Raw genomic sequence first — 72,089 nt, forward strand, 5'->3', positions numbered from 1 at the left:
AGGAATCTGGAAAAGCAGTGACAAATAAGGTATCATGTAGAACCTAAATGGTCAGAATGATCAAATGGTATAATTTTCTGTGTTCCAAAGTAGAACGGTAGGAAATTAGGTTAGAAATCAGTTAAAACACTTTATGAATAACTAATGCAAAAAGCTTGTTCCTCTGTCCACCCATTAACCCTTTTTGAGGTCGATCCTTCAGTGTTTCCTAATGTTACCTCCTAGGTTATTTCTGAACTACTTTCTTTCTCCTGGATTCTCACCACTGGATCCCTGAGATTTTTCCATGTCTCTAGTGTTCTGGTCAGTCATGTTCTGTCCAGCAGTGAGTGATGTGTTTGCCTGAGCTGAGAGCATGTTTGGGGTTAGTGGGAGCAAGAGAGGGAACGATTTGAAATGGAAAATGGTTCAGAGTATTGAAAGTGAAAGAAGAAGAAGGGACTGTATGGTACTGAACTGATAACGGCTTCCTACCACTGCGGATGCTAGATTAGATTTATGACTGACATGAGCACATCCTGGAATATTTAACCTACACCATCACTGGAGTTCTGAGAATTCCAGGAACTTATCAAAAAACAAAACAAAGAAAAAGATTCTATTCTTGGGCAGCATCGTGGACCTGTAATGAGGTGATAAGAAACAGTGGGGAGGAAGAGGAATTTCCGGTCCTCCTAGAGCAATGATTGAGAAGCTAGATAATGTTACATGTGTGACTTTGACCTTTTCCTCTCTGTGTATTAGGATATTTATGAATGGATATTAATTCCTGCCATTTCAGGACAAAACCTACACTACCTCCAGGGCCATCTCCAGTTGTCCTGATCCATATCTAGCCACTGGACCCAGATGGTTCCAGAAGAAAAAGTGAGGCTGGTGACTTTGGCATTATTCTGAGTCCTCACTTAAATTCCCCTTACTTAATTCCAATTCACTTGCATGTCATACCCTCACCTCCCTGATGTCACCGTTCTCTTCAAGAATAAAGGACAAACAATAACAACACTGAGGTAGAGACAGATAAAGGTAGGAACAGACTTCAGCTTAGAAAGCATTTTTACTTTTGGGAATAAACTCCCCTAGCTCCCTGTTGCCTCTGGAACCAGGTATACATCTTTTTGACATTTATAGCTTTTCACAGCCTGGCCCAGTCCTATCTTTCCAACCTCCTTATGTTGTTTCTTTTTATGCACCATGTGGTCCTGCTTTTCACATTGTCCTACATTCCATTCCTCTCACATTATGCTTCATGTTCTATTCCCTTGCCTTTGTTCCCCCATCCCCCTGGCATGATTGGCCTCCTCACCTTCCTTCCCAGCCATGCCTCTGACTTTCTGTATTTCAACAACTAGCCTCAGCTACAGTTTTACCCTAGAACTTCCCTCAGCTCTTAGAATGTCCTCATCTTAGAATAATCCTCTGCCAAGGCAGTCTCCTTTTGCTATTGGTGAGCTCCTCCCAGGACCTCCATTTGGAGAAGGTCTCAAGCCGAGGCACCTTCATTGTCCTCCTAGCTCTGCTCTGATTTTCTTCACTTCAATACTCTGCTAACCAGGTACTTCCTCTACCCTCCCCACAGCTTCTCAGCTCCCTTTTTGTGTGGTCTTCTCACATTAGAATGTAAGCTCCTTGAGGGCTGGGACTGTCTTTTTGCTTTATTTATACCCTCTGGACTTAGAATAATGCCAAGTACATAGCAAGCATTTAATAAATGCTTGTTGCCAAGTCTTGCTTTGTTGTCTTAGAATCTCTAGCTTCTTCCAAGAATTAAACACTACCTTCTGTGGGAGATGTTGTCCCATCATCCCAGGTGCTATAATCTTCCTCTCTAAGTTACTGTACTTTCCATCCACTTTGTATGTCTCATAAGTTGTCTCCCCATTAGTCTGTCAGTTTCTTGGGGACAGGAATTGTGAGTTGGGTTTTATTTTGGGTTTTTGTTGCTGTTGTTGTTTTGTATCCTAGCACTTAGCACAGAGTTCAGCACATAGTAATCATTTACTAAATACTTTTTTCCTCATCGCACACCCACAAGACCATTGGACTCTGCCCCTTGAACTCCCTGGGACCTGATAGGTGGCCTTTTTTCACCTTATCTTACCTGTAACCAGGCTTCTATATCACTTCCAAACCACTATGTCCAAACCATGTTGCTTGGTGCATATTATCTTCCCTTTATTTGTGGATTTTCCGCTTTAGAATGTGAGCTCCGTGAGGGCAGAAAGTGTCTCTCCTTATTCTATTAGTAGCCCCAGTGCATACTTAGCACAGTAAATGCTAAATAAATGTTTTATCATTGATCATTCATTCTGTATTAATTGATTGATTGATTGGGAGCACCTGGATCTAGGGACAGATTCAATTGTATACTAATGCTTCTGCTTCTGTTACTGTTGTATAATGTCTTTGTATAATGTGTTCTTGAATTAGAGATAAATTGATAAGGCACACACAATCAATGAAGTAAAAAGTGAGAGGAGCCAGGAGGAGAGGGAATATGAACTATTGATCTGAATGGATTAACTATACCAAACCCTGGACTATTGAAAGAAAAGTAGCACTGATGGGGGTACAGCTTCTGGGAACCCTCTTGAATTTCTCCTTGAATGTTCCCACTTGATCTGACCTGAGACCATAAGTCTTCCCTTATCACTAGGCTCAAATCTCTGTTACCTTTAAACTAGCCTAGCCCTGTATTGTCTGTTATCTCCAGGTGGCCTTCAACTATTTCCCACCCTAAATCTCACTACTGGAGTCTTGACCTCTAGACACCCCAGTCCCATTAAGATCCTCCTCAGACTCCTCCTCAAGACCCTCCTTAAACCCCTACTCTAGTCACCCCAGACTACTTGACCACCCCTCAATCCCTCCCACAATCTTTCTGTATATAAGCTCCATTTTGGCTCCAAGAAGGCTCTCAGATTCAATCTAGCTCAGCTCAGATTCAATCTAGCTCAGCTCAGACTAAGAGTCTGGCCTGCTGGCATTAGCATCACAAATGCTCAGGCTCCCTAAGAGTATACTCAATATAGCAAATCTTTAATAAACTGTTTTTCTTTGACTGAGAAGGCTTGAAAAGAATTCATTCGGCAGAACCCATCATGTCAATATTTTGGGGTCTCGAGCACCACTAAAAACCTATGGTTTCCTAGCATCATCATTTTCTTTAACCTAGTCACCACCACCAAGAAAAGGGCAGAGTCAAGATTACGCATGATTTCTTATAATCAGAGCAAAGCACAGGGACCTGGGGGCTATGTCAAAGTGGCCTCAGGAGCTGGGTGGTGCACATAACTGAGGAAGCTGAGCTCTTGATCAAAATTACATGCTCTGGTACTGAACAACAACAACGAAAAAATCAGGCATTTGTCATAGTGACCCACAGTGTCATACTCATTCAAAGAAGAACTTCAATCAAAGCCTGCTTTGTATGTGCCATTACACAATTTTGTAGACCTTTCCATGCATCCTACTCTGCCTTTCCATCTTCCTACAAGGCAATATTCAAATGACTTGTAGATGTCATTCCTGGGCGCACCTGTTTCATCACTGGAATAATGATCTGGTTAAATATCTGTTGTTTTACTGGGGGGAGAGAAGGAAGGAATGCTTTACATTTAGAGTCCTTTACATTCATTAAATAGGTATATTATATTTTCATATAATATATTAAAATGTTACAATTTTCATATATATTAAAATGTATTGGAAAATATATATTTCCATTTTAAAATATTTTAAAATATGTTCTATATTTTCATATATTTGAAAATATATATTTATATTAAACATATTTTATATATTCAAATATATAATATATTAACATATTTGATCCTGACAGACACATTGTGAGATAAGAATTTCTATCTTTTTTTTCACAAGTGAGGAAACCAAGTCCCAGAGTCACAAAATAATTGGGATGAGTCCAAGTCCATCATTATTTCTAATAAATACATTATGGGCCTCTCAGAAGCCAGCTTGCCTCTCAGTACACTAGGCAATAGCAACTTCAGGGAATCAGAGAACCTAAGAGAGTTGAGCCTTCTCCCAGTTGCATAATTAACCAACAGCACAAAACGTTACACAAAAGTTTGGCAGAGAAGCAAAGGCAGCTAATTAGTTGCGCTAGAGGACAGTGACCAAGTGACCCTGCAATAACCTAGGGGGTTACCTGCCAGTGGAAAAGCCATTTGTGGTGGGAATTGTCTCACAAAGTCTTGTTGGTTTTCCCTGGGTAACCAAGGGGAGACAAAGTTAATAGGTCACCAGGGAGGAAGGGTGGCATCTTCTCACGTAAAATACTCTTTTGCCATTTTCTTAGCTTGCTTAGAAAGCTTTACTTGATCTTTGAGGCTGAAAAGAAGGCCTGAATATTAAAGGGGGGAGGAGGGGAGCAAAAACTTATTTTAAAGGCTTTAATAAAAAGTCATCTTGCTACTGTCTAAAAATGTCATTCCAAATCTAAGTAAGTAAAGGTCAGTAGATAAAGAAATAGCACAGAAATTTCAGATCCAAATATTGTACATTGTTGAACCTACAACATGTCTCTAAAGGCCTCCACAAATATCTTAATAAGTGGAATTCACCACAACAATTAATTGCTTTGTCCGACATTAGTCTCATTGATGTAGCTTTGGTAGATAGAAAAAAAAGATGAGGGAGATGGCACCTAAATTCTCACGGGAAAGCCAAAGAGAAATCTTTTTTTGGCATATTTACCCATGAAAAAAATAATGTTAGAGAGGAAAAGCGATTTTTAAGATTAATACTAGGCTTATATTCCTGGCAATGTGAGCTTGAGTCAGAACAGCATCATTCAAAGGAAAATGTTCTGAAGGTATAATGTTATCAATGAAGGTTCTGATTCTAGAGACCCCAAATGGTCTACTATATCAGGCAGAATGACACAATAGAAACATCACTGGCTCTGAAATCAGTGAAAACTGAGTTCAAATCCTGCCTCTGATGACTACCTATGAGACCTTGGGAAAGTCACTTAAAATCACTGGGCCATAATTTCCATATCCATAGAATTCAGACCAGCTGATATCCAAGGTCCCTACTATCTTGAGCTCCGTGAACCCATGATTGTAAATGACTTATCCTCTTTGAGCCTGTTTCCTTCTCTATAAAATAAGAAAGTTGAACAAGATGATCTCAGAGGTCCTTCCTTTAAAATCCTACAATCATAAGAAGAAGAAAAAAAATTAAAAATAAGAATTAAGCAAATCATACTTAAAGCAAGCAACTAATAATCAAATATATTTTAGGCCTAAGTTTACAGGTTTGCGTTATAGTTATAAGGTTATAGTTTTTGTAACTTCTATATTAGCTCTTCTGTGAACCATTACTAAACACCTTAAATCAAGTTCTAGAAACACTGATAGAGAAATAATGCACAAGCATTTACCTTCAAGGCATTGACACTGACAGTCTGTAACATTTGTGTTTTTAAATTATTGCTTTCCAGGACTTAAAGACTGTTTTTATGAACCCTGTCGAGACTTCTTTAGATCAGGGAATCTTAACCTACAATCCATGGATTCCCAGTGGGTCTGTGAATAGATTTCAGGAGGTCTGTGAACTTAGTACTTTTGATAGTTTAGTAACTGTATTTCAATATAATAAATTTCCTGAATAATCCTATTTTGTTTTATGCATTGAAAATCATTATTCTGAGAAAGAGTTCTCAAGTTTCCCCAGACTGCATTGGGATCCATGATGCAGAAAAGTTTAAGAATCCCTGCTTCATATCAATAAAAAAAGATTGCAATTGTCCAGCCCCACATGAAACTTAGCATTTCCATATTTCAGTATTACATTACACTAAGTTCTAAAGGTCAATAGAAGTCACATGGTTCTTTCAGTTCATACTGATTACAAATCTGGCTCCAGTTAGGTAACAGTGAACTTGATACTTCAATAATCAATGGACCTGTGGTCTCTTTGGCTTATATTTTGCCTTCAGTAGGACAGATCACATACCCTCCATACCATCTTAGTCTGTGAAATTTTTGTCCTTATTTTCCCATAAACCCCCTATAAAGAATCTACTCAACAAGCTAGAGGCCTTTTTTCTAAGCTAAGTTTTGTTTTCACGTGTCAGGGCTCTAGCTTCTCACTTAGATGGCCTCTGAGATCCCGTACTTCTCTAGATTATGATCTTACCATCTTATGAATTCAAATTCTTGCCACATGACTTGGCCATACATTTCATGCTTGGTATCCTTTATGTCAGTGTTCTTTCTTGACATCATACATCTACTAATACTAGAATGCTGCATTCTCCTTTCTCTCAAAATTGAAGAAATTTTGATAAAAGTATGCTGCAGTATAGTTTCATAGATTACTTGCCTACAAGAAAAAGAGAATATCACCCAAAATGCTTCAGATTAAAGAAATTATGAATCATATAGTCCAACACTTCTACTTCACAAATGAGACAATAGAAGCCAAGAGGTCACACAGGGAATAAAGGATTCAAACTGGGGACATCCACTGCCAGATATATAGCTATGTATTTTCACTGTGGCATGATGCCTGTCTGAGCACTCTGCTGATGATTTGATGTACTAATCTCACACCAATTCCAGTATTAAACTGAAGCCAAAGGAAACTCTCTTCTCCAACCTCATTGCACATACCCACCCAACAAAAAGGAATCATTTCCTGTTCCCTCATCATCATCCCAACAATTTAGTCACACACACACACACACACACACACACACACACACTCACACACTTTTATAAAATGTGATTTAATTCAGCAGAAGACACACCTCTCCTTTTTATGATTTCATAAGTTCATAAGTCCAAACCCACTCCTGGCCATAGCCACAGAAGCAAAGCTATGATTTTTTTTTTAAGGCTAAGGACAACCTATAGCCTTTTTTTTTTCCATAAAAAAAAATCCTGGAAAATAAGGTATTGTCTCACTTTGTACTCTTATATGTATTTCCTTTCATAAGGAAATATCACCATCTGGTGGGCACTATAAATATTGCCACAAATGATTTTCATTAATGTTTTCACAGTTGAAGGCCAGGGTTATTGAATGGAATTTGTGAAAAATGATTACTAATAACCAATATCTTAGAGACTCAGAACTTCTCCCCACCTCCACCCCACTTTCTTCCAATGTCCTGAGGATAAATTCAGTTTTTCTTTGGAAGGACATCACTGATAATAAGATTGCATTGACTCTCCTTATCCTGGTCAGCCCCCACTCAAGCTTAAGCAGAGAAGCCCATTGTGTTCTATTCAAGCTTGGATGAAGGCAGATTCCTTTGTCTAGATAGCCCATAGCTGGGAGTGGTCTGGTATGGCTGAGAGTGGTCTGGCAGTGAAAGTCCAGGGGTAAAAGATGATGGAGTGCCACCAGCCCCTGTTGAAAGGGCATATAAACTGTGTACCCTAACCCCAAAATGAGCTCAGTTCCAAACTGGCTCCCATGCAAAGATGCAGTCATGACACTTGCTTTGAGAGAAATAACACAGATACAATCTAACATTGGATGTTTGTCTTTCTTAGACTGAACTCTGAAGGTTGACAAATTGAATTGAAATATGGTTCTAGATGCTCTGATTGTCAGGTACATGGCACGTAACTATCAGCTAAAGCAGTAATAAAATGGTTATGCTGTTTCTGAATCAGATTCAAAAGGAACTCCAAGCATTTGCTAAACTGATTCAAAAATATGTAGCATAAAAACTGCCATATTATACTAGAATTACTAGAGATACCACACAGTACTGTTTTAATGAATGAGAAACAATTTCATCCAAAAAGAACAATGACCTCACTCTGATCCTCTCAGATATTTTCACATATTCTCACCTTTGCCTATTCCTGATCCTCCCTTCCCCCTTTCTTCCAAAGGTCAGAACTCTTATAAGAAAACTAATCATAATGGCCAAGGAAGTTCAAGAAATGCCTCAGCCTTCTCTACATAATCAGAGAGAATGAAAGGTACTTAAAAAATGGAAAAACATCTTCAATGAGAAAAGAAAGAAGAAAATAGATCCAAAAAGGCATATAATGGGCTGGAGGGCCAAAGAATGTGACAACGAGGATGATGGGAAGAGGGGTGCCCAACACTGAAAGCTAAGGAAGGATTTGGAATGAAGATTGGAATTTCTAGAGAGGAGGGAGGTGGAATCTCAGAGGAGGAAAGAACTGTTTCCTTCATAGGAATGACTATGATTCCAATTGGTTTATCAGTTTAAAGATGATGTGAATGTAGAGCTTAGTAGAAAGACTGGAGAAAGTTTACTATCAGCGCCACCCTGAGGTAGAGGACGATGCTTCAAATTGCTCTACCTAGGGATGTTTGTTTCTATGCCTTTCTGCTCTCCTTCATTTGAATGGAGGACCAAAGTTAATCTTAGAGTTTAGGAAACTAGAAGAAATGGGGTTAGAGCTTCTGGCCTCCCTTAGCAGTTGGTTGAAAGGGAAGATCCTAAAATAAATCTGGAGGTGTAAAATTTTCTAAGAAGGCATTAAATGGGAGATAAAAAGAGCTTCCTACCTCTCAGTTAGAACAAATTGTTGGCCCACCTCTCTTTCATTGACATGATTCTTTCCTGCATTGTGAACCCCAAGATGATTAGTGACATGTTCAGTAAGCATAAATTCATTTCATTTGGAGACTGTGTTTCTCAGATCTTCTTTATTCATGCTGTTGGAGCTACTGAAATGGTGCCTCTCATAGCCATGGCCTTTGACCACTATATTGCAATACATAAGGCTCTCAACTACCTGACTATTATGAACCTTAGAGTCTGCATATCTATTGTGATAATTTTCTGGACAATTGAAATCTCTCACTCCTTCTTCCAATTGGCCTTTGTGATTCAGTTGCCTTTCTGTGGTCCTAACAAATTGGACAGCTTTTACTGTGACCTTCCTCGGTTCATTAGACTTGCCTGCACAGACACTTACAGACTGCAGTTCCTGATTATTGCCGATAGTGGATTCATCTCTCTGGGAGCCTTCTTCATTTTGATCATTTCCTACATTGTCATCCTGATTGCTTTCTGGCAGCACTCTTCTGAGGGTTCACCAAAGGCACTCTCTACACTGTCAGCTCACATCTCTATGGTGATCTTATTCTTTGGTCCATGCATCTTTGTCTATATGTGGCCGTTTCCCACATTTCCGGTGGACAAATATCTTGCCCTGTTTGACTCAAACGTCACTCCTTTTCTGAGCCCCACCATCTACACATTAAGAAACAAAGAAATGAAAGTGTCAATGAAGAGACTGTGGAGTCAGCTCATAAGATCCCCAAGTATGTCTTAAATTCCTTGGATGAAAAGAACGAAGATTTCAGTCTTGGACTGGCAATAATTAAAGCATGAGATCATTCATTACAGTGTAAGAATCTAAATGTATAGAACACATCACGCTTTTTGAGGGTATGAAAACCATGTACCAAAACAGCATTAGAGAGTCTTTAATCTCTCTCTGATGTGTTTTTTTTTGACACACCACTCTTTTGAGAAGCAGATAGAATGTTGGTTTTTTTCTGTAATGCCAATATGCAAGGGGCTTACAAGATGATACCCCATCTATCCCTCTCCCTCTTTTTTGCCAAATAGAGGCTTCTGATTGACCCTGGATATGGTCATGTTGCTTATACTTCACTATACATGATAAACCCTAATGTAAAAGCCATACGTTAGACATGAAGATGATACTTCTGACTTGAGATATTAGACAATATATTGCATTCAAGTTTGTTTCCATCATATCACTTAGCCTACTTAATTAGAAAGGTTGTTATTTTTCCCAACTAGCCAAAACTTTCAATCTCCTGACTTACTTCTCTCCCTGTACCTTATCACTAGGATGACTCCTTTTTATTTAAACCAAATAATCATTCTTTTATGAAATCATTTTTGGAAAGAAAAAGATAGTTTAAATTATTTTCTTCTTGAGTAGATACAGAGTAAAGAAGTTGACCCTAGTTTTGAGAAATGTGGTTGGAAATAAAATAAAATAAAATAATATTTTATGTGTCATATTATATGTCATGCTATATATAGGTCATATTAATATATCATATTATACTGTCATAAGGGCTAAAACACTAAGTAAAGACTAAATTAGGGCAGTACAAGTGAACTAACATGGGATTTGGTAGTTTCTTATATAAAGAAGATCCCAGTCATACTTGACTCCCCAGCCATCATCTTGTCAATCTTGCTGGATAAGCACATTTCTCATTATACCAGAGACCATTTCCTGAAGGATATAATCCTTTGAGCTCCAGAACTCCATCTCTGGGTTCTCTTTTATCCCGGCATGGTTTGCCAAATCTAGGAGACCCCAGCCATGCTTCCATGCTCCTTAGCCAACTTCTCACTGGCTGCCTTGCTACCCAGACCAAAAATAATTTCCTGGAAGATTTAACCCTTTTGGTTCCAGAATTCCTGTACCAGGTCCCCCACCATCCTGATTGCCCCAGGTGGTTCACTATGTCTAAGAGACTCCAACTATGCTTCACGTTATGCTCCACCCACCTTTTTATCATATCACTCTGCACATGGATTCTTCACATTCTCCCTGTCCCTACGTACAGTGCTGGAACCATGATCAAAGCAATACTGCCATTGCTACAGGAAAGATAAAGTCATTACACTTTTCTATGGATCTATTCATCATCTTTTTAATTTTCTAAACCAAAATACCCTTCCCTGTCCATCACCTCATATATGTATTGCCTCAGTTTATTAGAATGTCAACTCTTTGAGGTCAGGGACTGGCTTTGCTTTTGTGTTTATATTCCTAGTGCTTGGCATGTAGTAGGCATTCAATAATTTTTTTTCATCTTTCATTCATTTATATGAGAACACATCAACTAAGAAAGCCTCAGTGTTGAGACATTTAGAAAGCAAGGGTAGAGAATAGTGAAACAAGGAGAAAAGAAGGGAGCACCAGTTTTGTGGTTTAACACAGGCCATGTTTGTTTATTCAGGTGATGCTGAAGTAGAGAGTGGGGCGAAGTCATTTTTTAAAGGAATACTAGTCAAAAATTGTTGAGTGAAGATGGAGAACTTGTTGTTGTTTAGTCATTTAAATCATGTCCGACTCTTCATGACCCCATCTGGGGTTTTCTTGACAAAGAGATTGGAGTGGTTTGCTGTTTCCTTGTCCAGTTCATTTTACAAATGAAGAAACAGAGGCAGTGGGGTTAAGTGATTTGCCCAGGGTCACACAGATAGTAAGTGTCTGAGGCCGGGTTTGAACTCATGAAGGTGAGTCTAAGCTCAATGCTCTATCCACTGTGCCACCTAGCTACCCGAAGTACAAAATAACAATTTCACAATTTAGGTACTGTATAGCAATTGAGTTAAAAATAGGCAGTAGGAAAACAACCAGCTCTTGGGATTCCTTGGGTAGTTCAATTCCAAGGGATTCTCTAAAACAGAATAAAAAAAGACAAGGTCATTTCTCAAGTCAATATGTAGTAGTTTTGTGGTGGAGGCCAAGGAAAGGATGGAATTTGATACCTGGAGAAAAAGGCTAAAGAAATTAATTATAAGTTGAGTCTTTAATATCAATGAAAGTAGATAATGTCCTTCACTTTGGGCAGTTTAAAGCAACCCTGCAGAACAGATATGGAGAAAGTCAACACAGTATGAAGACTAACTCAGGTTCAAAAGATGATTAAAAAAATTAATTTCAAAAAATCCCAATGGCCCATAAAATGGTTCTATATTTTTTTACCTCTTTACTTTTCCTTATATATTTTCCTTATTTGGACTCCTTCTCCTTCAACTCTACCATAATCCTACTCATCTTCTAGCACTAAACTCAAGACCTATCTACTTTGTAAAATCCCTCCTCAACAGAACAGACTTATTCATGTCTCAAACCATCTGAGTTGAGATTTGAACAAAAGACTCCAAGTTCAGAACTCTGTCCACTAATCCACACTGTCTCTGGTTTTTAACTTCATGATCTCTAAGGTCCTTTATATTTCTAATTGTTAGCATAGCTTGGAAGAGGGTACAGCTAAATTACTGAGACAAGAAGATAGGTATTCCAATAAATACTGCTGTGGAACACACCAACCTATCTACCATATATACAGCCTATTAAGTATAACGGAATGCTTCTGGAAAGTCATAATCTGAAATAATTTCATCCATGGTTAAAACAGTTTTTTTTGTGGGAAGAGGCTGTTGACACTAACATCTCTGAGAGAAAAATATGATGGCTTGGCAAAAGGGAGTAGCAAGGGCATGATCACAGTGGCCATAGTCATGCCATATGACTGCACGAACAATTACACCAGTAGAAGAGGCAGTTCTCCTAAGACCTATGGACCTGCTTCACTACAAAGGTTGAAGGGTTGAAGGAATGAAGAGAAGGTGGGGAGTGGTATACCAAAATGAAGGAACTCTTCAGCAATGGTGCATAAACCTGCAGAGCACCTTAAAGCATGAGGCACCACAGTCTGGAAACTGACACAGAGAGAAAGTATGCCCTCCACATTATAGTCATGATTCTCTTTTTAATCTACCCCCAGCACAAATGTCATGAAGAGATTATTAAGCTGGAGGCATTGTGAGGCAATTGGTTGTTGGTTACATGGCAATGACTTCTGATAAATAAGAACTATTCAGAGTTAGGAAGAAGTTAGTGGAAATTTGAAAGAGTGATTTGAATGGGGAATCCATTGATGAGACACTCTATTCTAGGTAATTATTGAGCCTAATAGAGATAATAACATAATAATATACTACTAATAATATTAATATATAATAATATACTAATATACTATAATAATAATATAATAATATACTACTACTAATAATATAATAAACCAAAAGTTCTTTCATGTGGCCCTTAATAATTTTTAAGAACATAAAGGGATCTAGAGACCAAAAAGCATTAGAACCACTGGCCTACACCACACATATACATGAGGTGGGCTATATGGGACCCCAACCTTTATCAGTTCTAGGACTTTGGGCAATTATTTTGCCCATAGCTTATCGATGAAGTGAGGTGTAACACACTCTGACCACCATCACAGAATGATTTGGTATTGAGAATGTTAGAATTGATGGAAACAATTCCACCAACCCATTAGCTAGGGCAAGGATGGTACTTAGGATATGGTAGCTCAAGTGATACAAGCCCTGTCTCATTTAGAGATCGAGTCAAGTATCTTCCCTAAACCAGGGTTATGGTGATGAGTTTCTGGTCCTCTTTATCCCAACCTAAGATTTTGCTATAACAACTAGAGCACTCATTCAGATGGAAGGTAGAGGAAATTTGGTTTCACCATCTCTTTCACACTACCTCCCACCTCACCAATACCCCCTTTATGTAATCACAATGATAAGATACTAAATGTAGGCCTTAGTTTCTCATTTTGTAAAATGTGAAGAGTGGACTTGATAGAATCTAAAGCTCTTTCCACCTCTAAGTCTATGATCCTACAAGACGTGGTTACTGAAGGCAAGGATTGCCAGTAGAGAACAGTTGGAGAAGGTTATTCAGTGTCTCCCAAGGGATGTCCTTTAATAACTCATCATCCATAATTAAATCCTATAACAACATCAATTGGACTGGGGAGAGAGGGGAAACAAAGGAGGTCCTGATCTCCTCTCCTTTTATAATGCAATTATCCTAAAATAGAAATGCAAAAGAAGGCTTAATAAGAGATCACATGCCCAGAGGAGAAGTGAGAAAATGCTATAGAGAATCTCAAAGCATGAGGCAACAGTCTGGAGACTGTCATGGAGGGAAAGTATGCCACCCCCTATATCTTTTTTACCTCTTTACATTTGCTCACATGATTTCCCCACTTGGACTGCCTTCTCTTTCAACTCTACTAGATTCTCACTCATCTTCCAGCACTAAACTTAAGACCTATCTACTTTGTGAAATCCATCTTCAATACAACAGACTTTTTCATGAGCCAAAACTGTCTGAGGTAGGATGTAAACACAAGACTCCAAGTTCAGAACTCTGTCCACTACTTTGCACTGTCTTTGTTTTTTAACTACACAATCTCCAAGATCCTTTATTTCTAATTGTTAACATAGCCTAGAAGGGAGTACAGCTAAATTATTGAAGCAGGATGATAGCTGTTCCAGTCAATACATCTGTGAAACACATCGACTTGTGTACCATATGTATAGCCTACAAGTGTAATGGAATGCTTCTGGAAAGCCATAATCTGAAATATTTTCATCCATGATTAAAACAGTACTCTTTTGTGGGGAGAGGCTAGTGACACTAGCATCTCTGAGAACAGAGGCAGTGAACTACAGGCATGAAGCATGACATATGCCACACAATTGAATTGATTTATTAGCTTTGTTGAAATGCTTTTTTTCTCTATATTCCTCTATGTTCTTTGTCATGGGATGATTTGCTGGGTAATAATATTTAAGGTAATAAAAATTTATCACATATTTTTCAAGTATACAAATCATTTTATATATGTTATTTCATCATATCTTCATAACATTTGTGGAAGGTAGGTGGTATCTAAATTTTTTTGACAATTTACAAATGAGGCAACTGAGACTGAGATAGATTAAATAACTTGTGCAAGATCACACAGCTTGAAAATATCTAAGGCAGTATTTTAACTCATGTCTTCCTGAATTTAAGTCTAATGATGTATCCACCATGACACACAGGGAAGGGGGAAGACATACTTTCAGAAATGAAGGTGATACTCAAATAAAAGATATCAATAAAAGTAGAAACAAAACAAAGAAAAAAATAATTAAATAATACAGGCCTTCCATTTTTCTAAACAGCCACAAAAGAGAATGCAACTCAGAGCAGCCCAACTAGGATAGATAGACCTTTAAAGATTGGGAATCAAGTAGTGTGATCAATCAAACACATTGTACTCAGAATAGGAGAATCAATCAATCAACTAGCTCTTATTAAGCACCTACTATGTGAAATGCTGCAGATAGAAAGACAAAAAAAAACAGTCCCTGCCCTCAAGGAGCTTACATGCCATCAAAGAATAAAAACCTGCATCCATACAAATATGTAAAGCCTGTGTTGTGAGCACAAAAGACTTGAGCAGACACTGTCCCAGAGTTCACCACATGATGATATGTTTGGAGGTTCCTGGGAAAAAGAAACTTGAAGACAGAATGAGCACTATTCCCATTACCCACAACCTGAGAGAATGGCAGGTGGTACTCTGTCCCTGGATGCCAGCTCCCCTGCTTCTTCTTCCATGACCCAATTGGTATCAGAAGCTGCATAGTGAAGGTCACCTCCCTCTGCCCCATTGATAAGAACCAGTGATTGTAAGTGATGAGATCATAGGGCAGCCACAGGGAGATTTATTTTTACTTCTCTGTTAACAAGGAATTAACTCACAATGCTCTCTATTATGCTGGTGGGTGATCTCTTTTTCCCTTTGGGAATGGGTTGAATTTAAAAGAAGTTAATTCTTCTCTGGCTCCATGTGGGTATCCAGCTTCTTCCTATATAAATGAGCTATCCTCTCCATTGTTCATTGTCCTTCATTGATTCCATTTTATTCTCCATTTTATATGATAGAATTTCTGGTAGCCTCAACTCCTTGCTTGTGTGATTAATATTAGCATATTAGATATATGGTGAGAGGTTTTGAATTATGACTCTTCATAACGTCTCTATCCTTTTCTTCCTGGTACTGAATTTCATTTCTCTTTTCCCTCTACCACCATACTTTTTAGGCTCTTAACTTTTTCAGTTTTTTTTTTCAATCACGTTAAATTGAATTAGCTAGGAAGCCCTGAATTATTTTTTTTTAAATTTCTGCACGTTATCACTTCCCAGTCTGTGTTCAGAGTCTGAATTACAAGATTATCATCCTATCATTCTCCATCATAACTCAGTAATTCTAGACTCATTCTATTTTAAATATTTTATTATTATTATGTTTATATATTGTACATTATATTTACTATTATTTATTATAATATATTATTATGAATTCTTCACTTGAATAAAACAAAAACAAAAAACCTTACATTATTTCTTCCAACTGGCACCCTCTAATGTCTCATTGTGCACCATCTTTTTTACTTACACTTTCCAAACAGTATTGACATTCAATCTTTCTTTTTAAGTTAAATTTACTACCTCATATCCTACATTTATTGCTATTACCTTCTTTGATTTTTCAGCATACAGTTTAGCCAATGAAATTCTACTGAATTAAATTCCTTGTGGCTTTTTTTAACACCTTTCTGGCTGTCCAAATAAGTTTTTTTCACTGTTTTTGCTAAGGAAGAAAATACTTTAATCTTTTCTCTCAAGTAGTTATTTAAAAAAAAAACAGCTTCCATTCAGAGATAAACAAATTATTCTAGGCATAAGAAAGGGAAGAAAAAGTGACACAGGAATGGAGAAGATTCAAGTATTCTCACTAAGGATTCAAAAATCCTCACTGAACAGGGAGATTGAGTAACAAGGAGAAATTGGCTATTAAAGTGCATATGAGCATGAAACCTTAGTAACAAGTAGCTTCAGTATTATAGAGTTAATGAGAAAAAGAACACAAACATTTGCCAGTCCAGATTTCATAGGATTAACGGAGAAAATGTATAGTATCCAAAAACTTATTATTTTGGAGAGATGTTGACCTAAAGGGGCAGAGGCACTTAGGAATGAAATTCTTAAAACACAACCAGCAAAGCACAAGATTGGATTTGGAGTTAGAGGACCTGGATCCAATCTTGGCTCTGCTACTCAATCCTTGTGTGACCTTGGGCAAGTATTTTAAACTCTGTAGCCTATGATTTCCTCATCCATAGATTGAAGGCATCAGAATAATTGGCCTAAGATCCCTTCTAGCTTAAAATCTAAGATTCTGTGATTTTATGAAATGATTCTGATAAAATGCAATTAGGAATATTGTTTAATCTCTCAGATCAGGAGAATCATCTTCAAGTGTGGCTTATCACACTAGGGTTTAATTATAAGTTGTTCACAATGAGCAATGTGACCATATCCATTGTCAATCAGAAGTCTCCATTTGGCACTGTACAAGGGAGTTCAAGGAATTTTGTTAAGCCATTTATATCTTGGCTTTATAGAAGGGGATTCCACCTGGCCCTTAGATGTTGGCAGAGTAGATAATTGAGTGCCAATGCTAATCACAACACAAAAAAAAATTAGGAAATGTTTTATATTGTCTTGGTGTGCACATTTTTACATAGACTTAAAAAAGTTGGTGTGTTCTATACATTAAGATTAAATACTGCTGCCAGGATTTCACATCTCAATTGTAGTCAGCCCAAGGCAGAAAAGCCCTTAATACCCTTTATAATCCAAGCAAGGCATTTAAGGTATTCTTTGGGACTTCATGAGTATCATGAGTTTTGATCTCATGAGATTCCTCTCCATTGCAATCTTCACCTCTTTGTTTCTTAATGTGTAGATGGTGGGGTTCAGAGAAGGAGTGATAATTGAGTCAAAAAAGACAAGATATTTATACACTGGAAATGTGGGACATGGCCACACATAGACAAAGATGCATGGACCAAAGAAAAAGATCACCACAGAGATGTGAGCTGACAGTGTAGATAGGGTCTTGGAAGGACTCCCAGAAGAGTGCTGCTGGACAGTGATCAGGATGACAATGTAGGAAATGATCAAAATGAAGAAGACTTTCAGGCAGATGAAGCCACTACTGGCAGTAATCAGAAACTGCAGTCTGTAAGTGTCTGCAGGAAAATCTAATGAACCAAGGAAGGTCACAGTAAAAGCTGTCCAATTTAGTAGGGCTACAGAAGGGCGACTTTGTCACAAAAGCCAATGGGAGGAAGGAGTGAGTGATTCCAATTGTCCAAGAAGTTACTAGAAGAGAAATGCACACTCTAAGGTTCATAATAGTCAGGTATTGGAGAGGCCTATATATTACAACACAGTGGTTAAAGGTCATGGCTATGAGAAGCATCATTTCAGTAGCTCCAACAGCATGAATAAAGAAGATCTGAGAAACACAAACTTCAAAGGAAATGAGTTTCTCCTTCTTAAAAAGGTCACTAATCATCTGGGAGTTGCAATGCAAGAATCAATTATATCCATGAAGGAGAGGCGGACCAGCAAGAAGTACATGGGGGATTGTAAGTGAGAGCCAGAGACCACTATCAGCACAATCAGGGTATTCCCCACTATACTTGCCAAACAGAACACAGAGGTGAATACGAAGAAAAAAGTTGCATCATCCAAGGATTGGTAAGTCCCATCAACACGAACTCAAATATCATAGATGAATTTGCTACATCCATTATCTAAATCACTGTGACTAGTTCTGAAGTAACCTAAAAAAGGAAAAGAGTGAAAAAAGAATCAGAAAAAGAGGGATTATTGGGAGACTCTCAGAGAAGCACATGTGCTTTCATAATTTTTACCTCACAACAAGACTGTCAACAACAACACAACCTTCATTAGCGATCACCATTGGTACTCAATTAACTTTCTTCTCAGCACTAGGCATTGCAGCACCTCCCATCTCTTGCATATCTTCTCTCCAAACCCACTGCCATAGGAAATAGAAAATTATCCTTATGTTCATGTATGCTATTCTGACATTTATTTTTGAATGACTAATTCATGGATATATATATATATGTATATATGGATATATATGGATATATATACATATATACACACATATATATCCCAAATTTAATTTTATGTATTCATAGAATTTATGAGATTTTCAAGTTGAAAGAAAATCTGGAACCTAGATCTAGTCCAATGCCATCGTCTTAACTCTATAAAAACAGGTTCACAGAGGTAACCAGCCAAAACCTGACAATGTATTTAGCTTATGATATGTGCTAGTCCTGCTCTTAAATGAACATTACAAAGGATTTTCACTATGCTACTTTTCAAATGTGTGTTCTTAATACAGTATATGTTAGGATAATTGTGGTAAGGGGAAATATGGTAGATCTGGTGTCAGAAAACCAATGTTCAAGTCCTAATTCAGTCATTATGGGACCTTACATAAGTAACTATGTGACCTTAGCTATGAAGCCTTAGGCAAATAAATTAATTCCTCTTTCCCTCTGTTTTTTATCTACAAAACCAAGAAAGTAGTCACTGTTCTACCCATTAGCAGGTGTTTCATGACAAATGTTTTATAAATAAAGTAAAATTTTATTAAAAGTTTTTTTTTGTAATTGTAACTATGATTACTCACATTTATATAGCACTTTAAGGCTCTTGAAGTGCCTTCCTCACAGTGACCCTGTGAGAAAACAAGTGCAAAGATTATTTGTCCCATTATACAAATAAGAAAATCTAAGGTGACTTGCCCATGATGACACAAGCATTCAAGGTATTCAGTTTCAGGTCCCCTGAATCTAATTCAAGCCTTGGCCTCTCTATCTGCTTATTGTATGTACTTTATAATTTATATATTTTATATTTAAATTTATATCACATATTTATACAAAATTATATGATGCATTATACTATATTTATATTTTATAAGGTAAATGTTATAATTTATATTTATATACATTTATATTACATATTATATATAAATTTATATTACATAAATTTATATATTTTATAATCTTCTATATTAATTTTTCAATTTTATGGATAAGATCCTATGCTATATGGTAGAAACTATGCCCTTTTAATATACTTGAGACAGAGAGGCACTTAATATGTCTTGTCTGTTACAACAATGCTAGGACTTAAAGATGGAGAAGGAAGTTTATATAGTCATTCATTCCATGTATCTGCCACCTACTAGAATAATATTAAATTTGGTCCATATAAATGGTTCATCAACTCACATAATTTTTTTTTCTTTCCAATAGAACTTTCTCTGTCTAATCTGCTGTTGCTAAACAATCCTGTTTTTCTCATCTGGAAAGATAGTCTGATTCTATAGACACTGGTTCAGTATAAACCATTTGTTGGATTAATTGCCAAGATGAGCAGGTAAATGCAAGTACTTATTATGTCTTCTTCCTTCCTAAACCTTTCCAAAACTTGGATAGAGCAGAAGTGGCCAATGGTAACCCGAGGATGGAGTCGGGTGCAATCACTAGGGGAAAAAATGGGCCAGACAAGGTAAAAGAGGAGAGCTCAACAAAAGAAAAAGCTAGAAGTCTAATTTAGGAATTCAAAAACAATGAAAAATACAGGATAGGAGCTATGGAACTGAGGAATTTTAATACAGAGACCAAAAATAAAAAGAAATATTGAGTAGGAGATAGAGTACCAAGGTGAGGAATAAGAAAAGATAAAAATTAAGAGGAAAAGATAGAAGGAGAAAAAGAAAAAAAGAAAAGAAAGGACATCAGAGGGAGGCAAGGGAGAAAAGTAAATGTGTTGGGGACAAAGAAATATTACACTATGGGAAACATCATTGAATTTAGATATGGAAAAGATTTTTTTAGATCATTTAATACAACTCTCTGATTGTACAGATGAAGAACTTGAGATGTAAAGAAGTTAAATGACTTTAAGATCAAACAGTTAAAATAGGGTTAAGATTCATACTCTACAGTAGTAGGTATTTGAATACAGGTTGTGTGTCTTTAAATCTAAGGTCCTATTCATTTATATACCAAAACTCAGGAAGATAGAAATTAAGCTTAACATTGTCTCACCATATGCCTTGTGACCACAACTAGATTATAAACTCTCTAAGATTTAGGAAATTTTTTTAGTCATCTCTTTATCTCCCCTAAAGTCTAGCAGGCAACTTTTTATACTAAATACTGAATAAATATGTGTTACTTGATGGACCTAATGGATGGATGGAAGTAGAGATATACGATTGAGAAAAGAAAAGTATCAGTAGGATTGTAAATAAAGTACAGATTATAGGGAAGAATAAAGAGACATGTAGAGGGGGAAAGCTCACAGAGAAGGTAATGGTAGCTTTGTCACCTGTTCTGTTAAAGAGTAAGTCAGTAACATAGTCAGAGGTCTAAGGATCTCAGACACTTTAAAGTTCTCTCTTACAGTAAAATATCTTCAAAAAGAAAGCGTTCTGTGTAACATTTCCCTAATAGCAAAGGTAGGTAATTAGCCAAACAATGTTAGTAATCAAGTGATATTGCTGAGATTGGGGAATGGCCAGTCTGGGATTCACCTGACCTGGGAATCGTGCCATAGAATACTGGTGATTTTCCCAAAGGTAAAAATTTTAGAAGAGTTCCTAAGTAATGAAAGGAAAAGGAGAGAGGGTGAAGAGAAATGGTTCCTGAGACTGGGTGATTTAGTGCCTTATTTGAAATGAGAGGAAATTCATTTGGAGCAAAAGGAGCCTTAATAGGTGGGTGACTAGCAAAATAGACTTGACTAATTGAAATAAGCATTGGTGAGAATATCATAAATCACACAATATAAGTTGAAAGGAACTTAAGAGGCCATCTAGTCCAACCTAACATACTTGACAAAATACCTCTTTTAAAAACATCTCCAACAAGTAGTATTCTCAAAAACCACAAATATTTCAACTTCCTCCAATGTAGTGTCATTTCCCACCATATAAAAGACTACGATAATAAGAAAGGAACCTAATTAATAGGTCTGAATGGCAGTGATCAAGTGATTCTGCAGAGACTTGAGACTGCCATCCTGAACTCATGTGGCAAATAAATTGTCTCCTAGTATTGTTAGTTTTCCCAGGGGAACCAAGGAGAGAGGGCATTAATAGGGAGAGCAGGACCTTTTTTGAAGACTTTTATGATTTTCTTCACCAATTTAGCAATTTTTATTCAGTGATATGAATAAGGAATAATCCCTAAAGAACATTTTAAAAATGCAATTTCAGAAATGTAATGACAATTGTACTATTTACAGAATTCTGGTGTGTGCTCTATACAATTTAATCTGCAAAATGAGAAAAGAAACTACGTGGATGTTTGAGCTTTCGAAAAAAAGACTCAAAATGTGGAGTCCACACAGATCCCAAGTTGATCTAAAGATAATCTGCTCCAAGTAAATTGGAAGCAAAACAATTGGTTCATTGATGTTGAGAGATTAGTGAGATTATTTTGGTCAAGTCAAGTGAATGAACTGCAACGGATTTCAAGCAGCCCCCAACTTAGAAATGGATTGAAGCTTCCAAGTTGGTTCAAATGAGCAAATATTGTCCATTAGACACTTTGCAAGACAGAAGGAATTACAAAAATTTCAACTATTACTATTGTTAAGATGGGGCTGCATCTGTGATTTCATTGGCATAGGGAACTCCCAATGAGAAAACTTCTACCAATGCAGATTAGCACCTTGTCCTTAACTTACAGTCTTAGAAAATTTCAAGCTTCCCTGAGAGGTTAAGTGACTAGCCTTAGGTTCAGAGTATGTGTCAGAATGTTTCAAAAGCAGAATTTGAAGCTCGTTTTTCTGACTTTGAGTCAACAATTGGTGGTACCACATTGGTACCAGAGGTAGTATCATAATGGTGTTTATGTTTGTGGTGGGAACCATCTCCAGTTATCCTGAACTATATATTGCCACTAGACCCAGATGGCTCTGGAGGAGAGAGTGAGTCTGGTGACTTTAAACAGTCCTGCCTCATGTAAATCCAATTCACTTGCAAATCATGACATCGTCTTCCTGATGCCTGATGTCACGATCTTCTTTGAGAACAAAGGGCAAACAACAACAGTAACAGCAGTGTTTGTAGTTCTGGTTCTGGTGATGATGGTGGTACTGATGCTGGTGGTGAGGGTAGTACTAATGCTGGTGTTATTGGTGGCACTGATGCAAATAGTGTTGATGATACTTATGCTAGTAATGTTGGTAGTATTATTTTGTGGTAAATTAATAAATGACTGGCCTAAATTATGGAAAAACTTAATTGGAAATAGCAAATATTGAGTAATACTTCATGTTCATTTAAAATTCATGTAGAATAAACCATATCCAATAAGTAGATATCAAATAATCATAGGACTCAGAAAACCTGATTTTTCTTGTACTCTATTTGTGTGAGAAAGACAAGGCACAAGAATAAAAACCTCATGATAGGTAGTTAATCTAAAGAGTAAATTTCAGGTTATGTCACAAACCAGTACCTATTTTGTCCAGTAACAATGAGGCAAGTAAAACAATTAATGATAACCAATTCTTGTAAATAAATCTGATGCTATGATGGGTTTATTAGGATTAATCTCTCTTCTGCAGGCTAAAAGGAAGGTATGAATGGCAAGACCACACTTTGATCTAAATCTTTAGCCTGGAAAACCAGTAGCCTCCCTCCCTTTTAACCTAGATAATTAGCCATCTAGTAGCTGGGTTATCAGTATCATCCATATAGTTGAAAAATATGCACGATATCATGGTCCTGTGGGAACAGGGAAATTTCAATAAAAGTAGTATTTTAACAGCTTGTGTATATTGATATTTCTTTATAATGGTGTAGTGGTTGATAACATCATGTTGTTTTGAATATTGATCATAATGGTTTTAATTCAATAAATTAATTGAATAATTGAATAAATTAATTCAAAAAATTCAACAATATACCAATCCACTAACCAACAAGCATTTGCTAAGTGCATGCCATATATGAGACACCAATCTAACTGCTGCTTTACAAAGACAGATAAAATGGAGCCTTCCATCAAGGATTTTATGTTCTATCAACAGAAACAGCATATATCATGTGCTGTGACTATGCCATACATATATACAATCTACTTGGATTTTATATTAAATGTATGGAATTGCATGCTCATTGTATATAGTAAAGGAACATAGAAAAGGTAATCAACTTCAAAAAGATTCTGTTTAGAACTCTTCTCTTCTCAGATTAAAGACTGTGAACTAAGGGAAATAGCTCAATTCAGTTAAAAGGGGTCTGGGAATAAAGGTACCATCAAGAAATAATTATATTTAAACAAAAGGTTGAGAAGATAGAAAGAAAGGGGTCCTTGTTAAGTTAAGGAAAAGTCTGAGAGTTAAGGTTCAAAGTTCATCAAGACTTCAGCTATAATTCTTATCCCTACTACCCCTCAAAGCTTAGTCTTGGTGCCCACTCCTTTGCACTACCACCACACCATCGTTAGTACCCTCCTCTAACCCACCACCACTCTCAATCTTATTTTGCTTTTACTTTATATTTACTTTATATATAAACACTGGGTATTTGCTTATCTATATACATGCTGTGTTCCCCTCCCTCCATAGAATGTGAGCTCCTTGAGGGCAGGGACTATTTGTTTGTGTGGTTTTGAGGTTGGGTTTGGGTTTTTTTTTTTTGGCTGTAGCCTCAATACCAGGCACAATGCCTTAAACATATTGGTGCTTAATAAATGCTTGTTGAATTTGATCAATCAACAAACATTTTTAAGTGTCTACTGTATGCCAGAGACTGCTAGACAATGAAAATGCAAATACTGTGAGATGATCTACTAGGGAGACTGGATTGAATTAAACCAAATCAAGTTGAAATAAATTGAATTTCCATCAGAAAAGAGAGAGGAAATTCACTAACATCTGTAAAAAATAAGAGAAGATATAATTCTGAAGGAATCTTTACTATAATTTAAGTAAGAAGATATAGCATTGCATTTGAGGGAAACAAATCATAATAGGGTAAAATTTTCACTGTAAAAGGAAGTACTACAGAATCCGTAAGTCTGCATTTGGGTAAATGCTGGCATAGAATAAGAACATAATGATAGGGGAATGAAATAGACCAATAAACATGTTTTCCATTTATATAATCCTTTATACATTTAAAGTATTTTCATATACATAACATTATTTTATTCTCACAATAGTCCTGTGAGGTAAATAGTGCAGGTATTATTATCCTCATTTACCTGAGGAGGAAACTAAGGTCCAGTATGAAACAGCTAATAAAGTATGAGGTCAGGACTCCAACCTAATTTTAAAATTCTTTACACTATATCATTTAGCCTCCTAATTTACAAGATAATACAAATGCAGTAAAATATTTTAAAATGAAGAAACTATAATACTAGATCGGTAGTAATACTTTATTTAAAAAATTATAGGATTCCTTATTTAAAAAAGAGTGAAAGAGATTATTTTGGTTTATTTGTTTGGTTGGTTTTTTTTTTCTATTTGAGAAAATGATTGTTTATAAAATAAGTGGTCCTTTAATCTACAAGAAAAAATTTGCACCTCAGTTTGTGCTTAGCAGTTAACTCCAACCTTAAGGCTTTTCTAATTCTCATGCTGTAATATTGTATCTCTCAACCATTCCTTTCTTTAATGAAATTTATCTTAGACTTCTCTGCTCATGATCATTTGGGTTTCCTTTTCTCTTTCTGACCACTATGTGATTGAATTTTTGCCCTTCTTTTTCCACTTATGTATAAGCATTTCTCAAATCCTATGCTCAAAACTCTCTCTATCTGCATTCCCTCTTAGTGATCTCATCAACTTCCATGGTTCCAATTATCTTAATTATGAAAATAACTGTCAAATTCATGTCTCTGGCCTTAATATTTCCTCCAGCTCCAGACCCAGGGTTCCAACTGCCTACTGTGCATTTCCACCTGCATTACAGAATTTAAAATTTTCAGAATCATAAGAAACCTCAAGTGTCATCTACTAAAATCCTTTTTTAATCCATATTTTCCTCTTAAACATTGCTAAGAAGTGCTCAATTTGCTCCTACTAGAAAATTTCCGTTGCTGAACAAGTATGGTGCATGAAAAAAATGGATTACAATTTTATATAAGAAATGATGAAATGGGTGGTTTCAGAGAATCCCAAGTAAGATTTGTATGAACTAATGCAGATTGAAGTGGAGGAAAAAGAGACCAATTTCTACTATAACAACCACATTGTAAAAATGAACTAATTTTAATTACTTAAAAACTGGGCCATTATAATGATTAGTTATGATTCCAAAAGACTAATGATGAAAAAATACCAACCACCTCTAGGCAGAGAGGTAGTAGACTCAATGTACAAAATGAGTCACATATTTTTGGATATAGACCATGTGGAAATTTGTTTAGCTTTACTATGCATTTTTCCAAGGGATTTGTTTAGTTGGTCTTTTTTCCCCCAGTGTTGGCGGTTAGAAGAGAAGGAGAGGTATTTTAAATAAATGATTGTTCAATGAAAATAAATTTAATCCAAAAGAAGAAAGCCTCCAGTGATGAGGAACAACTCACTACTTCCCAAGGCAATCTGTGCCATTTTTGCACATTATTAGGAATTTCTTCCTTACATCAAGAGTTCATATCCTGCCTCAGACTTTAACTGCATGGTCTTGGGAAAGCCACTTAATTCCAATTTGCTTTGGTTCCTCATCTGTAAAATGGGGACATACTGAAAAAGGAAATGGCAAATTACTTCAGTAACTTTGCCAAGAAAAAACCCATGGACTTTGTTCATGGGAACATACAGAGTCAGATATAATTGAACAAATTAATAAAAACTTCTACAGAAACCCCTAGGTCCAAGCAGCATATTGCTAACCTTTCTTCTATATGGCAATCCAAACACTTGACACTAGCTATCATGATATTCCTAAAGTCTTCTCTTCTGCAAGCTAATTAACCTCACATGCTTCAACCAATTTTCATATTCCAAAGTTTCCAATTTCTTTACCTTTCCATTCATCCTTCTCTGGATGTACTCTGCACGGTTAGCAACATCCTTCCCAAAATGTGGCATTCCAGAAGGGAACACAACACTAAAGATGTGATGCAGCCAGATGGACTAACACCTTCCTTGTCCTGGACAATCTCTATTAATGCAGCATTAGAGTCACATTAGTCACATTTTTGAATGATGTAGCACACTATTGACTCAAATAGAATTCACAGGCCATTAAAACTCTCGGAGCATTTTTATACAAACCCTTGTCTAACCATGCATTCTTTACCTTGTACTTATGGAGTCGATTTTTTAACTCAATTAAAACTTTAATAATACTAATAATTACATTTTCATAGGGCTTAAAGTTTACAAAGCACTTAACAAACATCATTTAGTTTTTTCCTTATAATAACCCTGGGTAGTAGGTGCTATTATTATCCCTATTTTAAAGATGAAAAAACTAAGGCTAAGAGAGGTTAAGTGACCTGCCTTATTAGATATGTGTCATCTTCAGTAGATAGACTAAACTGTATTGTCCTTTGTACATCTATCTACTGTATCAAAGCATGTTGTCATCCAGCTCACATCTGTCATTGCCAAAAGGAAATCATTAACAAATTGTCAAATACTCTTCTGAAATTCAAGAATATCTATTGTATTAACACAATAAATACAGTAATCCTATCACAAAAGGAAATATGGTTAGTCTCACACGATCAGTTTAGAATCATAGATTTAAAGCTGGAAGGACTGTTAAAATCATTCAGTATATGCTTTCACATTAGGGCTCAGAAAACTAAAACCCAGAGCTACTAAAACACTTTACCCAAAAAGCACTACTTCTTTTGATAGCCATGCTGGCCTGGAGTGATCATAACTTCCTTTCCTAAACCAGAAGCCATTCCATTAACAATGTAGTCCAGACTTTTGCTAGGAACCAGTCAAGCTAGCTATAATTTTAAAGTTTTGGTATCTTTCTTTTTTCTTGAAAATCAAGACACTTCCACATTGACTATGTCCAAAGAGGTGTGGCTCATTCTGCATATTTAGTCTATCACTGCTCTGCCAGGAGGTGGATAGTGATTCTTCATCCTTGGTCCTTTGAAATCATTATTCATTGCACTGACAATTCATAAGTAATTCAAATTTGTTCATTTTTATAATGCTATTGTCACAGTATTAATTATTCTCTTGATTTTGCTCACTTCACTCTGCATTACTTCACACAAGTGTTCCTGGATTTCTCTGAAAACATCCATTTCATCATTTCTTAAAGGCCATTTCTATTTCATTCTCCATGATTTATTAAATATTACTAACAGTGGCTCATCAGTCACATCCATCATTTTTTTTCATGACTATAAGATGTAGTACATCTAGACCTGGTGACTTGAATCATCGAGGGCAGCTTTCTTACATGCTACACTTGTCTTCACTTCAGATCCCTAATAACTATGACTGCTCTATGTTTCCCAGTCCAAAGATCTTTCTTGTTGGTAGAAGCAAAATAAGGATTGAGTAGTTCTGCCTTCTTTCAATCATCCCATCCTATTTTCAGAATGTTCTTCTTGCCCCAACATAGTTTCTTTAAAGTCTTTTGTGTTATCTAGAACATTCACTACCAATCATACCTTATTCTGGGCTTAGGTATTCTTAGAATCATTCTAGTAGGACCATGCCCCTTATTTATCTTTGGCTACATGCCCTTGATTTAGCTTCTATAATGTATACCTCCACTTGAGTGTTTTCAAAATCTAACTTTTATCTTCTCCTGTAAATAAGCTCTTCCTCTAAACTTTACTAATTCTTCTAACAGGGAGTTCTCATATCTTCATCAAATCACTTAAGAGATTTTCCTGAAACTCACAAACTGGCTGCACACTCTCCTCATTGCCACCTTCATTTCTTTGTTCCTTAAGGTATAGATGATTGGATTCAGAGAGGGAGTAAGAACTACATCAAAGACAGCAAGAAAGTTATCAAGACGTGATGTAGTATGTGGCCTTGTATAAACAAAGATCAATGGACCAAAAAATAAAACCACAACAGTGATATGAGCTGACAGAGTAGAGAGGGCCTTAGAAACACCACCTGATGAATGCTTCTGAACAGTGACTAGAATGAAAATGTAGGAGAAGATCAAGATGCAAAATACACACAGGGACATGAAGCCACTGTTAGCAGTGACTATGAACTGTAGTCTATATGTGTCTGTGCAAGCAAGTTTGATAAACCGAGGAAAGTCACAATAAAAACTATCCAGTTCATTAGGGCCACAGAAAGGCAAGTGGATGACAAAAACCAGCTGAGCCACTGAATGGATGAGGCCAATGATCCAGGCAGCAGCCAAAAGCAAAATGCACATTCTTGGACACATAATAATTAGGTAGTGGAGAGGCTTACATATGGCTACATATCTGTCAAAGGCCATTGCTATGAGTAATACCATCTCAACACCACCAATCAAATGAATAAAGAACATCTGAGTGATGCAACCATAGAATGAGATGACTTTGTGCTTTCGGAAAAGATCACTCATCATCTTAGGGGAAATGACAGAGGACATCCCCAGGTCAATAAAGGAGAGATTGGCCAGCAGGAAATACATGGGAGAGTGCAAGTGAGGGTCAGAAGTCACCGTGAGCACAATCAGGGAGTTTCCCAGCATGCTTGCCAAGTAGAACACAGAGGAGAATATAAAAAGAAAAAGTTGAATATCCCAAGAATTGGAAAGCCCCAGGAATACAAATTCAGACACCACAGAATAATTCTCTTTGTCCATTGACTCAGCAGGATCATCTCTTTATGTTACCTGTAAAAGGAAAAAGACAAGAGATTCCAAATTATTAGAAATGAGTTAACAACAGTGATGTCTGTAAAAAGAGGACTATTAAAGCATTTTCAAATGTGCAGAAGAAAGCAGAAAGAAATTCAGAAGAAAGTTCAAGCAGGACAGTTTAAAAATAACATGTATGTATGTATATATGACACAAACTTATGCATATTTACATATATTATTAATGAGTGGGATGGAATGGAGATTCAATTTCACATCAACTCCTTTTTTCTATTCTCCTATGCTCATGCAAATGCTCTTTTTTGCTGCTTAAGTTCAAAACAAAAAGTAAAATATAAAACAATATACAAAATACTGGGAATGATGTTGTAGAAGTATCTTTCTAAAACTTTCTTTTTAGTTTCTCTAGAAATTTTAAAAAATACTGTTTCTCCAGCTTACAACTCTTTCCTGACTTCTCCCTTTAAGAATGTAGTAAGAATAAGGATTAGGATTTTCCTTGGAAATGAAGTAATGGTGATCACCACATTTAACCCTTGTCTAGACATGATGATTGTGTCCCCATCACCTGAAGTGACTGATGAAATGATTTGCCTGGGGATAGGATAGGATATGATAGGATAAGATAGGATAGGATAAGAAACATAGTTAGATAGATGGACAGACAGATAGATAGTAGATAGAGATAAAAGGAGACAAAGATAGATATATAGATAGGTAGGTATAGATTTATAAAATTTGTCTCGACTTTGTCTCTTTCTCTTTTTGTGTCTCTCTGTATATCTCTGTGTCTCTGTCTGTCTCTGTCACTCTCAGCAACATCAAGTTCAGACTCTGTCATTTATTTTCTGCAGCACCTTAGCCAAGTCACCTAATTTCTCTGAGCCTTACTTTTCTCCAATATAGAATAGAAACCATACTCTGTTCCCTACCTACCTCGCAGGACTCTAGTGATAACTGAATGAAAGAATAGGTGTTTGTTATCTGAGCAGGGCTTTGTAAAAATGAGCTAATATAATTATTCCTATTAGTACTATATTGTGTAATACTCTCATACTATCAGATGGAACAGAAGATAGAGTGGTGGACTTGGAATCAGGAAGACCTGAATTCAAGTCATCCCTCAACTCTCAGATGCCTCATCTCTAAAATAGAAGAAATAAGAGTACCTACATCACAGAGTTGTTAGGAGAAGCAAATTGAATAAGTTATGGAAAGTGCTTTGCAAAACTTAAAGTTCTATATAAACTCCAACTGATACACCATTACCATCACAATGCATCCAAAAAAGGCAGAAGCAACACATGGTCACATTTAGCACTTGAAGTGTGTGCTATGAGGTGGTATTCAAGTCAGAACATGAAGTGGAACAGTGTTGTGCACAATCTTCCCCAGTGATTGAAGATTGAAAGTGTCATAAATTATATGTGGTTCTGAAGCTGAGTCATTCCCAGACCACAGAAGATCACCAGGGAAACATACACATCATGTAAATTTCTGGCTGGCTGGTTGCTGCTAGAGGTATACATGTCAGAACCATGGCAAATAGCATCAGGTGGGAAAGGATGGGTAAACCCCAGGCAACTATGGCCATGTTACTGAAAGCCTCTTGGAGAATCCCAGGAAAAGAAACTCTCCTGTTAAACTGTCCCATTCCTAATTCTTCCACATAGCAGTCACTCATGTAAAGTTAGTCAGGTCTAACAATAGTACATCAGAATGGAATCCAGAAGGAATTATTTTAAGGAACAAGTCCTCCTCTATGATAGGGATGAGTCATCTGATGCGAGGCATATCTATTGCATAACCTCAGCTAAGTTCCTTCATGCCCATGCTTATCCCCAACAATCCCCTACCAAGTGTTTTACCCTTTCCAACCTGTTAATACTATGTCATCCTACATTTTGACCCTATTTCTAGCTCCTTAGCACTGCTGATTTCACCTATAAGAAGTTTCTGCTACATAACCTTACCTAGGCCTTTCTTGCTGCTCCACAATAATTGCATTTGCATAAAACCCACTTTCTATCTCATTCCCAGTGGAAACACATTCATATCTTTTGTTCTTCTACACTCTGATCCCCATCTCATCCCCTAACACTTTTAGCAGATAGCTTTTTCTCCTGCTACACTGAGAAGACTGAGTCCATCTGAGGAATCCTTCAACTCTACTCTTTCACTCCTCAAAATCTTCTGGTAACTTCAACTGTCCTTCTCCCTATTTTTCTCAGAGAATGAAGTATCCCTACTCATTTCCAAGGTTCATCCTTCTAATTTTGCACCTTCAATCCTATTCACTCCAGACTCTTCAAGGACCTTGCTCCAGCAATAATCTCCTCCCTTATACATATTTAATCCCTTTCATTACTGGCTCCTCATTAACCTATACATATTTTCTGGTTTCCTCAATTCTGAAAAGTCTTGCTCTCATTACCTTTCTCCCCATCCACCAACATCTCTCTCTCTTCTCCTTCAATAACAAACTTCTTTAAAAAGTTGTCTACACTCCCTGTTTCCCCCTCCTCACCATGCAGTAAGTGAATCTTCAGAACCTTGCAATGCAGCTTAAACTCCTATATTTCTAAAACCATTCTCTCAAAATTCACTAGTGACACTGTCAAATCCAAAGTATTTTCTCTTTGAATCCTCCTTTTCCTCTCTGGAGGTTTTAACATTCTTTACCTCTCACTCCTTATGAATACACTCTAACTTCCAAGACACTTTACTGCCCTGGTTTTCCTCCTACCTTACTGATTGTTCCTTTTCAGTCTCCTTTCTTGGTTCCATTTTTTCTTCTGAATGTATTAAGGCCAGAGTTCCCCATGATTCTGATCTCACTCTTTTCTCTATTAACTACCAATTTTACTTAGCTACTTCATTCATTGGCGTTGTTTCTTCTATCATGTCTCTACAGAGAACTCCAAAATCTTTTTTTTTATCCTGAGTTTCAGACCCGTATCTCGAAATGCATAAGGTATATCTTCAAGTAGATGTCTACCAGAAGTAGCTCAGATTCAACCAATAGCAAAATGAACTAATTATCTCTGTCCCCACACCCATTTTTATTAATGGTAATGTTTTTCATTGAGACACCTGTGTTTGAAACTATGGTGTTAATTTGATTATTCTCTCACTCTCCCCCATTCCCCATATACTAGACACAAAGTTTTATCCAACTAATTCTAAATTTATTACCTGCTCTCTACCCTCATGGCCACTGCCTTAGTGGAGCCTTTTATAACTATATGTACAGATTGCTATGACAGTGACCTAACCTATTCCCTGTCCATCTCCACAGTTTCACCCCTCCAATCCATTCTTAACACCTTTTCCAGATTAATTTTCCTAATGAAAAAATGTGAACACATTGATCGTCAAATTAAAACTCTTCAACAGCTCCCTTGTAAACAAATCTTAGTCAAGTTCATTATCCTTAGCCTTGCCCTTAATTGAGGTCATTCATAGTCTGGAGTCACTTGATTCTCACTCTACTATTTTCCAGATGCATGATTTTATTATCAAATTAGATCTCTTGCCTTTTCTATACATATGCTATGCTACCCCACCTCCATGCATGGTCCATATTAACTGGCCCCTGCTCCTTGAATGCCACACCCAATATTTATCTACTTAAATGATAGTTTCTTTATGATACCTTCCCAAGCATCTAATAAAAAATGATATTAACCCTCTAAGAAAACAGGAGTGGAACGATTGACCTTGAAAGAACTGTCTCCAAATCTCTTCCTCTAAAACAAAAAGAAGAAAAGGAGAATGAGAGAAGATAATAGATAGTAAAGATGGGGAGAAGGTGTGATGAAGATTAGGGAGCTCTCAATAGGCCATCTCAACTTTTCATTAAAATAAAAGTCAAGATCATGTACTGAGAGTAAAGGAAGGTAGGTATGTAAAAAAAACCTAATTATTTTGCCTATTATGGATGAACAGGTAAGATTATAATGAGTCATTTCAGCTGCATGACTCCATTTAAATTTTTCTTGGCCAAGATACTGGAGTAGGTTGCTATTTCCTTCTCCAGTTCATTTTACAGATGAGGAAACTGAAGCAAACAGGGTTAGGTAACTTGCCCAGGGCCCTGCAGGTAGTAAGTGTCCATGGTCGAATTTGAATTCAGGTCCTGCTAATTCCATGGCCAGCACTCTATCCACTGCACCAACTAGGCAAGATTAGCAAAAGACAAAGAAAAGACTTTCTACACAACAACTAGTGCCCAGTTGAGTTGGAATGAGATACATTTTTAATGAACTCTATAGGAATTTGTGGTTTTCTCCAGTTCAAACTTCCTTTCCATGATTATTAAACATTATTTAGCTACTAAAATAAAGGCAGTGAGCTACACACTTCAAATAAAGACAAAAATTAAGTAATGTAGGCAATCAAGGAACTTACTTCTACTAGGTCAATGGACCATGTACACAGATAAGCAGGAGAAGGTAATTGGAAATTGGTAAGAGCATTGGCATCTTCTAGGTCCCAGAACAGCTTCAAGTAGGTGATGATACTTCAGTTGAGGCTTGAAGAAAGCTAAAGATTACAAGAGGCACAAGAACAGCTTATGTGGAGGGAGGTGACAGAATGCTGAGTTTCAGGAACCACGAGTTTGCCTAGGACAGAAATGCATGATTTGAAGCAATAAGAAATGAAAATTTAGTTTGGAGTCAGAATATAAAAGTCTTAAAACGTCAGACTGAGGAGTCTGAATTTGATCCTAGAGGCAAGAGGGAGACACAAGATTTTTGAGCAAGGGAGGAATATAGTCAGATTCTTGCCTTAGATTGTAAAGAATGAAATAACAACGTATGGCAGCATGTGATAAGTGAGCTCCAAAGTATTAGAAGTAGAAAGAGCCATACAATCCAACTCTTTCATTTTATAGATTAAAAACCTGAGACCTGGAGAGATCTAACAAGGTAAAAGTGAGAAATCCAGAACCCACACCTTAGTAAACTTGATTTCAAGGCTAATATACTTACCACTATAGCATACTGTTTCAGTAGAAATTAGGAGGAGATGGAGACTGCTATGGGCTCAGTGGGAGGGATTGCAGTCAGGGGAAGGAATAGAGAAAGCATCACCTGGCATAATGAAAAGAGCACCTATTTTGCAATTGTGACTATTTAATCAGGAATGTTACCTTTCTAAGGTTTGATTTCCCCATCTATAAAATAAGGAAATGGCACTAGATGAGTTTCAAGATACTATGCAGGTATTAGGGAAAAGTAATTACATAAATATTGGGAAATGGTTTGAAAATCATCCCCAGAAATGAAAATAGACTAGTCAGATTGAACTCAGATGTTCAGGATTTCATGATTCAGCCTACCATGTTACCTATCTTGACTTAGACTTTAGTAGGAGGTATAGTATAAGTGTTTGCTGGCTGAAAAATGTAAGTTAGTGCAGAGGTTTGGTAATTAAAGGAAATAAAAAGAAACAATCAAAAGTACATGAGGATTGTGAATTTTTAATATGAGGAAAAATTGGAGGCAAAGAAATCAAAGGAGAGAAAAAATGAAGATGCAAGAAGAGGGCTGCCTGAGCAATCAGTGAAGGCAAAAGGAGAGAGATGGTCTTAAAGGCATAGGTGGAAAGATTAACATCTAAGATAAAGTTTTGCCAAATCTATTCCTCTGAAGCAAAGGAGAAGAAAAGGAGAATAGGAGAAGACAAATAAGAAAGGTGGTGAGTAAGTGTACTAACCAGTAAATGGAAGGAAGATTGCTGAGCTCTCAGTTGGTAGGTAGTATCTCCTTTTTCAGTAAAGTGGAAGAGAAGGCTATCTGCTGAGAGTGAGAATTGAGTAGCATGGGAGACTAATGCGGGAAAAGGTTTAGAATCACTACTGTAGTCCAATGGATGTGGTTAAAAAGAAACAAAGTAAAACCTTGCTATACAGCAAGGACCTAGGTAAGTTTGAATAGTTTAAATTTGCAGTGAACTTCACCAGTTAGGGTTTGTAACTTTCTCTAGAAATGTTAGGCAGCATGGATGGACATGAAAGAAAACAGAAGGACAGATAATGGAACCTTCCCAGTGCTGGAGATTTTCATTACTAGCAGAATAAATCTAGAAGCAATAGAAGCTAGCACTAAATGGAGTTGACTATGGAAAGGGTCAACTATGAAGTTTAGAACGCATAGGGAGCCAAGCAAAATTGAACAGATGTCATATTCAGAGAGTATGGAGAAGGTAAGAGATTTTCACAGGGAACAGAAGCAGTTCAGTAAGTATGAAGTCTCTGGCACTTCTCCTACCTGATGAAATTAAATTAATTTTCCAGGTGTATATGCCCATTTCCATAATCTTAAATCCTTCAAATTGATTCTCCTTTGCTGTGCTTAGTTCCTTCTTCCCTCCCCCTTTTTGGATTCTATCCTAGGAAGAAGCAGCTCTTTATTATGCTATGCAATGGCCACTGCCTTATCATGGTCTGGTCACCCCTGGAATGTGGAGATGTGCACTGTCTTCTTCCTGCTGGAGGATTTATTCCTACATTTGCCACCTACCTCTTCTCTCACAGGACTTGACATTACAGCATTGATAAGAAGTCTGAGGGCCTCTCAAACCTCAGCCTTCTCTGCCTTATAGTGACCAGAAGCTCTAAGAGCATCATAAAATGTTAGCATACGTGGAAAGGCAGTTCATTAGCAACACTACTGGGGCACAACCAAGTGATTCTGCAGAAGCTGTGATTGCCAGCCTGAGATCATTTGGCCAGAAGAATTGTCTCCCAGGATTCTATTGATTTTCCCATGATAACTAAGGGCAGAATCAGTTAATAAGAGATGGTTAGGAAGAAGTATGAATGTCTCTTTTGACTCTTTTCTGTACTAGCTTTCAAATCATTGTTTCATGAAATGGCAGTTGAGGAATGTCCATGGAATATTTTCAAAATATGTAATTTCACACTCATAAATTAAAATATTTCCTTTACTTTCCCAAATTCTAAGCAAGAGGTGGGGAACCTGCAGCTTTGAAGCCACATGTCACCCTCCATGTTCTCAGGTGTGACTCTTTGACTGAATCCAAACTTCACAGAACAAATCCCCTCAATAAAAGGATGTGTTCTGTACAACTTGGACTCAATCAAAAGGTCATACACAAAGACTTAGAAGGCTACATGTGACCTCAAGGCCACAGTTTCCCCACCACTGTATCTAGCCTACTTCCTACACCAGTGACTGTAGGTAAGTAAAAGAAAAAAGTGTATAGAAATTTCATATAAAAAATTATCCTGCAGTGTAGGGTCTACAGCTTAAACTATCCAAATAGGAGAAGGATCTATGCTTTTACAATCATGGGGAACTCATGACTTACTAGATAAATCTTAGATACCTATTAAGTGAACAAAGGGATAAAATGACTAGCTCAGGGTCACACAACTAATAAGATTTTTGATGCATCGTCTTCCTGACTCTGAGCTTGTGTTCTGTCCTCTACACCAGGATTGTCCAACGTCTGGTTTTTATTGAAACAATAGACAATATATTTTGATTTGCCATTTTAGTGAGAGATCTTTGCTAGATTGGCTTCTTTTAATAAAGCATTTATGTAAATTTCTATGGTTGTAGGCTGGCCACATAAATTGCACTGTGGGCTGCATGAGGCTGGCAGGCCACATTCTGGACAGCCCTGCTCTATACCATACTGCCTCTACATGCTTGAATCACAATCTCCATAAAAGATACTACAACAAAGTTCCAGACAGCTAATTGCTATATCTATTACTTTTTCCCTTAAAATATGTATAATGCAGAAGTGTATAGAAACTGAAGCTGGTCATGAAAAAATGAAGTTCTCATTTGACATTTGAAAGTTTCAAGACAAGTCCAGTGCCTCCAAGAAGCAGCTACTGAAGATGAAGAAGAAATAAGAAAATCAAAGAGGACTGTTCCATCTCCTGGAGGATTGGACAAGGAGCCAGGCTTGAAGCAATGGCCACTCCAGGCATGCAGATACAAGGAAAGTGGGACAGGATCAGCATGCCTGACTGACATGAGACTCTAGAGAAACCCTAGAAGACAGGCCTAAAGCCAAAATAATCTTGTGCTGGTCTACTCCATGATTTGAGGGCTAAAGGCATAGATTCACAAGGAGGACTGTGGATGAAAAGAGAGTTACCATGGCCAGGGTGGAGAAGTATGCCAGGAGACAGAAGGAAGCTGCAGGTTGTGGCAGTGGGCAGGACATAGACTAAACCACTGAGTCCAGCTCCCAGTTTCAGGCTAGGACTCTTGTCTCAGGACAGGTCTATGAAAGAAAGCAGGGTCTTTTTAATAGATAGATCAATAGATAGATAGATAGATGATATATGCATGATAGCTACATACCTATATACATATGCGTGTGTATGTGTCTAATCTGGGTGGCCCATGAGGCATTTTGCCTGCTGCTGCCTAGGCATGATATTGGGATTGATGGACAGAATGAGTACTCCCTATGGGCCTGTATGAGAAGAATCCATAAAGAATAAACTTTGGGAGGAGGACATATAAGGAAAAGTCACTTCTTCATTGCGCCACTAACTTCCCAGTTCTATTTTCTCTCCACAGATCTTGCCCTAAAGAGAGTCTGAAATCCCGTGTATCCTCTTTCAAAGTGATAAATAAGAATTTCTCTCATCTCTAAAGGTCTTGAGGTAGCCCCCAACTCATAAGTCAATCATACAGCAAGTGATCATTCTCTCTACCAATTCTAAATCATACCTAAGCAAAAACATACCCAAGAATGTCCTTGAGCAGGTTATATAAATAAATTATAAACTTCTAGGGATCATCCTATCCAGACACTATAGTAAGCAATGACAAGACCGCAGTGCAGCCACCTCACCCAGGAATGAGTCAAAGCAGTGTCTTCCAAACCGCAGTGTGCACAGGTCCTGGCTTAGGCATAATCTCAACCCACTCTGAGATTTTAGCAGGGCTTATAGCAATTCAGCAAAGAGCAACCTGGACTCTGGCACAAAGTCCTAGGCCAAGAATATTAGCAAATAAGAAAGTCTTAACAATAAATAAATACTATGCAAAGTCAGCTACCTGTGCAGAGTCAGTACCAGTGATCTGATTTTAAAAGTTGTTTAGACTTTGAGTGCATGGACAGCCAACCTGCAGGACATGGGGGTCTGCATGCATACTAATGCCATCTCTCTATGATACTGTAATGAAGTGGTACTAATTTCATTTCCTCATCGATCGCATTTACCAATCAACATACTTTCACCTTCATATGAAAGTTGCTTATTCCTCTCTATTAAAAGCAGGAGAGCCACTGACTCCAACTGCTTGCTGCCTTGATGTGCTAATAAGCTCCTTTGTCTTATTTCCCCAAGTTTGCCTAATTGACCAGGATGAGGCTAAACCAGGGTTTTCTCTAAATAATACAATGGCAAGAGAAAGTGTCAGAAGAAAGAATTACTCCAAAATAATTACAAATAAAATCTTAACCAGCTTGAACCTCATGATAAGCCATTTCAACTACATTCTAACTAGAAGAATTAAAATAGCTCATCACCATGATCTTGATATTTCTACTTTGCTCTTCTCCACCCTAGAAAACTATATTCTCAGCTTCTTCACCTATCTCCCACTGAAATCTTCCTCTCCCACCCAGAATTTGATCTTCATTTTACCCTTCCAATTTCTGAAATTTCTTAACAATCGTCCTCTTGGATCAAATCAGTCACAGAGTTCTATAGCTTTTAATGCTATAATATTTCTTATATCCTTCCCCTCCTTTTTAGTCCCACCAACAAGCTAGTTAAAAATTTCAATAACTCTCACTTGGACTGTTACAATAACTCCTAATTGTTATTTTTATATCCAGTTTCTCTTTACATAATCCATCCTGCTATCCAATTAATATTCCTGAAACACAACTTTGATGTCACCTTTCTCATCAATAAACTTCAATGGCTCCCCATTGTTGACCAAGTGAAATCCAAATTCCTTTGTATAACATTCAAAACCACTATAATTTCATTACCTTTCCAATTTTATCTCTTAAAATTCCCCTACATACACACACACAAAGACACACACACGTACATGTACTTTTCACAAAAAAGGACTATTTTTCTCATTTCCAAAAACTTGCTCTATATTTTTCCACCCTTTTGCTCCTTCTCATACTATTTCTTATAGCTGCAATGTTCTGCTTTGCACCTTAGCTATGTTCAGACATATTCTTTCTATCCATGCTTCAATTGCCATTTTAGGTACCACCTCTTCCATAAAGCTTATTCTGACCACTCCAACTCATAATGACCTCTCCATTCTCTAAACTAATAACATTCACTGACTAGAGTTAATACCAGTAGGCATATACCCTGAGGTCTGTTCCTCTCTGTTGGCATGTAATCACGCACCACCTTTTGTTAACTCTTGAATTGGTATCAAAAATTGTCATTTAACATCTCTGGTGTCATTTGACTTTTTGTGGTTGCATGCTTTCTGTCTACAATTAGATTATAAAGTCCTTGAGGGCCTGACAAAATATCATCCTTCTATTCATATGCCACAATTCCTTTTAATGTATACAACACATTGTTTAAACCCAGTAGGTTTGTGTGGAATGAATGAAGTGATGAAATTTGATAGCACCATGAAGGAATGGATAGGTGGATAAAAAAGTTAAAATTTGATCACAATTTAAAGGTGTAGCATGACAGATTATAATAAAGGTTTGAGGTAGGGAGAACTGAGGAATAATGACAAAAAACATAAGACTTGGTGTGATGAAGTATAAGACCAGAAAGGTCCAAAGTAGCAAGAAGGAGTTCCACGCTATGACCAGCATAAGGAAAGTACTACATCATCTCTGTGGAAACAGGATTCCTGGCTTCTTTTAAGCACAACTCAGGTCTAGCTACAGCTACTATACATGGCCTTGACTGATTTCTACAGGTACTAGCACTCTCTCACTCTTAAAATTCATCTGTACTACTTTTTATGTACTTTATATTTACTACTCTTGCCATGATTTATCCCACTCCCCAACCCCAAGGGCAGCCTTGCCAGAATTCAAGTTCCATGAAGGAAAGAAGGATTTTGTTTTGAATTTGTATGCTTAGAACATTAGAAGCATTTCATAAATATTTGTTCAATTGAATTTGTAGCTAGGTGGAACAATGGATAGAATGCTGAACCTAGAATCAAGAAGACCTGAATTCAAATCCAGACTCAGTAACTTACTAGCAAGGTGATGCTCAGTAAGTTATTTAACCACTATATGCCTCAGTTTCCTCAGCTATAAAATGGGGATAACAATACCTACTCGATAGGGTTGTTGTGAGAGTCAAATGAGACTATATAGGTAAAGTGCATAGAATAGTGACTAACATATTGTTGGCACTTAGTGAATACATGTTTTCTTCCTTTCCCATTCCTCTTTTAATAGAGACTATCTATGAACCACCAAATTGGGACAATTAGACTGACTTAGAAATGATGAATGAATAAAGTAAAATACAAGAGTGTTAGTAATGAGAGACTGTAAATATACAAAATAGGTTAACAGAACTCCTTATCAGAACAGAAATCAAAGGGGATTCAGGGTACAGAACAAAGGACAGAATAGATCATTCTAGTATACCAGTGGTCATCCCAATAAACAGGAAAGGGTAAAACACTTTACTTTGGTCCTTATTAGTTACCAGGTAGTAGTGCAAGGGATTAGTGTGGATAGGTACCAATATAATAATAATCACAACAAAATCATTTCCAAGTGAATCAATTGACCAGCAAGCAGTTATTAAGCACGTATTATGTTCAAAACACTGCATTACTACTGGGATTACAAACACAATAATGAAACTCATTGTCTCCAGGAGCTTAAATTCTGTTGAGGGAGGGAATAGGGAGGAATGAATAACTAAAAATTTTGGTGAGAGATGGAAAACCAAAGGAATCTCTTGGGAAGTTATTGAATATTAGAAAAAATGTTTAAATGCAAGTTTTAATTTGGGAAATAATGAGATTAAAAATTAAAATTCAAAGACAAACAGGAAGGCTGGAGACTATTTTTACAAAATCTTATTGGAAGTCCAGAGCAAACACATGTAAAAGAGAAGGAGTAGTAGTCAAAAGGAGTATTAAATGGGGGGGCAGAGCCAAGATGGCGGCTGGTAAGCACGGACTAGAGTGAGCTCCGTACCTGAGTCCCTCCAAAAACCTATAAAAATGGCTCTGAACCAATTCTAGAACGGCAGAACCCACAGAACAGCAGAAGGAAGCAGGGCTCCAGCCCAGGACAGCCCGGATAGTCTCTGGGTGAGCTCTATTCCACACGGAGCTGGGAGCTGGGAGCTGGGAGCTGGAACGGAGTGGAGCAGAGCCCAGCCTGAGCGGCGTGGACGATCCAGTCCAGAAGCCGGGCGGAGGGGGCCCTAGCGCCCTGAATACGTGAGCAGTTACCAGACCCCTCGACCCACAAACACCAAAGACTGCGGAGAAGGTTAGTGGGAAAAGCTGCGGGAGTGGAAGGAGTTCGCGGTTCGGCTTCCAGCCCCGGGGGCAGCGGAGGTGGGGCAGCTACAGCTGTTGTTACTTCCGGCCCCAGGCCCACCTGGTGGGGGGAATTAAGTGGCGGATCACAGCAGGGGTGCACAGCCTGCCGAAGATCTGAGCCCAGTCTGGACTGGGGGTCCTTGGGGAAGGAGGAGTGCGGCTCTGACAGAGCTGGCACCTCCCCCCCAAACGTAGAACATAGAACTCTGTAATCTACAAGCAGTCATACCCCACTGAAAAACTCAAGGGTCAAGTTAGTTGGTTGGGAATATGGCCAGGACGCGAAAACGCGCCCAGATTCAGTCTCAGACTTTGGATTCTTTCTTTGGTGACAAAGAAGACCAAAACATACAGCCTAAAGAAGACAGCAAAGTCATAGAGCCTACAACCAAAGCCTCCAAGAAAAACATGAACTGGCCCCAGACCATAGAAGAACTCAAAAAGGATTTGGAAAAGCAAGTTAGAGAAGTAGAGGAAAAATTGGGAAGAGAAATAAGAAGGATGCGAGAAAACCATGAAAAACAAGTCAATGACTTGCTAAAGGAGACCCAAAAAAATACTGAAAAATACACTGAAGAAAACAACACCTTACAAAATAGACTAACTCAAATGGCAAAAGAGCTCCAAAAAGCCAATGAGGAGAAGAATTCCTTGAAAGGCAGAATTAGCCAAATGGAAAAGGAGGTCCAAAAGACCACTGAAGAAAATACTACTTTAAAAATTAGATTGGAGCAAGTGGAAGCTAGTGACTTTATGAGAAATCAGGATATTATAAAACAGAACCAGAGGAATGAAAAAATGGAAGACAATGTGAAATATCTCCTTGGAAAAACCACTGACCTGGAAAATAGATCCAGGAGAGATAATTTAAAAATTATTGGACTACCTGAAAGCCATGATCAAAAAAAGAGCCTAGATACCATCTTTCAGGAAATTATCAAGGAGAACTGCCCTGATATTCTAGAGCCACAGGGCAAAATAGAAATTGAAAGAATCCATCGATCGCCTCCGCAAATAGATCCCAAAAAGAAATCTCCTAGGAATATTGTTGCCAAATTCCAGAGCTCCCAGATCAAGGAGAAAATACTGCAAGCAGCCAGAAAGAAACAATTTGAATATTGTGGAAACCCAATCAGAATAACCCAAGATCTGGCAGCTTCTACATTAAGAGATCGAAGGGCTTGGAATGCGATATTCCGGAGGTCAATGGAGCTAGGATTAAAACCTAGAATCACCTACCCAGCAAAACTAAGTATCATGTTCCAAGGCAAAATATGGACTTTCAATAAAATGGAGGACTTTCAAGCTTTCTCAGTGAAAAGACCAGAACTGAATAGAAAATTTGACTTTCAAACACAAGAATCAAGAGAAGCATGAAAAGGTAATCAAGAAACGGAAATTGCAAGGGACTTACTAAAGTTGAACTGTTTTGTTTACATTCCTACATGGAAAGATGATGAGTATGATTCATGAGACCTCAGTATTAGGGTAGTTGAAGGGAATATGCATATATATATGCATATATATATGTTTATGTATATATATAAGTGAATGTGTATGTATGCATGTATCTATGTGTATATGTATGTATGTGTATGTATGTGTATATATATATATATATATATATATATGTAAAAGAGAGAGAGCAGACACAGGGTGAGTTGAGGATGAAGGGAAGATAGCTAAAAGAAATAAAATGAAATTAAGGGATGAGAGAGTAACTTACTGAGAGAGGGAGATAGGGAGAGATAGAATGGGGTGGATTATCTCCCATAAAGGTGGCAAGAGGAAGCAGTTCTAGGAGAGGAGGGGAGTGGGCAGGTGAGGGGGGAATGAGTGAACCTTGCTCTCATCAGATTTGGCCTGAGGGGGAATACCATACATACTCAGTTGGGTATCTTACCCCACAGGAAAGAAGAGGGAGGAAGATAAAAAAAAAAATAAAAGGCAGGGGGATGATGGAGTGGAGGGCAGATGGGGGTGGAGGTAATCAAAACAAACACTTTGGAAAGGGGACAGGGTCAAGGAAGAAAATTCAATAAAGCGGGATGGGTTGGGAAGGAGCAAAATGTAGTTAGCCTTTCACAACATGAATATTGTGGAAGGCTTATACATAATAATACATGTGTGGCCAAGGTTGAATTGCTCAACTTCTTAGGGAGGGTGGGTGGGAAGGGAAGAGGGAAGGGAATTTGGAACTCAAAGTTTTAAAATCGGATGTTCAAAAACAAAAAAACTTTTTGTATGCAACTAAAAAATAAGATACACAGGCAATGGGGCGTAGAAATTTATCTTGCCCTACAAGAAAGGAAGGGAAAAGGGGATGAGAGGGGAGGGGGGTGATAGAGGGGAGGGCTGACTGGGGAACAGGGCAACCAGAATATATGCCATCTTGGAGTGGGGGGGGAGGGCAGAAATGGGGAGAAAATTTGTAATCCAAACTGTTGTGAAAATCAATGCTGAAAACTAAATATGTTAAATAAATAAATTGCATTAAAAAAAAAGAAAGAAATGTGGACTAAAGAAAAATGTATGGTATAACTTATGCCATTAGATAAATAAAAGTCACAACTCTTATGGAGCCTTAGTTTAAAAAAAAATAAAAATAAAAACATTACCCTGAAAAGGAAAAAAAAAAAAAAAAAGGAGTATTAAATGGCAAACAAGTTAACACAGAGTACAGTGTTTCACATTTCTTAAAAAGCTGAAAATTTTTAATTTTTTAAAAAAAATATCTTCAAAAAATTTGAGGAGAGCCTAACCTAGCAAAATTGGGGAGTATTCCTTGTTAAGTGCAGAATAAATGTTAAGCAGATCAAACCAAAATCAAACAACCTCACAAAGGACTTTAAAGAAAGCAATAAAAAATCTTTTAAAATATCACAACATGAATAGTATTAATAGTTTAATTATCCACAAATACATAGGCAAATGCAAATCCATTTTTAGATTTTTTTTGTGTAGACAGTTGCCAAACATACAACCTGAACCATTCTTCCAGCTTCAGACCCATGTTTCCAGTTGTACGTAATTCCATTTTAATGTTCTTCCATAAATTCAAACAATGTGTCCCCAGCCATCTTTTCTTCTTCAAATGAGTTCTTCTAATTTTTTATTTATAATCATCAGAGATTTGGGTGTCCTCATCAAGTCATTTATGAGACGTTACTGAAACTGACAAGCTGGCTGCACACTCTCCTTTTTGCCAACTTCGTCTCTTAGTTTCTGAGTATACAGATGACTGGATTTAGAAAAGAAGTCAGAACTACCTCAAAGATAGCAAGATATTTGTCTTGGTGTAATGGGTTCACTGGCCATGTATAGAAAGATAACCATGGAACAAAAAACAAAATCACCACAATGATGAGAGATGAAAGAGTAGAGAAAGCCTTAAGAGAAGCACTTCGTGAATTCTTTTGAAAAGTGACTAGAACAAAAATGTAAGGTATGACCGACACGTAGACACCTATGTACATGAAGCTGCTATTGATGATGATCATGAGATTTACTCTATATGTTTCAGTAAAGGCAAATTTGATGAACCGAGGGAGATCATAATAAAAACTGTATAGCTCATTGGTGGCGCAGAAAGGTAGGTTAATTATAAAAGCCATTTTGACCAGTTAATGGATCAGGCCAATAATCCAGGCAGCAGACAAAAGCAAAGTGCACATTCTTGGGCACCTAATAATGAGAAAATGGAGAGGCTTACATATGGCTACATATCTGTCAAAGGCCATGGCTAAGCAGCACCATCTCAGCATCAAAAATCAAGTGAATAAAGAACATCTGCATGATGCAGGCTGAGAAAGAAATGATTTGTGCTTCTGAAAAGGTCACATATCATCTTAGGGGAGGTGGCAGAGGAAAGCCCCAAGTTGTTGAAGCAGAGGATGGCCAGCAGGAAGTACATGGGAGAGGGTAAGTGAGGGTCAGAAGTGACTGTGAACATAATGAGGGAATTTCCCAGCATGATTTCCAAAAAGAGCACAGAAGAAAATGCAAAGAGTAGAAGATGAATATCCCAAGAATTGGAAAGTCCCAGGAACACAAACTCAAACACTACAGTGTGATTCACTCTGTCCATTGACTCAGTCAGCAGGGCCACCTCTGAAATTACCCTAAGAAAAAGATGAAGAAAGAATCCAAATTACTAGATATGTAAATAATATCCCAGAATCCAAGTCCATTCAACAGATAGGTATCAAGGGTATATTATAATTTATATAATTAAAATTTAGCTGGAAAGTCACCGCATAGAGTAGGGCTCCAAGTTAACACCATGACCTCCTATGACACTCTTCAAGCTCTTTCCTGGAAAGACTTTCCTGAATGCAAAGTCATGACAGCTGCGTAGTAATTCATGGGCGGGGGGAGCAGAGCAAGATAACAAAGGAGGATCATAAAAGAAAAAGAAAGAATTCATGAATTCATTTATGCCACTCTGCAATTGATGATTTTTATTGATGAATATTTCCATAGCAAATTTACTGCTCTTTTGTTTCTTTTTGTACCATGGACTATTCCTGTCTTATCAAGAACATTTGGGACCTCTGATTCACACTCTCTCCATGTGTTAGCAGAGCACCCACTGGCCTTTGATCACTTAGTCAGCAAAAAAGCATTTATTAAGCACCTATTATATGTGTGCGAGGCTCTGTGCTAAACACTGGGGATACAAATAGAGGACCAGCATCAATGTAAAATTCTGCTGTTTTCATCATTTAGACATGTCTATGTGTTCCAAACAATGGTGTTGTTTTCATTTTTATTTCACTTAAATTATATTCTAGTCAAAAGATCCTGTACATCTGTTTCCAAAATATCTCTTAAACACATCCTCTCCTCTTTTTCTCCACCATCAATATTTCCCTAGTATAGATCTTAATTTTCACCTATATAAACTGTTGCAGTAACCTCTGATTGCATCTGATTTCCCCCCCCCCCCAATTTCTCCCCTCTCCAATCCCAGTCCCTCCTCCACATCTCTTGAAGCTTAAGCTTCTTGACCTATGGATTAGATCATGTCAATCAACTGCTTAAAAGAATTTGACACCTCTATACTAAATGCAGTCAAGTTTAGGAACCTTAGTCTACAACTCAAGGTCATCCACAATCTGGCACTACCTTACATTTCCTGGCTTATTTTATACCAGTCCTTTCTTAATGACATAACCTTCCCCAATACTGAGTCTCTGACCTTCACTAAATATATTCTGTCCTTTGCAACATTCATAACGTGGTGCACTCTGTTCTCTACTTGATCTATACCCAATATGTCCCTAATGAAATGAAAATTTCTGCGTGAAATTCTCCCAACCCCTGCCACCAAAAAAAATAATGGCCACAAAACATAGCCTAATATTTTACTTGCATTTCCCTTCATCAATTCAATTTAATACATATGTATTCATCCATGAGAATTTATTAGATACGGACTACATGGCAGCTAGTCTAGGAACTGGAGACAAAGACAAAAATTAAATAATATCTATAATGAATAAGTTTGCAGTCTACTAGGGCACTAGGACATGTGCACAGTTAACAGAAGATAATTTGAAGAGGGAGAAGCCACTGACAATTGGGTTTGGGGGACAATTATGAAGGATATGGTAATTGAGCTTATATTTGAAGAAAACTAAAGCTCTCAAGAGGCAGAGATATGGAGGTCAGCATGTGTAAAGGGCAGATGGAAAGATGAATACATAGGGTAGCTAGCTTAATTAGTTAGTTAATTTTAAATTTACCTGGAAAGGAGATTTAGTGAAAGGCAGTAGTGAAGAATAAATCTAAAAAAGGAAAATTAGAGGCTAAATGTTGTCTGAGAAATTGAATTTGATCCTAGAAGCAATATGAAGCCCCTGCAGATTTTTAAATAAAGAAATAACTAGTCAGACCTTTGCCTTTAAAAGATTATGAAAAGTAAACTAATTAGTAGAGGAAGAGAAGTGAAGCACAGAATTTCAGGGCTGGAATGGACCAATCGAACTCCCTCATGGATCATCAACCACCTATTGGATTTTTCTCTCTGGATGTCTCAGGGACATCTAAAATTTAATAGGCTCATAATGGGACTCATCTTTCCACAAAAAACCTAGTCTTCATACAAGCTTCTCATTTTCTGTCTCAAAAGTAAAACCATTCTTCCAATCTTTGAAGTTCATAACCTTGACATTGTACTTAACTCACCACTCACCCTTGCTTCACATATACAATAAATTGCTAAATCTTGCCATTCTACATCTACAACACATCTCTCATCTTGTCCTTTCTATCACACAGCCCATATCCTAGGTTAGGTCCCCATTTACCTGTAGCCTGGACTATTATAACTGCCTCCTTACTTCATATCTCTCCTCAGTACAGTCCATTCCCCAAACAGCTGTCAAAGTGTTTTTTTTTTTCTTAAGTCCAAGTCTCAATCAGTCACTTCCCGGCTCATAAAACTTCCTTCTAGGATCAAATATAAACTTCTCCATTTGGCTTTCAAAACCTTCACAACTTGTTCCAATCTATTTTAGTAGCATTATATATTACTCCCCTTTCCACACTCTCCAATCTAGCCAAACTGGTCTTCTTTCTATTCTTCACAAAAGACATTCTTCCATGTCTCTCTTTCCCTTGGCACTGGCCATCTTCTGTGCTTAGAAAACACTGACTTCTTCCTTCAAGATGTAACTCAAGCTTCACTTTAAACACTTGGGTCCCTGACAGCTTTCTGATCCTATCAGGAGATGAAATTAAGTTCATTTTCCTGGTGGATACCTATTTCTCATAATATGGAATCATTCATATTGACTCTCTTATTCTGTGTGAAATAGCAAGAAGAGCATTGCCTCAGCCATCAGAGGACTCAGAATCAAATTTGACATCTTATCCTTTGGGTGTGATCATGGACAGGGCACTTAATTTCCCTGAGACGTCATTTTCTTATTAGTAAAATGACAAAGTTGGCTGTTCTCTTAGATTCCTTCTAGCCCTATATAATCATCTAAACTCCACCCCCATCCTCATTATGTCTGGAAGCACCCTATTTTTTCTGTGCAATGGGTAAGCCTTCCCTAATACGATCTCTTTATCACTGGAGAATTGTCATTTGGACTATCTATACTTCCTGCTGGAGATTGTATTTCGATCTCTCACATACTACTTCTGTTATGTTAATCCTCCTTCCTATATCTTCAATTTTAATCTCTTCACTTATTCTTTTCTTCTGCCTGACTACAGAATTATCAGGAAGTTGGATGGGATCCCAAACCTCAGCCTGTTCCTGCCTGTAGTGTCTAGAAGCACTAAGAAATGCATAAAATGCTGCCATAGGTAGAAAGGCACCTACCTAACAACACTAAATGGTAGCAGCCAAGAGATGCTACAGAGAATTGGATTGCCAGCCTGATATCATTTGGCCGAAAGAGTCGTCTCCAAGGATTCTGTTGGCTCTCCCGTGAAAACTGTAGGGAGATACTGTTAATGGTGTCCTTAGGGAAGAGGTGTCCATGCTTCTTCTGAAAAGGACCCTTTGATTCTTTGATATATATATATATATATACATATACTCATGTATATGTTTGTATTCATAGCATGCATATCTATTCATATATGTATACAAAACATGTGTATATCTAATTATAATAAATTATATATAATCATATTATATATTATGTATGTTCATTTATCTACACACACACACACACCCATATATATATATATATATATATATATATATATATATATATATATATATATATGTATATATTTGATGCAGCGCCACAAAGGAAGAATTTACAACTCGTACAAGTAAACTCATCTGCACATATCTGGTGGTACTACAATCCCTATGACTGTTGCTGATAAAAGTTTAGAGAGAGATACAAAGAAAAGGATGTTAATAAACCATGCTAGGTGACAGCGTACCTTCTTACTATCAGTTTAAATCATTGTAGTCTCTAGATATGATTTCACACAGATTATTGAATAAGAACTAGAAATTGTTTCGAAAATCTTGACTTCTAAGCCATGTATCTTTATTCTTCCAATACCTTTCATTTTTAGTCTAAATACTAAAATATAAAAATATGAAGTCAATCAATCAAGAAGCATTTATAAAGTACCTACTATGTGTCAGGCACTAAGATAAATCATAAAATGATTTTTCCACTTATGGTGCCCCTGGGAGATCGGTTTGTTTGTTTTATCCCTAGAGTATGTAATAGATGCCTAAAATATGTTTACCAACTTAAATTGGGTTGGATTGAATTAAACTGATTGAGATTGCACTGGATGGGTACTACCTCAAAAGTAATAAAATATTTTATGCTTATGGTGGATACTTCCTTTAATAATACCAATCCTAAATACTCTTTAGCCCTTATGTCTGAATTCACTACCTTCAAGATTATTGATGCTTTTAAAAAATATGCACATCATCATTCTGGTTATGAGCCTCCATGTACTTAACTAAACTAACTTCAAACAACAAACATACTATTTCTCACCAAATTTTTGTTATGCATTCCCAACTTTCAAGAAGCCTGGATGTCATAATAAGGAATCTGAGTAAAATATTAGTAGCACAAAATATTTTATGACTACACAGAGTCAAACTGCACTTCTCCACACCACCTCTCATTGTGAATGATTCCAAGTGAGAGAGACTTTATTGTCATTGCAACATCCATATCAACAAAATAATGTATTTGGCTGCCTTACCATAAGATGTATAGGGTTTTTGATAGTCTGTTTTCCTCAGAGATGGAAACAATGACTTCCATTCCTTGTTCAATCCCTACGATGCTTAGTGATTTGAGGCAGCTGGCATCACATTGAATAGAGTGCTGGGCCTGGAGTCAGGAAGACCTGGGTTCAAATCTAATTTCATGTGATCCTGGGCGAGTCATTTAACCTGTGTGTCAGTTTCCTCAACTATAAAATTGGAGGTGGGGGAGGAATAGCATGTACCTTGCAGAGTTGTTGAGAGGATCAAATGAGATTAAAAGCACTTAGCCCAGTACCAAAAGCATAGAAGGTATTATTTAAATGCTTTCCCCTTTCCTTCTCTTCCCAGATTTGTACAGATATCCTAGATAAGGATTAGAAAGTCCTAGGGTGGGGACTTTGGAAGTCCTAGGGAACAGCATTGAACAGAGTTGATGAGCAGTACTCTAACCAGGACAAGGTACCTAGCACTTCTATCTGTGATGCCATGGAGGACCTTTAAGATTGGGCATTCTAAAATTCAAAGATCAGGGTGTGGAAGAGCTAACCTTGGGAGATGAAGGTCAACACCAGGGGATCTAAGATAAGACAAAATGCAACAAACCACCTAACCCATAAGCATATAGTAAAGCTATGGCCGTGATACAGAGCTTCAATTCATGAAATATAATTTAAAAAATAAATTAATCAAAGAAAATACCAGGTATTAAAAAAGTAATTGTAGATCTAGAGATCCCCACCCCCCCTACACAAAAAAGAAAAAAAGTAAGCAGGTAACTGTAACAACTGAAAACAGTGATTCAAAGGAAAAAATGTTTTTTCCACTAAAATTAATATTTTTATGAAATTAAGAAAGAGGTAAGAAGTGAAATAAAAGCCCTAAAAGAAAGATTTGGAAGGAGAAAAATAATTTAAAAGTAGTGAACCTTATCCAAGTAACAGACTCTCCTAAAACTAGAATAGACAAGTATATCAAAGGCTCCATGACAAGGCAATTAGAATAACATCAAAAGATTGAAAAAAGTAAGAAAATATATGATATCTGATCTCAAAAGTAACTGACCTGGAAACAGATAAATGAGAAATAATTGTAAGAATCTTAGGACTCTATGAAAGTTATGATTAAAAAAAATCTGCACCCTACACTTTAAGAAATCATAAGTGAAAATTGTCCAGATCTTTTAGAACCAATGGGCAAAATGAAGATAGAACGACTACAATGATTGCCTTCAGAAAGAAATCCCGAAAGGAAAAATACCAGGAATGACGTGACCAAAATCTGGAGCTCAAAGACAAGCATCCAGAAGTAAGTAGTTCCAATAACAAGGTACCACAGTCAGGATTTCAAAAGAAGAGGAGATCTTGGAATATATTCTTCCAAAAGACAAATTATATACGTTTACAAACAAGAATAATTTACTTTAAATAGCAGAGAGAAAAACTGGATGTTTGTGAATTAGAGGGCATTCAAGCATTCCTGATGAAAAGACCACAACTAAGAAAAAACTTTGAAATAAAAACCAAGAGTCAAGAGAAACCAAGAAAGGTACACTTATTTGAATAATTGAAAGGTATGATGTGATGCTGTAGTGATCACATTCTCATAGGGGGCAAAGAAATAAGTTTCTCTTCAGAACCTTAATGACTTCAAAGAATACTGAAGGAGTTAAATTAAGAAAATGGAGGGCCTGGGAATGTATTACTTCTGTTTTGAATGAGGGAAAAAAGAAAGGGAAGTAAAAAGAATATACCCATAATGAAAGGAGGGATAAAAGGATTGGAACCTAGTATTTTTCATGATTGAAGGGGATGAGAATAGTATTCAAAAATGAAGGTGTGTTGGTAATCAAAATGGGCTCCTTAGCACTTAGTTCAACAAGTGCCCTTGAAGAGTTTGGCCTTTGTTTTCTTTGATTAATTCAGTGTCTTTGATTGAGTCTTACTAGGTGCTAAGCCCCAGGCCCAAACCCCTATTAGGTGTAAAGCCTTAGTGGGTGTGGATTGGCAACTAAGGTGGGGCCCAAGGTGGGGCTAACTCCAGGGAGGGCCTAGTTTACATATCTGGGAGAGCAGAGGCTTTTAGACCACGTGGGTTTAAGTCCGCCCCTTTGTGACGATTCTAGGTCACGTGGGTGAGTCGCATGTGTGACTCACCCCTGATGCTGAAAAAGATATAAAAACCATGGGTTGGCTGTCTGTTCTTGGGAGCTCTTTGCTGCAGCAGTGGTGGCAGGTGTGACTCTGGGCCAGCGCTTGTTCTGAGCTCCCAGGCTGAACCTAGATGTTGGTAACTATGAATTGTATTGGGTCTGTCTGTCGATGTTTGTAATTTGTTTGTATTTTGCTCTGAAGTTCAGGGTGCTGGCTTTTTCCCCTGAACTAAGTGAATGATATTTGTGTGCTGAATTAAAGCAAGCTTGTCAACCCCTTCATCTTGCTTTCCTTAGTTTAGCAGATCAAAAGAACCTGTGCTATTGGCAGCTTTCTGAGTGCTGGCTGTGGGTGGATCTTATACCCCCACAGAAGCTGCTAGCCAGATTGTTGAAACAGAAGGAAAGAAGGCAGAGCCAAATATCAATTGAACCTTACTCACACATGAACTGAACTCAAGGTCATTGAACATACACAATGTGGTATAAAGATATATCAAGTAACAGGGAAGGAATATGGGATGGGGAAGATGGGGTGAGAACAAAAATAACCCTGAGTGAGTAAGAGTTATATGCAAAACAGATTTAATGGTCTTGCAGGGGAAATTAAGAGGGGAGGATAAAAAAGTAAAGAATTATAATCTAACAATGTGCCCATCATGTGGGGAATGGCTCAACAAATTGTTTTATATGAATGAAATAAAATGTTATTTTGATAAAGAAATTAAAAAAGAAATTATTTCTTTTTTTAAATCATTATTTATTTATTAATTTATTACTTTAGTTTTCAGCATTAATTTTTACGAGAGTTTGAATTACAAATTTTCTCCCATTTCTACTTTCTCCCCACTCCAAGGTGGCACATATTTGATTGCCCCTTTCTCCAGTTAGCCCTCCCTTCTGTCACCCCACTGCCTCCCACCCCTTTTTCCCTTACTTTCTTGTAGGGCAAGATAGATTTTTATGCCCCATTGCCTGTATATTTTATTTCCTGATTGCATGCAAAAACTTTTTTTTGAGCATCTGTTTTTAAAATTTTGAATTCGAAATTCTCTCCCCTCTTCCCTCCCCACCCACCCTCCCTAAGAAGGTAAGTCATTCAATGTAGGCAACATGTTTATCATTATGCCAAACCCTTCCAAAATACTCATGTTGTGAAAGACTATATTTTGCTGCTTCCTATCCTATCCCCTTTATTGAAGTTTCTCCCTTGACCCTGTCCCTTTTCAAAAGTGTTTGCTTTTTATTACCTCCTCCCCCTATCTGCCCTCCCTTCTATCATCCGCCTTCTTTTATCTCCTTCCTCCTTCCTTCCTGTGGGGTAAGATACCCAATTGAGTGTGTACGTTATTCACACCTCAGGTGAAATCCGATGAGAGCAAGATTCACTCATTCCCCATCACCTGCCACCTCTTCCCTCCCAACAGAACTGGTTTTTTTTGCCACTTTTATGACAGATAATTTACCCAGTTCTATCTCTCCCTTTCTCCCTCTCTCAGTATATTCCTCTCTCATCCCTTAATTATATTTTATTTTTTAGATATCATCCCTTCATATTCAACTCTCCCTGTGCCCTCTCTCTCTCTCTCTGTATATATATATATATATATATATATATATATATATATATATATATATATATATATATATGTATATATATATACATATATGTATAGCCTTCAGCTACATTAATACTGAGGTATTATGAATTATACACATAATCTTTCCACGTAGGAATGTAAACAAAAAGTTCAACTTTGGTAAGTTCCTTATCACTTCTCCTTCTTGTTTACCTTTTCATGTTTCTCTTGATGCTTGCATTTGAAAATCAAATTTTCTATTCAGCTCTGGTCTTTTCACTGAGAAAGCTTGAAAGACCTCTATTTTATTGAAAATCCATATTTTGCCTTGGAGCATGATACTCAGTTTTGCTGCATAGGTGATTCTTGGTTTTAATCCTAGCTCCACTGACTTCTGGAATATCATATTCTAAATTCATAAAACCATACTCCTAGACCATTAAGGCCATCTAGTACCACCCACTTGTTTTACAGATGAGGAAATTGGGACTGGACAAATTATCATATTCATCCCTTCAGTGGAAAGAATCCATCTTTTCAATTCAGGTGCCAAATCTATATAAAAATTTGCTGGGTAGTTGTTACACAGCAATCCCAGTATATTAGTATAAGTATTTCAACCTACCAATTCTAGACAAAGACCTCAGGGAGCAGCCTTTTCAAAGATTTATGAACACATTGAAATTTTGACTCTTGGTTATTTTTGTGTAGCCTCCGGAAGAGAGATTATATACACTCTCAGAAAGGAAAAAAAGACACTGGAAAAATCTTTCTGTAGTAATGCACATAAAATAAGAAGAGCAAATCCCCATGTGACTTATTAGAAAACCACATTTTGCTTGTTTGTTTTTTTAATTAATTTATTAGTGGGTTTTTTCTTAGTTTACACCACTTAGTTCCACAGTTCTCCTCCTCACCCCACCCCACCTAAGATGGCATGTAATCTGATAGATTCTACATATACCTTCATATTAAACTTATTTGTCCAATAAATAAGCTGTAAAAAGCATTATGACCAATGAAATGAACCATGAGAAAGATAAAACAAAACCAAAAATAAAATAAAATAAAGAGGGAGAAAATAGTTTGCTTCAATCTGTATTCAAACTCGGTAATTCTTTCTCTGGATGGGGATAACTTTTTCCATCATGAGTCTTTTGGAGCTGTCTTAGAACCTGGAATTGTGGAGAGGAGATAAGTCTATAGAAGTCAGTCATCATAGAAGCAATGTGTCTGTGGTTGTGTACAATGTTCTCCTGATTCTGCTCCCTTCACTCGTCATCAGATCATATGAGTTTCTCCAGATTCTTAGGAAGTCCATGTGTTCCTAATTTCTTATAGCACAATAGTATTCCACTACATTTATATACCTCAATTTGTTTAACCATTTCCCAATTGATGTTTATCCCCTTGATTTCCAATTCTTTGCCACCACAAAAAGAGCTGCTATAAATACTTTTGTACATATGAGTTGTTTTCCCCCTTGTATGATCCCTTTGGGACAAAGACGTAGAAGTGGTATTGCTGGGTCAAAGGATATGCACGTTTTAATAGTCCTTTGAGCATAGTTTCAAATAGCTCTCCAGAATGGTTGGCTCAGTTCACAACAACAACAATGTGATAGTATTCCAGTTTTTTCACATCTTCTCCAGCATTTATAATTTTCCTGTTTTGACATGCTAGCCAATCTGACAGGAGAGACCTGGTACCTGAAAGTTGTTTTGATTTGTATTTCTCTTATCAATAGTGATTTAGAGCATTTTTTCATATGACTATAGATATCTTTAATTTCTTCCTCTGAAAACTTCCTGTTCATATCCTTTGACCATTTATTAATTGGGGAATGACTTGTGTTCCTATAAATTTGACTCAGTTCCCTGTATATTTTTCAATGAGAACTGATTCAAAGGCACTGGTTGTAAAAACCCTTTCCCAATTTTCACCTTCCCTCCTCATCTTTGTTGCACTGGCTTTGTTTGTAAAAAAATCTTTTCAATTTAACATAATCAAAATCATCCATTTAGCATTTCATAGTGCTTTCTATCTCTTGTTTCGTCATAAATTCTTCCCTTCTTCATAAGTCTTACAGGTAAACTATTCCCTTCTCTCCCAAAGTGCTTATACTCTCAGCCTTTATATCCAAATTGTGAATGCATTTTGACTTTATTTTGGTGTATGGAGTAATATATTATTCTATGCCCACTTTCTGCCCTACCATTTTCCAATTTTCCCAGTATTTTTTGTGAAATAGTGAGTTCTTAATCCAGAACCTGGACTCTTTGTGTCTATCAAACAATAGATTCCTATATTCATTAACTACTGCATCTTTTGTGATTGCTGCATTATAATACATTTTAATATCTGATATGGCTAGACTGTCTTCCGTACCATTTCTTTTCATCAATTCCCTTGATATTCTGGACATCTTGCCAGATGAGTTTTGTTATTATTTTATCTAGCTCTATAAAATAATTTTTTGGTAGTCGGATTGGCATGACAATAAATAAGTGAATTAATTTAGGTAAAATTCTTATTTTTATTATATTAGTTTGGCCTAACCATGAGCAACTGATGTTTTTCCATGTATTTAGATCTGACTTTATTTTGTTAGAAGTGTTTGTAATTGTGTTCCTGGGTTTGTCTTGGCAGGTAGACTTCCAAATATTTTATAGTATCTACAGTAGCTTTAAATGTAATTTCTTTTTCTTTCTCTTACTTTTGGGCTTTCTAGTATTACATAGAAATGCCAAGGATATATGTGGATTTATTTTACATCCTGAAAATTTGCTAAAGTTTTTTTTTTATTATTTCAAGTACTTTTTTACTTGATTCTCTAAGATTCTCTTAGTGAATCATCATATCATCTGCAAAGAGTGATAACTTAGTTTCTTTTTTGCCTATTCTAATTCCTTCCTTTCCTTTTTCTTCTCTTATTGCTAAAGCTAACATTCCCAGTACCAAATTGAATAATAGGAGTGGTAATTGACATCCTTGTTTCACCCCCGATCTTACTAGAAATGGATGTAGCTTACCTACATAACATGTAATGCTTGCTGTTGCTTTTAGGTAGATTCTAGTTATCCTTTTAAGGAAGACTCCATTTATTTCTATGTTTTCTAGTGTTTTCAATAGGAATGGCTGTCGTATTTCATCAAAAGCTTTTTCTTCTTCTATTGAGATAAACATAAGGTTTCTACTAGTTTTGTTGTAGACATGATCAATTATGCTGATAGTTTTCCTAATACTGAATGAGCTTTGCACTACTGGAATAAATCCTACTTGGTTGTAGTGTATTATTCTCATGATACGTTCCTGCAATCTTTTTGCTAATATTATATTTAAACCTTTTGCATCTATATTCATTAGGGAAATTGGTCTATAATTTTCTTTCTCTGTTTTGGCTCTTCCTGCTTTAGGAAGTAGTACCATATTTGTGTCATAAAAAGAATTTGGTAGGACGCCTTCTTCCCCTATATTCTCCAATAGTCTATAAAGTATTGGAATTAATTGTTCTTTAAATTTTGATAGAATTCACTTGTAAATCCGTTTGGCCCTGGAGATTTTTTCCCATGGATTTCATTGATAGCTTGTTCAGTTTCTTTTTCTAAGATAGGGTTATGTAAGTATTTTACTTCCTCTTTTGTTAATCTGGGCAATTTATAATTTTGTAAATATTCATCCATTTCCCTAAGCTTATCAAATTTATGGGGATACGATAGGGCAAAATAAATTCCTAACTATTGTTTTAATTTTCTCTTCATTGGAGTTGAATTCACCCTTTTCATTTTTAATACAAGTAATTTGGTTTTCCTCTTTCTTTTTCTTAATGAAATTGACCAAAGGTTTATCAATTTTACTTTTTTCTCCATAAAATCAGCTGTTAGTTTTATTTATTAGTTCAATAGTTGTCTGGATTTCAATTTTATTAATCTCCCCTTTGGTTTTCAGCATTTATAATTTGGTGTTTGAGGATTTTCAATTTGTTCTTTCTTCTAGCCTTTTTACTTGCATGCCCTATTCAATGATCTCCTTCTTCTCTATGTTATTTAGGTAAGAATTCAGCAATATAAAACTTCCCCTAAGAGGTGCTCTTGGTACATCCCATAAGTTTTGGTATGTTGTCTCATTATTATCATTCTCTTCAATGAATTTACTGATTGTTTCTATGACTCTTTAGTTTCCAATTAGTTTTTAGTCTATCTTTCCATGACCCTTTATTACAAATAATTTTTATTGCATCATTATCTGAAAATGACTTACTGATTATTTCTGCCTTTCTATACTGGATTGTGAGATTTTTAATGCCTTAACACATGTTCAATTTTGTGTATGTACCATGTACCATGGAGAAAAAGTATATTCCTTTTAATTCCCATTCAGTCTTCTCAATTTTTTATCTAAATTTTCTAAATTTCTATTCACCTCCTTATCTTCTTTCTTGTTCATTTCGAGTTTAGATTTATCTTGGTCAGAGGAGGGGGAAGTTGATTTCTCCCACTAATATAGTTTTGCTGTCTATTTTTCCCTGTAAATCCCTTAACTTCTGCTCTAAGAATTTGGATGCTATACCACTTGGTGCATATATGTTAAGGAATGATATTACTTCATTGCCTTTGGTGCCTTTTTACCAGGATATCATTGCCTTCCTTATTTCTCATAATTACATCTATCTTTGCTTTTCTTTTGTCTGAGGTTGGGATTGCTAACCCTGCTTTTTTTTTAAATTTTAGCTGAAGCATATGTACTTTTTTTCAATTTATTTTATTATTTATTTAATATTTTAGTTTTCAACATTGATTTCCACAAGATTTTGAGCTACAAATTTTCTCCCCATTTCTACTCTCCCCCCCACTCCAAGATATCATATATTCTGATTGCCCCATTCCCCAGTCAGCCCTCCCTTCTGTCACCTCACTGCCCCCCATCCCCTTTCCCCTTACTTTCTTGTGGGGCAAGATAGATTTCTATTCTCCATTCCCTGTATATCTTGTTTCTCAGTTGCATAGAAAAAGAAGTTTTTCTTTTGAGCATCTGATTTTAAAATTTGAGTTCAAAATTCTCTCCCATCTTCCCTTCCCACCAAACTGCCCTAGGAAGGCAAGAAATTCAACATATGCCACACATGTATCATTATGTATAACACTTTCACAATACTCATGTTGTGAAAGACTAATCATATTTTGCTCCTTCCTGTCCTCTCACCCTTTATTCACCTTTCTCCCTTGACTCTGTCCCTTTTCAAAAGTTTTTGCTTTTGATTACCTCATATCCCCTATCTGCCCACCCTTCTATCATCACCTCTTTTATCCTTTCCCCCCTACTTTGCTGTGGGGTAAGATATTCAATTGAGTGTGTATGTTATTCCTTCCTGAAGTCAGATCTGATGAGAGCAACATTCACTCATTCCGCCTCACCTGCCCCATCTTCCCTTCCAACAGACCTGCTTTTTCTTGCCACTTTTGTGTGAGAGATAATTTACCCCATTCTATCTCTTTCTCCCTCTCTCAATATATTCCTCTCTCATCCCTTAATTTAATTTTATTTTTTAGATATCATTCCTTCATATTCAACTCAGCCTGTGCCCTCTGTCTATGTATACATATATTCCCTTCAACTACCCTAATGCTGAGAAAGGTCTCATGTATTACACACATCATCTTTCCATTTAGCAATGTAAACAAAGCAGTTCAATGTTAGTAAGTCCCTTATGATTTCTCTTTCTTGCTTGCCTGTTCATGCTTCTCTTGGTTCTTGTGTTTGAAAGTCAAATTTTCTATTTAGCTGTGGTCTTTTCACTGAGAAAGCATGAAAGTCCTCTATTTTATTGAAAAACCATATTTTGCCTTGGAGAATGATACTCAGTTTTGCTGCGTAGGTGATTCTTGGTTTTAATCGAAGGTCCTTTGACCTTTGGAATACCATATTTCAAGCCCTTTGATCCCTTAAAGTAGAAGCTGCTAGATCTTGTGTTACCCTGATTGCGTTTCCACAATCCTCAAATTGTTTCTTTCTGGCTGCTTGCAGTAGTTTCCCCTTGACCTGGGAATACTGGAATTTAGCGACAATATTCCTAGGAGTTTTCTTTTTGGGGTCTTGTTCAAGAGGTGATCAGTGGATTCTTTTGATTTCAATTTTTCCTTTTGGTTCTAGAATATCAGGGCGGTTTTCCTTGATAATTTCTTGAAAGATGATATCAAGGCTCTTTTTTGATCATGACTTTCAGGTAGTTCAATAATTTTTAAATTATCTCTCCTGGATCTATTCTCCAGGTCAGTGGTTTCCCCAACGAAATGTTTCCCTTTGTCTTCCATTTTTTCATTCCTTTGGTTCTGTTTTATAATATCTTGATTTCTCATGAAGTCATTAGCTTCCACTTGCTCCAATCTAATTTTAAAGTTGGTATTTCCTTCAGTGGTCTTTTGGACCTCATTTTCCATTTGGTTAATTCTGCCTTTCAAGGCATTCTTCTCCTCATTGTCTTTTTGGACCTCTTTTGACATTTGGGTTAGTCTATTTATTAAGGTGTAATTTTCTTCAGTATATTTTTGGGTCTCCTTCAGGAAGTCATTGACTTGTTTTTCATGTTTTTCTTTCATCTCTCTCATTTCTCTTCTCAGTTTTTCCTCTACTTCTCTTACTTGCCTTTCCAAATCCTTTTTGAGCTCTTCCATGGCCTGAGACCAATTCATGTTTTTCTTGGAGCCTTTTGATGTAGGTTCTTTGACTTTGTTGACTTCTTCTGGCTGGATGTTTTGATCTTCTTTGTCAGCAAAAAAAGATTCTAGACTCTGAGTCTGAGTCTGAATCTTCATCCTTTTTTGCTGTGTGGTCATGTTCCCAGCCAACTACTTGACCTTTGTGATATTTGTCAAGGTATGACTGCTTGTAGTGTACAGCGTGCTTTGTCCCAAGGTTTGGGGGCTGCGCTGCTGTTTTCAGAGCTACTTCTACTCCACTGTCACTGCAAGCTCTGCCACAGCAGTGCTCCTCCTACCCCAAGAACTGCCAACCAGGCTTGAGACTCAGATCCAAGAAGGGCAAAGCAAGCCCTGCTCTCCCTTTCTCCTCTGCCACTTGATTCCTCCCGCCATGTGAGCCAGGGACTCTGGAAGCAGCTGACACTGGATCTCTGGAAGCAGCCACACAAGTTTCCTGGTGCTGGTGTCACCACTGTGCCACCTCCACCACTCCCAATGCTACAGGCGGAATGCTTTCTAACCCAATCTAGCAGTTTTCCCACTAAACTGTTCCACAGTCTTTGGTTTTTGTGGGTTGAGAAGTCTGGTAACTACCACAGCTCAATGATTTATGGCCATAAGGCCTGCTCCAGGCTGACTCCCAGAGTGGTCTGTCCCGGCCCGGCCCATGCTGGGCTGCACTCTGCTCCCAGCACCATGTGATAGACCTTTCCCAGTTACCTTCCAGGCCATCTTGGGCTGGCAACCTGCTTCTTTCTTCTATTTTGTGGTTTCTGCAGCTGTAGAATTTATTCAGAGACATTTTTTACAGGTGTTTGGAGGGATTTGGGGTAGAGCTTAAGCAAGACCCTGCTTTCAGGCTTCCATTTTGGCTCCACTCCAAGTATATTCTATTCAATTCCATCCTTTTACCTTTACCCTGTGCGTATGCCCCTGTTTCAAATGTATTTCTTGTAAACAACTTATTGTAGGATTGTGGTTTTTATCCATTCTACTATCCGTCTGTGTTTTATGGGCGACTTCATTCCACTCACGTTCACAATTATGACTACTATCTGTGTCTTTTTCTCCATTGTATCTCCCCCCCCATTTATGCTTATATTTCTCTTTTATCCCTTCCCCTCCTCAAAAGGGTTTTGCTCTTGACCACTACCTCCCTCAATTTTCCCTCCCTATCAACCTTCCTCCCTGGTCTTACCCTTTCACCTTACTACTTATTCCCTCCCTTCCAATCACTCCTCCCATTACTTTCTCCTTTCCCTTCCTACTTCCAGTAGGACAAGTTTGATTTCTATACTTATCAGAGTAAGTTATTCCCTCCTTGAAGTAGATCAAATGAAAGTTAACCTCAGACACTGCTCTTCTCCCTCCCTCTTTCCCTCTACTATAATATGCTTTTGTGTCTCTTCATGTGATGTAATCTACCCTTTCCTAGCTCCTCCTTACCTCTTCTCCCAGAACAATCCCTTTCCACCTCTTAATTAGGTTTCTTATCAGCACATCAGTTAATTTATATTCACACCCTCTATGTATATCCTTTTTAATTGTCATAATAACTGTACCATTCTCAAGATTAACATATGTATACATATATATATATATACATATATACATATAGACACACATATAAACGCACACATATTTATGTATACATAGATATGTATATATAGACATAGTATATAAAAATATAATCCAAAATAAGGATTAAACAATTTTCTCTTTTTTAATAAAAAAGTTTTCCCCTTGTTTACCTTTTTATGTCTCTCTTGAGTTTTGTATTTGAAAATCAAATTTTCCATTGAGCTCTGGCCTTTTTATCAGGAAATTAAGGAATTCCCTTATTTCATTGAGTGTCCATTTCCTTGCCTGAAATATTATCTTCAGTTTTGCTGTGTAGTTGGTGCTTGGTTGGATTCCAAGCTCCTTTACCTTTCAGAATATCATATTCTAATTCCTCCTGTCTTTTATTGTAGAAGCCACAAGATCCTGATAATCCTAAATATAGTTCCATGATATTTGAATTGTTTCTTTCTGGCTGCTTGTAGTATTTACCCTCAGCCTGATAATTGTGGAATTTGGCTACAATATTTCTTGGAGTTTTCAATTTGGGATCTCTTTCAGGGGGTGATAAGTGGAATCTTTCAATGACTATTTTACCCTCTCGTTCTAGGACCTTGGAGTATTTTCATTATTGATTTCTTGGAAAATACTGTCCAGGCTCTTTTTTTTTTCATCGTGGCTTTCCAGTAGACCAATAATTCTTAGATTATCTCTCCTGGATCTGGTTTCCAGGTCAGTTGTTTTTCCAATCAGATATTTTACACATTCTTCTATTTTCTCATTCTTTAGATTTTATTTCATTCTTGATGCATCACAGAGTCTTTCACTTCTACTTGCCCAATTCTAATTTTTAACAAATTGTTTTCTTCATTTGGTTTCTGTACCTCCTTTTTCATTTTGCTAATTTTAATTTTCAAAGAATCATTTTCTCTAATTAGGTTCTGTACATCCTTAACTATTTTGCCAATTATACTTTTTAAAGATTTGTTCTCATCAGTGAATTTTTCCCATTTTTTCTTTTACCTCTGCATTTGGTTTTTAAAATCCTCCTCGAGCTCTTCCAGGAGTACTTTTTGGGCTTAAGACCAGTTCATATACCTTTTTAAGGTTTCAGGTGTGGGAATAATGTCAATGCTGTCTTCTTCTGAATTGGTATTTTGCTCTTTCCTGTCTCCATAGTAAGAATCTATTGATTCTTATTTGATTCAAAGAATAGTCTTTGTTTTCCTGAATTAATTCTTCATGGTGGTTGTATTTTACCTGGCTTTTAAGGTGGATTTTTGTTTCTGGGACCCAGAGGGCACTCTCCCAAGATTCTTGTTCTGGGAACTGGGGCCTGGCTACTGGCTTTGTGTGCTGTGGCCTTTGGTTTTTCATACAGAGACTATTTAATGCTGCTGTTCTCTTTATGCTGAGCTGGAGCTGGCTACTGGGTGCCACGGTTGAGGCCATGTGAAGTCCTTCTGAGTTACCCTGGGGTTACACTGAAGCTCCTGGTGTCAGGTGTGGGGGAGGGATGGTTTGGCTTCTGGAAGTCTCCTTTCCCCTAGAGATGCACTATAGCATAAGTTGTCTGTGCTGGTGGCCACAACTACTCTTGGTTGTGCCAAGGCACACCTAGGATCCTGGTGTTGGTGCTTGTGGATGCCACCCCTTTTGTGCTCAGGAACTCCCTCGAGTCTCCTGAGGTGTGGCCTGCTGAGATGCCTCACTTCCTGCACTTGCCTCCTTCTGCCACCATAAGGAGGGCACAAATCCCCAGCCTCTCAAGCTAAAAGAGTGCTGAACCCCCACTTCTGGTTCCTCTATTCCAAGGTTTTTCCCAGGCAGTATTCTCTGGGTCATTTAAAGTGATAGAGGGATGTGAGCATCTACTTTTTACTCTGTCATCTTGGCTCCTGGAAGTTCAAGAAGGTGAGTTTTAAACCTTTAGACCTGGGCTGAAAACCTCAGGAGAAGCTGCTGCCATGTCCAGAGGCTCTGTGCTTCTGTCTCACCTTGTGCCAAGAGACTCCTCTCCTGGGCTGAGAGGCTAGGGGATCGCCACCACAGTACACACTTTGGCCCCAGACCTGCCCCAGATCCTTCGTTTGTTTTTTGTTTGTTTGGTCACTCCCCCCTGGTCAATAAGGTATTAGAAGAATTTTCCCAAAGAATAAAATAATTACCCAACTGAACCTACTTTAGAAAATATCCTATACATAACATGGAAGAAGCGAGTAACCAGTCTTGTTGCATGTGTACCTGATGACTTTCTTTCCCTCCTATCTCTCTTCTATAATTTGTCTTCCCCCTCACCAAAAGTCTAAATTGTACATCCAATCTATCAAAACCTAGCATGTGAGGCACACAAAAGCAAAGAGAAAATGATAAATCATAGGCAGTTTCAAGATGTCCTTCTATCACTTTGACAAAACTGGACTCTCCTTCTAAAAAGGAAAATTCTGTCAAACATTCAAGTCTTTTATATTTCATCAAGTTAATGTCATATTCTGCTCCAGGCAAATCCATTGCCCCACAGGAACTGCAGCCTAGCAATGTTGAAGGTAGTACAGTATTCTTACACCCATTCTGTATATAAATTCAATAATCTTACAACCTATAGATCAGGGAGTATGTTCACTTCAATTCATGTATGAGCTTTGGATCAGACCTCCTTCCTCCAATACATTATCCATACATGCAGGTTCCTGGCTCAGATCTCAACATTTTCTTTAAGTCTGACAACCTCAATGGCTTGTCAGTGGGGCAACAAGTACTCAGAAGGAGAGAAGCAATTTAGAATGTTTTTATTTTTTTTTAAATCACTGAAAATCCAATTTCCCTCCCTTCCACATTTCCAATGACCACATTTAAAAAGGAAGAAAAACAAAATCACAGTTACAAAGAAATATAGTAAAGATATAGAGATCTCAGGATGTGTGTGTTTGTGTGTGTGTGAATACATATATATATATATATATATATATATATATATATATATATATATATATAATCAGCTAGGTGGCATATTACAAATGTTACTCTAGATAAGTCACTTAACACTGTTTGCCTCAACTCTTCATCTGTAAAGTGGGATGGAGCAAATCACTCCAGTATCTTTGCCAAGAAAAATCTTTGTCACAAAGAATTGCACAATACTGAAGCAGTTGAGTAACAACATATATAAACGTTACATATAAACACACTCATGTATACATGCATACAGGAAGTTGTATGTGTATATCATGTCAGTCATGTCCCAAAAAATGTCCCAGTCTGCATTCTGAGTCTTTCACTTCTGTCAGGAACTGAATAGCATGTTTCGTCATAAGTCCTCAGTCATTGTAATTGGCCATTGTGCTGATCTGAGTACATAAGTCTTTGAAAGTTGTCTATCTCTATAAGATTATTTTTATTGTATTAATTATCCTCCTGGTTCTCCTCACTTCATTTTGCATCATTTAATATATTTTCCCAAGTTTCTCTGAAAGAAAATATAAAGTATTTCAAGAAAATTAACCTTTTTTTTTAAAGAAGGAAGCATGTACCTAATTGTACCAGATCTTACTTGGACAACAAAATGGTGATCAGCAAAATTATTTGTACTGACTAGAAAAGAGGCAAATCAGTGAAACACACTGGGTTTTATACTACACTGAAGCAAAGAGATAGAGTAGCTTAATGTTCAATAAACCCAAACATCTCAGATAGTTGGGGAGAAACTGTTAGGAAGGATGGAAAGCAATTTGGCAGAAACTAGGTATAGACCAAAATCTCACATGGTATATCAAGTGACATTCTGAACAAGTCAGAGGACCAAGGAAGAAATTACTGTAAGACCTATGAATAGGGAAAGAGTTCATGCTCAAAAAGGAAATAGAAAGTGTCACAGAAAGTTAAATGGACAATTATGATAACAAAAAATTAAGAATATTTTGCACAAAAAATCTAAAATTAGAAGAGAAGCAGATAAAATGGAAAAATCTTTGCAGTAAATTCCCTAGTAAAGGCCTCATGCATAAGCTATATAGAGAACTGTTTCACATTTAAAAGAATTAAAATCATTTCCCGATTGACAAATAGTCAGACAATAATAGGAACAGGCAATTTTTAGAGAAACAAATTCAATCTATCAATAGCCATATAATAATGTTCTAAGTAACTGCAACAACAATGTTACTTTCAACTACTGTGGCTGTGTAAGGCCAACAATAAGACCCACAACATCAGCATATAGGAGAGTGCTAGCACAGATTCTTTGATCTGCTTTTCTAAGGAAAGCAACCATAAGGGGTTTACAATCTCACTTTAATCAAACACACATATATCATGCACTTAATTCAGGGGAAAAGTCAGCAAGCTGAACTTCAGAGAAAACACAAGCAGAAATTATATAAACAGGGGGCAGAGACAAGAAGGTGGCAAGAAAACAGGGACTCACTTGAGCTCTCCCCAAAATCCCTCTAAACACCTGTAAAATGAATTTAAACAAATTCTAGAGCTACAGAACCCATGAAATGACAGAGTGAAACAAGTCTCCAGCCCAAGATGGCTTGGATGGTGACTGGGAAGAGTCTATTGCACTGTATTGGGAGTGAAGCATAGCTCACCATGGGCCATGCCAGCAGAGACCAGGCCAGAGTAGACATGATGGAGTAGGCCCTGAATAACTGAGCTGTGGAAGTTTTCAGACGTTTCAGACTTTTCAACTCCCAAACTCCAAAGACAACTGAGCAGGTTAATGGGAAAACGTCTGGACCTAGGTGAGAGAAGTGCACAGTGCTGCCCCAGACCTGGAGTGGTGGAGGTGGTTGTAGCAGTGGCAGCAACAGCAGTAGCAGTTCTTCTGCAGCTCCAGGCCCACAGATGGTGGGAGAAATCAGGTGGCTGATGAGAAGGGAGTATAGGAATCTATTTGATGGTGCTGAGGCAGCGTTTTTTTGCTTTGCCCTACTTGGATCTTTGTCACAGTCACGGTTGGTGGTCCTTGGGGGATGAGGAGTGCTGGTGTGGCAGAACTTGTAGTGGATGTACAGAGGGAGTATTCATGGTAGCTACAGGGCAGAAAGGAGTGCTTGATATCACTCACAGACCACAGCACAAAACAGGAGAGGAATATCATTGCCACCTCAGAATAGAAGTAGCTCTGAAAACAGCAGTGCAAAAGCCCTGAAGGTTGGACATAGCATGCTCCACTCTGAAAGCAGTCATACCCTGACAAAGAGCTCTAAAGTCAAGTAATTGGCTGGGAAAATAAGCAGGCAGAGTAAAAGGACTCAGACTATAGAACCTATTTTTGATGACAAAGAAGATCAAAACATCCAGCCAGAAGAAGTCAAAAAAGTCAAAGAGCCTACATCAAAAGCTCCCAAGAAAAGTACAAATTGGTCTCAGGACACGGAAGAGCTCAAAAAGGTTTTGGAAAATAAAGCAAGAGAAGTAGAGGAAAACTTGGGAAAAAATAAATGAGAGTGATGCAACAAAATCATGAAAAGCAAGTCAACAACTTACTAAAGGAGACCCCAAAAAACACTGAAGAAAATAACACTTTAAAAATAGACTAACCCAAATGGCAAAAGAGCTCCAAAAAGTCAATGAGGTGAAGAATGCTTTAAATGGCCTATTCAGTCAATTGGAAAAAGGAGGTCCAAAAGACCACTGAAGAAAATACTACCTTAAAAATTATGATGGAGCAAGTGGAAGCTAGTGACTCTATGAGAAATCAAGAAATTATAAAACAGAACAAAAAGAATGAAAAAATGGAAGACAATGTGAAACATCTCATTGGAAAAATCACTGACCTGGAAAATAGATCTGGGAGAGATAATTTGAAAATTATTGGACTACCTGAAAGCCATGATAAAAAAGAACCTGGATATCATCTTTCAAGAAATTATCAAGGAAAACTGCCCTGATATTCTAGAATCAAAGCATAAAATAGAAATGGAAAGAATCCACCTATCACCTCTCGAAAATGATGCCAAAAATAAAACTCCTAGGAACACTGTAGCCAAATTCGAGAATTCCCAGGTCAAGGAGAAAATACTGCAAACACCTAGAAAGAAACAATTCGAGTATTGTGGAAAAACAGTCAGGATAACATAAGACTTAGCAGCTTCTACATTAAGGGATCAAAGAGCTTGGAATATAATATTCCAGAGGTCAAAGGAGCTGGGATTAAAACCAAAAATCACCTACCCTGAAAATTACGTATAATGCTTCAGGGCAAAATAAGGATTTTCAATGAAATAGAGGACTTTCAAGTGTTTTTGATGAGAACAGAGCTCAGTAGAAAATTTGACTTTCAAATACAAGAATAAAGAGAAGCATGCAAAGGTAAACAGGAAAGAAAAATCATAAGTGACCTATTAAAGGTGAACTGTTTTATTTACATTCCCATGTGGAAAGATGATATTTGTAACTCATGGGACCATTCTTAGTTTTAGGGTAGGTGAAGGGAATGTACACATATATAGACAGAGGGCACAGGGTGAGTTGAATACAAAAGTATAACATTTAATAAATAAAATTAAGAGGGGATGGAGGAATATATCAGGAGAAGAAGAAAGGGAGAGATAAAATGCAGTAAATTATGTCATATAAAACTGGAAAGAAAACGGAATGAGTGAATCTTGCTCTCATCAGATTTGCCTTAAGGAGGAAAAAACATACACACTCAATTGGGCATCTTACCCAGTGGAGGGAAGGGGATTGGGGGTGGGGGATGAATAGATGGGAGGGCAAATTGGGGGAGGAGGTAGTGAAAAAGAACAGGGTCAAAGAAGAAAATTGAATAAAGGGGGACAGGAAAGGATGGAAGGTAATATAGTTAGTCTTTCACAACATGACTATTTTGGAAATGTTTTGCATAATGATGCATGTATAACCTATGTTGAACTGCTTGCCTTCTCAAGGAAGATGGGGAGGGAGGGAAGACAGGATAGAATTTGGAACTCAAAGTTCTAAAAGCAAATGTTAAAACAACATGATTTTACACATAATTGGGAAATAGGAAATACAGGCAATGGAGTATAGAAATCTATCTTGCCCTACAAGAAAGTAAGAGGAAAGGGGATGGGGCAGGGGAGGGAGGATAGAAGAGAGGCCAAACAGGGGAAAGGTGCAATCAGAATACATGCCTCCTTGGGGTAGGGGGAAGGGTAGTGACAGGGAAAAAATTTGTAACTCAAAATCTTGTGAAAATGAATGTTGAAAACTACAAAAACAATTTTGAAACTTTAGTAAACAAAAGAAATTACATACGCAGAGCAAAATAACACAGATCAGCAGACAGGCAGCCATCTGATGAAGACATTACCTACATAGTTACCAGAGAGAGAACCACCAACAGCTGCGTTTTTCAAAGCTGGGGGGCTACTTAATGGCTACTCAGAGTCTCCACACTAACATTCTTCCAATGAGTGACCTCCCAAAAATGCTAACCTGAGAATATATATGTACACTTCTTCAGGGTTAGAGTGCTTCACCTCTGTCAGGGCTTCACACCTTTTGAGGTATTTATACTTCTCATGACCCAATTAGCAAAAGGGTGTGGTCCTTTCCACAAACAAAGGCAAGATTCAATCTGAGGAATTTTCCTTAGTACAGAGAAGCACTCTAAAGCAAAAGATGAGAAAAAGTCCCACGTTGATTGCCCTTACCATAAATTATAATAGAGAAATACAAATTAAAACAATGCTGAAATTCCACCTCATATCCATCAGATTAGCAACTATGATAGAAAAAGTAAAATGATGAATGTTAGAAGAGATTTTGGAAAGCAATATGGATCTATAGCCCCAAAGCTATTAAACTGCATGTGTGTGTGTGTGTGTGTGTGTGTGTGTGTGTGTAATGTGTGTGTATGCACACATCTATATATGTGCAGAGCTGATACATAGGTGCATATATATGTATGTATATATATATATATGTATATATATACACACAGACATATTTATGTATACATAGTTATTGAGGTGTATATATGTATGTGTATGTATGTTGTTGTTATTGTGGCAAAAAGATGGAAATTGAAAGCATGCCCACTACTTGGAGAATGGCTAAACAAGTTATGGCATTTGTGTGTGTTGGGACATTATTTTGCTATTAGAAATGACTGAGGTTACAATTTAAGATAAACTTGAGGATATTAATACAAAATGATGTAGAGTGAAAGGAGCAGAATTAGAAGGATAATTCACATAATAACACTTATTATAAAGATATATAACTTTCAAAGACTTATGACCTCTGGTAAACGTAATGATTAAACAACATTCCAACATTTCATCATAAGAAAACTTATGATGAAACATGCTGCTCACCTCCTGACAGATGACAATCTCAAAGTGCAGATTGAAACTTTTATTTATTTTTTGCACATGGCCAATATGGTCAATTTTGTTTCTTTGGCTATATGTGCTTGTAGCAGGGTTTTCTTTTTTTTTTCTTTCAGAAAGGGCAGGAAGTGCAAAACAAAGAAGGGAAATCTGAAAATGAAAGTCAATTTTATTTAAGCAAAAAAAAAATGTCTAAGCTCTTTGTTGGGGGGGAGGGCAGGGTATGTCATAGTTTTCAGGTGGACTAATGATTCTTAAATTACATGTCTGTAACCAGGATTTTGTTTTTCGTTCTTTCTCAATGCAGTGGAAGGGAGGGAAAGTGGGTTTTAATTTATTTTTTAAAAAGTAATTAAAAACATAACATTATTTGTCTTCTTCTGGGTGTTTGTTGCTCCACTGACGATACATTGATGTTGACTGTCTTACAAACAATTTTTGTACCTGATAAAGAACCCTCTGTTTGATCTTTATTTTATTTTTTTAATTTTATCATTTTTTAACATTTTAGTTTTAAACATTTTCACAAAATTCTGAGTTACAAATTTTCTCCCCATTTCTACCCTCCCCCCCATTCCAAGATGGCATATATGCTGATTGCCTCGTTCCCCAGTCAGCCCTCCCTTCTGTCACCCCACTTCCCCACATGCCCTTTACCCCTACTTTCTTGTAGGGCAGGAGAGATTTCTATGCCCCATTCCCTCTATGTCTTGTTTTCCAGCTGCATGCAAAAACAACTTTTTTTGAGCATCTTCTTTTAAAATTTTGAGTTGCAAATTCTCTCCCTTCCTTCCCACCCTGCCTCCCTAGGAAGACAAGCAATTCAACATAGGTCACACATGGATCATTATGTAAAACACTTCCACAGTACTCATGTTGTGAAAGGCTAACTACATTTCAATCCATCCTATCCTGTCTCCCTTTATTCAGTTTTCTCTCTTGACCTTGGCCCCTTTCAAAATGTTTGCTTTTAATTACCTACTCTCCCTATCTGCCTCCCTTGTATCATCTCCCCTTTTTTATCCCCATCCCCTTACTTTCCTGAAGAGTAAGATACCCACTTGAGTGTGTATGTTATTCCCTCCTCAAGTCAAATACTATGAAAACAAGATTCATTCATTCCCCCTCACCTGCCCCCTCTTCCCTTCCTACAGAACTGCTTTTTCTTGCCACTTTTATGTGA

At 37.2% G+C, this 72,089-nt stretch overlaps 2 protein-coding genes and 1 pseudogene across 2 annotated transcripts; 1 reads left to right on the forward strand and 2 right to left on the reverse strand.

Annotated features, from left to right (window-relative positions):
* Nucleotides 1-8,573: 8,573 nt before the first annotated feature.
* On the forward strand, nt 8,574-9,302 carry LOC118829776 (olfactory receptor 4F3/4F16/4F29-like). Its single transcript, XM_036736661.1, has one exon. The coding sequence runs from the start codon at nt 8,574-8,576 to the stop codon at nt 9,300-9,302; it is 729 nt and encodes a 242-aa protein (XP_036592556.1).
* A 19,099-nt stretch (nt 9,303-28,401) lies between these two features.
* Nucleotides 28,402-29,340, reverse strand: LOC118828800 (olfactory receptor 4F3/4F16/4F29-like). Its single transcript, XM_036735665.1, has one exon. The coding sequence runs from the start codon at nt 29,338-29,340 to the stop codon at nt 28,402-28,404; it is 939 nt and encodes a 312-aa protein (XP_036591560.1).
* A 15,694-nt stretch (nt 29,341-45,034) lies between these two features.
* Nucleotides 45,035-45,966, reverse strand: LOC118828177 (annotated as a pseudogene).
* Nucleotides 45,967-72,089: the final 26,123 nt, after the last annotated feature.

The sequence above is a fragment of the Trichosurus vulpecula genome, chromosome 8 (assembly GCF_011100635.1).
Source record: "Trichosurus vulpecula isolate mTriVul1 chromosome 8, mTriVul1.pri, whole genome shotgun sequence".
In the NCBI taxonomy this organism is placed as follows: Eukaryota; Metazoa; Chordata; class Mammalia; order Diprotodontia; family Phalangeridae; genus Trichosurus; species Trichosurus vulpecula.

Bases quoted from the DNA above. Each gene is read 5' to 3' on its own strand.
- LOC118828800 (XM_036735665.1), bottom strand. From the start codon at position 29,340: ATGGACAAAGAGAATTATTCTGTGGTGTCTGAATTTGTATTCCTGGGG.
- LOC118829776 (XM_036736661.1), top strand. From the start codon at position 8,574: ATGATTCTTTCCTGCATTGTGAACCCCAAGATGATTAGTGACATGTTC.